The following is a 72,089-nucleotide window of genomic DNA, read 5'->3' on the forward strand; positions in this document are numbered from 1 at the left end:
AAGGAAGGAAGGAAGGAAGGAAGGAAGGAAAGAAAGAGGTAACAAAATTCTGTAATGCTAAAAAAACACACCCAGATACTTTGAAAAATAACCATGATTGGAATAACTGTCAATTTATCTCTGGCCTTAGCAAAGCCCATGTGAACTTGCAGTCTACCAGAAGGCAAACTCCTGGTGGACTGTGAATTTTGTGAAGAAAATTGTATTACATAAGGTAAGCACATTGTTTTATTTATTTGGTTGGTTATTTAAGTTATTTATTATCTTGCTGTTCAGCTAAAGCTCTCGGGAGCTTTCTGTAATAAAAGAATAAAACACAACAAAATAATATACAGTAGGTCAGGTAAAACTTCAGGAATAATTCATTGTAAACAAATTACATTTAACAGTGCTCTGCACATTAAATATTTTACCTTTCAGGTCTCTTTCTTTGTTTCTTGGTGACTGAAAAAAGATTTTGTGGAAAGCAGAAATGAAAAGGATGCAAGATGTCCAACATATTTAGTAACTCATATATAATTTTCTGCACTGGCTATTTACTTCTCAAATCTATGCATTTGGTAAAATTCAGCTATCTGGTAACGAGGTGTAGCTGTAGGATTACTATATGGTCAAGTATATGACCCTCCCATTCTGAACAGAGGAGAGATGAAAAGAGCTTCTCTCTTTCATGTTCTCTCCTTTGCAGTTTTATGCCTAGTCAACTCCCCAACCCCACCCAACCACCACAAGCTCAGATAATGTGTGACTGGAGAATGAGAGAAAGGACCTTTCTCTACCCATCTCATGTGAAGCAGGCCCTGGTATATTCCAAAGGGGGAGGAGAACAGAGCTAAAGGAAGCTGTACAAAACAGTTAAAAGATAATTCATGCATCCAGAATGTTTTATTCCTAACAGATTCAGATATTGCCCTGGAGCATGATTATATATTGGCATTTTATGTTTTTTTGAAGATTGAATATTTTACTTCAGGCATGCTCTATATGCAAAGAATCAGAGTTGCAATAATAAAGCAATATCCATGTCTTTTGCTTCAGCTGACTAAACTGACTAAATTATTTGCATTTCTAATTACTAAGCTAAATATAGGAAGCTTAGTAATTGCTCACCTAGGACCTTGGAGGCAAAGGTTCAAATCCACACTCAGCCATGAAGCTCACTGGGTGACTTATGGACCAGTCACTATCTCTCAGCCTAACCTGCCTCGCAAGGTCGTTGTGAGGATAAAATACAGGGGAAGGGTGGGGGAGAGCTATATATACCACCTTGAGCTCTTTGGAAGAAAGGTGGGATATAATATATAAGTAGAAACAAAGAAAAATGAATTCTGAGGTTGTGGAGAGCTCTATAATGTTATGTGGGGTTGTAGGGGTAAAGGTAAAGGTAAAGGGACCCCTGACCATTAGGTCCAGTCATGACTGACTCTGGGGTTGCGGCGCTCATCTCGCTTTATTGGCCGGCGTACAGCTTCTGGGTCATGTGGCCAGCATGACTAAGCCGCTTCTGGTGAACTGGAGAAGCACATGGAAACGCCGTTTACCTTCCTGCTGGAGTGGTACCTATTTATCTACTTGCACTCTGACGTGCTTTCAAACTGCTAGGTTGGCAGGAGCAGGGACCGAGCCACGGGAGCTCACCCCGTCGCAGGGATTTGAACCGCCAACCTTCTGATCAGCAAGTCCTAGGCTCTGTGGTTTAACCCAGTGTTTCCCAACCTTGGGTCTCCAGCTGTTTTTGGACGACAACTCCCATCATCCCTTGCTAGCAAGACCAATGGTCAGGGATGATGGGAATTGTAGTCCAACAGCAGCTGGAGACCCAAGGTTGGGAAACACTGGTTTAACCCACAGCACCACCATTTGGCCCTAATCTATATCACTGGATACGAATCTGATAGCAGTCAGATTTGCTCCTATGAAGTCTTGCCATGATGGTTTAGCTGCCTTAGCTCATGCAGCTAAACCTGGTCAATTTGCTGTCTATCATGCACAGACCAAGGGGACAGAACGGAAACCAATGCCACTTATTTGCAACAACAACAACAATAAGAAAACATTACTGCAAGGTACAAATTTGCTTATGCTCGCAGCTCCTTGGCAAGGCATAATCTATACAAATCACCAGTCATCTCCAAAATGGAAACTAAGGGCCATTTTTTTCAAGATGGTGTCATGAATATGCATGGTGGTTACTAAACTAGCAGGTATTCAATGCCACCTCACCCCTGGCTGGCTTTAAGGAAAAGTACAGTGCATTTCTCAAAGTATTTTCAACAAAGACTAGCTACCAAGCTTAAAGAGAAGCTGCCAGAAAGCGTTTCCCTCCCTAAATAAATATGTGTCCTCAGAGGGACTATATTGCCAGAGGGGAGAGGAAATTGAGTGGATAGGAGCATACGTGCTTAAAATGAAAAACATTTCTGGAAATAATTCACAAAGCCGTTTACCTTCCTGCTGGAGCGGTACCTATTTATCTACTTGCACTTTGACATGCTTTCAAACTGCTAGGTTGGCAGGAGCAGAGACCGAGCAACAGGAGCTCACCCAGTCGCGGGGATTCGAACCACCAACCTTCTGATCAGCAAGTCCTAGGCTCTGTGGTTTAACCCACAGCGCCACCCACGTCCCATGGGGTTGTAGGGGAAATCGCCTCAAATTGCCTCCCCTCTGGTAGGAACCTTTGCTAGACTTTGGTCCCTCCTGTGAACAAAATGAAATGGGCTATTGGCTCCAATCCAATATTTTTATTGCGTTGCCTCAGCAAACTCATGTTCCCAGAAGGTATTTGCTAATGGAATGAGAACATGGGGGCAGAGAAAGGAAGGGGTGAATTGCCTTGTAACATGTAATTCTGCCATTAAGTGTTGCAAGGTCTGAAAACTTTAAAGATCGTGGTGCCCGTATCAGGAAAGAATGTCATTCTGAAGCGCTCTCCGTCTTGTACTGATGTGTTCAGTATGAAGGTTAAACTAAAAGTATGCTCCCGGGATTACCCTAATCTATACCTGTTGTCCAGACATGGTTGTGCAACTTCCTTGCGCTTCCCTGTGGGATGAGAAAAGGGAAGCTTAGCTTGTACTGTAGGACCGGTTAACATTCTGGGGAGCCCAAGCAAGCTCTTGGGATTTTGCAAGTTGCGTTTTCCGATGACTCAGCAGGGAGTTTCCTCAGCTTTATGTAGTCATGCCTGTAAACAGGAGCCTTGGTTCATTGGAGTCTTAGCTGCAAAGGGTGTGGTGTTACAAAAGCCCTTTTGAATAGGGTGGGGATAATGTGGCTTTATATTTCACCACCTTGCGGAGGATACGAACTCTTTTTACGGTATTTTATCAGTCACGCACAACAGTGCTGGAAAGATGACTTTAGTTTTTAGGGAACAATCCTAACTCCCACCCACCCCTGCCAGAAACCACACTCCCTCTCTGCCCTGGACTTTATGCTTATCCCTACCAACAACAAATACTGTCGGGGGAAGGACTCCTCCACCTAATTCAACACACACACACCAACGCTGAATAAGCAAGGTTTGATTGTTCTACCTGTCTCTGCCTGTATTTCTGTGTATTTGTACTATTATTAATTACTACTAGTTTTCTATCCAACAGCAGATGTCTATCCCACCCTTCCTTCTGTTGGAGCCCAGGGTGGCACACAGCGGCCACAAAACACAAGCACAATTAAACGACCGTTAAAATAGTAACTAAAACCTGTATAAAAACTCAAAAACATGAAGTACCATGCACACAGTAATACTTGAGAAGGTTAGGTAAAGATAAAGGGACCCCTGACTATTAGGTCCAGTCGTGGCCGACTCTGGGGTTGTGGTGCTCATCTCGCTTTATTGGCAGAGGGAGCCGGCGTACAGCTTCCGGGTCATGTGGCCAGCATGACTAAGCCGCTTCTGGCAAACCAGAGCAGCACACGGAAACGCCGATTACCTTCCCGCCAGAGTGGTACCTATTTATCTACTTGCACTTTGGCGTGCTTTCGAACTACTAGGTTGGCAGGAGCAGAGACTGAGCAACGGGAGCTCAACCTGTCACCAAATTCAAACCGCCAACCTTTTGAGCGGCAAGTCCTAGGCTCTGTGGTTTAACCCACAGCGCCACCCACGTCCCTTTGAGAAGGCTAGAGCAGGCTAAAAGCTGCAATATCCCATGTGAGAATTTATGCAGCCAATCCCAATACTAGTCAATAATGCATCTACATGAAATGGGTGAAAATCTACAATCGTGCACAAATGTACCTCTACTTGCACAGAGAACACGTTGAAATGGAGAACTGTAGGATGTGAAATGAGCCTCAATTGATACAGCTGCAACTTCCCAGCAGGAATTTCATTGGGTTGCAGGCTGGTAGTAAGAGGAGTTCTGCTCATGCTGGAGGAAGAGGGTGAACAGAGATGACAATTTTTGCCAATTTCCCCCCTGTGACCCATTGAAAAGCAGCAGTGGAGAGTTGGGGGGCCCTCCACAGCAGCACAAGATAGGATGGAGAGGGGTGGGAATGGGAATCAGTAAACATTACCTACCCCAACACTTCTTCCAGCGGGAGGCATCTGCTGGATCCTGGATCCCTGTGCAAATGGAAGGATCCCTTCTAGAGCCGTCTTGTTATATGGAGCAGATGGGGGGGGGGGAAACAGGTTGGAGCAATCCTGGATATAATTGCTGTTTCCCTGGAGAATGTGTGTGTTATACACCATGAAACTGATCAACATCACATTAAGGACAGGGAAGCAAAAATTTCACACAAGGCCTAATGAAACGTATGGGATTCGGTGCTGCTGGCTACTAACTAATTATTATTATTATTATTATTATTATTATTATTATTTATCATTTATACCCTGCCCATCTGGCTGGGTTTCCCCAGCTACTCTGGGCGGCTTCCAACAAAGTATTAAAATACAGTGGTCTGTTAAACATTAAAAGCTTCCCTAAACAGGGCTGCCTTCAGATAACTTAGATATGCTGATGGTCTCTAGCTTAAGTGGCTTTGAAGCAGTATTAGATTACATGAGTGGAGGATAAGTCTGTCTGTGAACAAATGTGAAATAAAAAGGGAACCTACTGTTTCAGAAGCAGTTTGCCAATGAACACCAGTTGTGGGGAGCATAAGGCTACTCTGGCTACTAACTATGATGGCTATGTTCTGGTTCCACTGTCATAGACAATAGCCTTCTCAATCCAAGTTGCTGGAGACCACAGTAGAGGCAAATGCTGTTGAACTCATGCTTCTGTTTTCAGGCTTCCCATGAGCATCAGGTTGGTCACTGTGAGAACAGGAAGCTTGACTAGATGGGCCCTTGGTCTGATCCAGCAGGGCTCTTCTTATGTTCTTATGACAATCAGGAAAAACAGTAGCCTTCATGCTCTACTTGTGGGATTCCTGGCCACCATGGGAAAGAAGATATTTGCCTTTGGCCTAACTCCAAAGGGCTGTGCTTCTGTTCTTATATTTCGCTGCACAAGGGCAGTCATTAGACCCATCTCCTGGAGCTCTTTTCTAACATCTGAACCCATCTTAGGAAAACAGGCACAATTTCCACATGAATAGCTAAAGGCTCACCTAACCCAAATTGGAATAAACAAATACGTTCTTTCCTGGGCCTCCCATAGTGACTCTGTACTTGAGAGGGAAGGTTGCACATGAAGGCATTGAGAAAGATTCTCATTTGCACAAATAGCCTCCGAGATTATTTTGGGTGTTTGCACTAAGGAACTAAAGCCGACTTTTATAACCAGTAAATTGGTATTATTAAGATGGTGTTGTATATATAGGGAGGGCTTGCCTACTCCAAGGATTAGAGTTGTCTGAATTGGAGGCAGCCTTGAGATGTATTTATTTATTTGCATTTGTATCTCACCTTTTTCTCCAAGTACACGGAGCTGGAGCACGTGGCCTCCCTTTTCTCTTTTAATCCTGACAACAACCATGCAAGGTAGGCTAGGCTGGAAGACCAAGATTACCCAACGAGCTTCATGGCCGAATAAGTATTTGAACTGTGGTCTCCCAGGTCCTCGGCCATCACTTGAACCACTATCCCACATGCGGTCCCTTTCACTTGCTTCACAGCCACTGCCAGGATTTTGTGGGTAGCTGGTGGTGGCGGCAACAACTCTTCAGGACATAACATCACTTAAAAATATATTTTTATTACATTTATACCCTGCATTTCTTCTGCGATGGAACCCAAGGCAGCATACATGTGGTTCCTAGGCAGCCACCCATCTACAGAACCAAACCTGCTTAGCTTCAGCAAGGTGGCAGCCTCATGACCATGCCCTGGGACACCACACAGAGGATGTCCTGGGAGAGGTGGAGGCTGGCCGTCACTGCACAGTAGCTGTTGAGAAGAGTAGCTGCCACCATCTGTGAACCATTTCCCCAATTTCACCAAAAGAATCTGAGCCACCCAGTGGCAGAGGTGGATGGCAGTCTTTTCCTCGACAAGACAGAAAGCTGCCTTATACCAGGTCTATTTACTTGTACAGTGGTACCTCGGGTTACATACGTTTCAGGTTACAGACTCCACTAACCCAGAAATAGTACCTCGGGTTAAGAACTTTGCTTCAGGATGAGAACAGAAATTGTGTGGCAGCAGTGGGAGACCCCATTAGCTAAAGTGGTGCTTCAGGTTAAGAACAGTTTCAGGTTAAGAACGGACCTCCGGAACAAATTAAGTACTTAACCAGAGGTACCACTGTATATCTAGGCCAGCACTGTCTACTCTGACTTGCAAGGGGTCTCCAGAGCCTTGAGTGGGGCTCTTACCTATCAACTGCAACCTGATTACTTTAGCTGGAGATGCCCAGGGATTGAGCCCTAGACCTTCTGCATGCAAAACCATTTGTTCAACTACTGAACTGTGGTCTCTCCCCTAACAGGGTCAGTTCTATATCTATAAGAACCTGGTTCTACTGAATCATATCTAGTCACTCATGGCCCTTAGACACTTCCTACTAGAGGTCAAGGTTGCCACCATTCAACATGGCAGGTGGCATGTCCCCTGTACAAGTAGGGCGGAATGAGTAGTGGAACAACAGGCTGGTTGTGAACACCTCCTAATCATGGATATCTGATCTTTGTTTTAATAGTTTCATTTGGAGTTGGAAAACAGTTTCGGTCATCATTAGAGTCATGCCTTGCATTGCATAGGATGCATGTTTTAAGAGCGGATATGACAGACGCAAACACAAATCCCCAGGGACTTGGAAGGGGAGGAGCAAAACAATTAGCTGCTAATGATACACAAGAGAACCAGAGATAAAGACCTCAAGAAAAAGCAACCAGCCTTGCAAGATCCCCTCCAGCTTCCTGCAAAGAAGCCTTCTTCCAGAAGTCGGGGCCTGGTTTACTCAATGCTACTTTTTATGTGATGGATGCAGTGCCGGGGGAGAGAACATCTTTCAGTCTGATGGCTGTATTCCCTCATAAGCAACCATTCCAGTGATGGGTAGGACAAGAGGCAAAAGTAGACATGGTCAGATGCAAAAGGGGACACGGCTACAAATGGAACTCTTAACTTTGTACAGTCGGCTACCTTCCAGCCATGCAAAATCCAGAGTTTTCTGTACCCCTGAATCTCTCCATCCAGGCAAGCAAAAGGCATTGTCACTGTCCACCCAGGGCTTTGGAGCAGGGGCAATGAGGAATGTGACCTGGGGAAGAGTCTGGAGGACTGAACAGAGAGGGCTGCATGGCTGCATTCAGCCCCTATGGTTTGAGGTTCCTGGCACTCAGTATAATGTGTAGCAAGGCTCTGGGGTAGAAGATGCATGACTTGATTAATGAAACAGTGAATTGTTTTCTTGCTTTTGATCTGGAGAGCTCTGGATTTGTTTATTGTTTTCTTTCACAGCCCGCTCCCCTGCTTCAGCACCAGGGATTGAAAGAAACATGGCATCCAATAGGGAGAGGGAAAACAAAAGCATGAAGTTGAATTTACATCCTTGCTCTCCCGTGTTGCAGAGGGTTGGACCAGATGACCTTTGGGATCCTTTCCAATTCTATGAATTCAGTGAGGATCTAAATCACTGGAAGCTGCTTTAACCCTCAGTTAAATCACAGGCCTCACTCTTGAAAATTTTTATATTGTCTGCATCTTTAAGTTAGTATACTAACAGCACATTAGAGAGGCAAGATGAAGAGTAAATCTGTTCAGTGTTACATTTTCTCTGGTCTATAAACTGGACCAATGTGCTCAAAGAACCTAGTAGTGTGTGTGTGCATTATTTTTTTTTTTTTAATTGAAGTGAATGCACCTTCTCCTATTCATTTGCAATCCATATATATTAGAGACAAACAATGAATGGGCAAACCAGCAACGTGGAAAATCATAATGCCATGTGGAAGAAAAACTCCAGAGCTCTAAACAGCAGAGCTATAAGCAGAGTCTCCACTGTGATCACTGAAGAAAAATGGAAAATTAGAGGGTTAAAAAGGAGAAATGAATTGAATATGACAACAATGAAAATTAAATGTCAGGCTGTCAGAAGCAAAATGGCAAATGGAATGATTTTCTTTTCAATTGTACATCTCTATAATCTAGAGCTTATTGGTCCTAGTTCAGAAAAAGCCATTAGCACTTAAGTCCTATTGAAACATATCAAAGGGAAAATTAGTCACAACTAACTGAAGTCCGATTGATTTACACAGCACGATCAATTTGAGAGATTGTTTAGCTGGAACTTTAGATTTTGCTTTGTTTGAATTTCATTGAAATTGTGTTGTATGCTTTTATGATTTTATGTAGGCTGCTTTGTGAAGTGTTTTTGCCTTGAAAACCAGCTTACAACTGAATAATGAATAAACAAATGGATGTGATCCAAGCATAACTAACTTTCCATTTTCTTTAAAATATCCATGCCATCTCTTTGGCTATATACGCACCATACATGTAAAGCACCCCCTCAAGAATCCTAGGAATTGTAGTTTGTTAAGGCTGGCAGGAAAAGTGGGGGCAAACTACAGTTCCCATGATTCTTTGGTGATGTGCTTCAAATGCATGGTGCGTACAAAACCTATAAGGTTTGTTGAAGGAAAGAGTTTTTAACTCAATTAACGGTACAGTACAAATCACAAATTTGAACTCTTGCTCCCATCTGGACTGGGCAGGACACTGCAAACGTCTGGGGTTAGTGATATGCATAAAACCATTCCTGAACATTGGGATTTAGATGTGGAAGACATTGAAGAAGTTGATAGCAATGTAACCTTTTATTTTGATCTACTACTTCAGGGATAGCTCTTTCAAATGAACAATAAAATGGACTGCTCCTGGGTCTAAGCAATTAGACTTAGCTTGCAAACTTGCTTTTAACCACCTGGAATAATTTCGCTCATTTATTTTCATTACGATTGGCCTTTGGAATGTTTTGATTACACATTTCAATTGAGATGCTTAATTATGGAGAGTTGTTTTGACTGGTTCTTTAAAAATGTGACATTTAAAGGATGGAACAAACTCCTTCAGAACAGCAACAGAACAGTTTGTGAGTCACCCACCAAACCTCATGCAGCTCACTAGGGTGGCCTGTCAATTACTGGATACACCAAATGTCCAGCAAAAACAGGAACTGTGATGGTAGGGCTGCATCTAATCTATTCATCAGTCAAATTAATTGAAAGCCTTTTTTAGGAATTAAAAAGTGGCCTTAATTAATTGGGTAACAGTTTTTTTAAAAAAATGAGGGGGGGGGATGAGAAAAATATTTTTTTTTAAATAGAGGTGGCAAGTGACATCTTAGGAGAAACATGTCCTTTTCTTATACAGAAAATAAAATTCCCTTAGGGCTCAGATTCATGGCATGCAGTCACAAGAGTTGGGCATCCAGTGACCCAATTTTGTGGCACCCATTCATGTTGAACTTCTTGTATTTAACTGAATTTTATTTTATTCCAGCAGGCTTTTTAATCAAATTCTGGTTTTACAGTTTTAACTAATTTTTAGTCTTCCTAAACTATACCGGGTCTCCTGCACACTGCTTAGAAATGCCCCTGAGATATATATATATATATATATAGGCTGAAATAAAGATGAAATGAAATACATAACATGGTACCCTCTCTCTCAAAAAACAAAGAATGATCTCCCTTCCTTAGTGGCTTCTTTCATCGTTTCTCTGGAAATGCCATCCTTTGTCTCCCCTCATTTTACAGACATCCAAACAACATTGTTGTCCTTCCAATGCATTCTCCATGTTCATAGAATCATAGAATTGTAAAGTTGGAAGTTGGAAGGGGTGGGGGGCATCTGATCCAACCCCCTATACTTTTCTATACCCAAGTTATATTTTTATGTAACATACAGGGTGTCTAGTGTGATCAGGCAAAGCACTGTTCGAGCTCTTAAGGGCTTTAAGTTAAACACATCCTTTGAGCAAATTCAGCCACTGAGTGGCTTCTTGATTAGTGTGTGGAATCAAAGAAGTGGCAAGCAGGAAAAGATTAAACACAGAGAGACACCACATCTCCACACACACACACACATGGAGATTTTTTTTCCACTTAGGAAAGGCAGGTGCTCATTTTTTGTTGCATACATTTGTGTGCAATGGGTAGTTAAGCCCTGATAACTAGGGTGCTCTCCTCCTATCCTGTCTGGAGCCAGCCATGACCAATCACTTTGTCCACATGGTCTTCGTGACACTAAACCATAGTGCATGAGCCTAAACAAACTCTGGTAGGTTTCAGAAGAAGCCAACTTCTAATCATGAGCTATTGGTGCTGGCTTGTTAACCAGTGTTTGTTCTAAACCAGGATCCCTAGTTTGAACATAACTCCAAGTTGGGATTCTTCTAAAGTGAAGCTATGCTGTACCAAAATCCTCCCAGTCACACAGTGGGAGGAGAGCACGAAGGAGTATGCAATCCCAAGTCCCTCATAGTTTAATGCTAAACTATGGTTATGCCAAACTATGGTTTAGCACTGTGTGGGAGCATGACCATTGTTGCTTACCATGTGGAGGGAACAAGGAAGAGCCATCAATTAGTGTGCACATTATGGGATGCTAGCACATGTTCATCACACACTAACATTCAAAGCTAGAAAGTACTAAAATCATTTAATAAAATGTTTCTAAGCCTCTTTGTCACTATGCAACCTAAACTGTGATGTCTAGGAGAATTATGGATGTGGGCTTTCTATTATCTAGCAAATCTCAGAAATAAAGTTCACTTCAGGGCAAAAATACTTTGATGTCTCATTCATAATGTAAGGCTCCCCTTCCCTCCTTTTTTGGAGCTGAAAAATCACAAGTGGATTAAGGATGTAAACCAAATGATTGCTAATTGTCAGGGAACTGCCATCAGAGACAGAGGTGGAGGGAAGGCTCCAGAGCGATGCCGGAGAGGGTCCCAGCAGGGAGAGAGGCAGCCCAGATGCTGGGGAAGGAAATCAACGTAACACCAGGAGAGAAGGGGGGGCAGATGGGGGAATCGGAGAGAAGGCACCAGGACTCTTCACCAGAGACCAGTGGGGAGAGCACGGGTACTCCGCTGCCCACACTCTCCCTGCGCAGAAGACTTCCGCGCAGGGAGAGTAGGAGGAGACTTGGCGTCAAAGAACTTTTTTGCTGGAAGAAGTTTAAGAAACGCCCACTGACGGATTCTGCCAGCGACTGAGACAGCCACAAGGTGAAGGGCTGTCCAGACAGAAAGGGTTCAACCAGGCAACCAAGCCAAGAGTGGCGGCAACTTACGCATGAGCAACCCCCTAGAACCATTACACTAATAAAACTTTTATATCACCAAACTACGAACAAAACTTCACTTTAATAGCATGGCTTTAAAATTTATTGCTGCATAGTTATGCAAGATGTTATTGGTCTTATTTTTCACATCTCTTTAAAAAAAATGCTGAAGGCCATAAAATACAATTTTATGACAAAGCAAGTTGGCGCTTTTTAAGGCCAGCAAGCTCTTGCCTATAAATTCTCATTCTCTAAAGTCTGCCTCCCCTCATCTTTAGATATATACAGCAAATGGTAATAACTTAATGGTTTGTTAAACATAAGAATATAATAAAGCAAGTATGAGAATGGGCAGACTGAAATACAGTTGTTCTCTGCTTCCATAAATGAGCACAACCATCATTTTGAAGCAGCTACTATATTAAAAAAGATAGTGATATGTGGGTTTTCTGATCTGGAGACTGTTGCCTGCAGCAAGATCCGAACACGCTAATAATGTATGTGAGCACCTCCTGCACTGAATAGATAGTGGTTGCAATTGTCTTTGAAGGTGAGGCGTATGGCTTAGAAAAAGAGCCTAAGGCCAAATATAGAAGCCTGAATTTGGCCCTTAGAGCTGAGGTTCCCCTCTCTTGTGTTATGGATGTTTATACTCTCTGACTCTCTAATTTCCTGTTTCTTTCACCTAGCCAAAGTTTGATGTGATGTCTCAACTGGCCAGCCATAGCTAATGATTTGCCTTCAAACTGTATTTTGAAACCATGGTTTGAATTGGGTTTACAAACCATGGCTGGGAGCAAACAGTAACAGGAAGTTTGTTTTTATATATTTCATAAAATTTATAATGCTTGATTGTTTGTTTGCTTAAAAAAAACCAAAAAACCTCCTCATATCGGTTTACATGACAATAAAACAATAGTTGCCAACTGGGACGCAATGACAAAATATGGTTAGAGAAAACTGGGGGGGCTCATGTGTGAGAAAGGAGGAATGGTGAGTTTTTGTGAGCTTCAAGCCACTGTTGGAAAAATCAGGTTTGCGATATTTCAACTGTGCCAATAAAGCATATTTACATCCTATTGATTTTGATCCAGCTTTACCTATCCGCTAGATTGTGCATGTTAACTTAAGCTCATTCTTTTACACTTTTTAAAGGATAGGCTTTCAGATTAATAGCGCCAACTCAAATACTGCACTTGTGATATGGACAACTGCAATTACAGTCTTCTCCAGTCATGTGTTACTTTAGCGTATGCACATTACTATCACTGCATGTGACAATATACATGTAGCTGCTGCTGAGAATGGAAGCCTAGTGGATATTGCATTGGAGGGGAGCAGCATTGCTTCTTTCGTTTATAGCAAGTCCAGCATTCAGAAAACGGTATATTCCCCCAACAGAAGCGCAACCTTGAGAGTAGACATGCAGACTGCAAGTAAAAAGATTAGTAACCAATGAGCATTTATTGTGCATGAAAGCAATTTTATGGAAAGAGTGGCTCCACCTTGCATGTTTTGGCAGGGTTTATAAAAGAATGTTTATTGCCAGCACTGAGGTGAGTTACACCTCAAACGACATAAAAATGCAAATACGTATCAACAGGTCGGATTCCAAAACCTATGCTGAACCAAAGTTATATACATGTATAGCAGTGTTCTAACTCCTGTAGTGATTTGAGTTAAGCTTTACAAAAGCTGTCCAGCAGTCTGTACTTATTTACAGCAGGTATATTTTAAAAAATAAAATAAAAAAATTCCATAAGTAGGTTTCATTTATTTTTGTATATAAAATTCCCAAACTTCTGCATAATTCCTCGCAACTTGTTTTCATTTGGGTGCAATGGGTGGTAGACACCAGGGTTGTAATTCGCCACCTGGTTGCTCCTTCCATAATTATTCCTAGAGGCCTTGCTATTTGTCTCTGGATAGTGAGCGCTGTTTTTCTGGGTGCTGCTTGTTTGCTGAGTTCCTGCTGGCTGAGCAGAGCTTTCCACTTTGCAAAACGGTTCAAAGCGACTGTAAATGCGCCTATCACTCAAGCGAGGTCTTATTAGCTCATCGTTTGGCTTGGTGCTCGATAGATGAGGCGCCGCTGCACTGACCCTGTGCGGAGGAATAGCGGCCCCAGTTGGTGGGGGTACCCGATCCCGGCCTGCATTTGCACGCAGCTCCCTGACATCCTGGTACTGAATTTGCTCGGTGTTGAATCTGGGAGCAGATGGGTCCCCTGGAGGTACTTCTAACAGCATATTTTCTATTGGTTTCACAACAGGCCCCCTTTTCATGTTCTCTTCCGATGGAGGTTTTAGAGATTTTTGAGACTTTGGTGATTTTGGAGACTTGGGGGACTTGGGAGATTTTGGAGATTTGGGGGACTTTGGGCTGACAGTAATGTCCTCTTTACTTTTATGTAAGCTCCCTTGTGAATTAGATGAGGAGTTTCTTTTTTTCCTGGGAGAACATTCCACCTTTATTTCAGCCACTTTGGGTCTTTGATTTTCTTCACCTTCTGACACAAGAGTGTCAGAACTGCTACACATTCTATAAAAAGCAGGCGCTTTGTTTTTGGACAGGCTCTCTTTCTTCTCCGGTGTGAGATTCAGCAACGACCTCAGTTTCTGTGACCCCTTCTTCAGGAAACTTGGGGAATTCTTGTTCTCTTTCTTCGGCGAGGCATCTTTCCCAGGATCATCTTTGCTCGATTCAGCTAGTGCAGCCACAGAGATGGACTTCGGGGTGGTGGGAGACCTGGCCTGTTTACTTTTCAGGTTATTACTGTCAGGTGCTAGATGACTGGCTACATCGTACAAACTTTTAGAGTTTTGTAGGTCCTCCTCTAGCGGTGGCTTTAGAGCAGCAGGTTGTCTGAGTCTATTCCTATTTAGTGTGCTGTAGACGTAGCTGGCTGACTCTTTGTTATTCCCAAGATCCAAAGCAGATTTCGAATTGTCAAACATTGGAAAACTTCGCCTTTTCAGTATGCTTTCATTCTTGAGAAATTCTACTGGTCTGCTTGTGCTCAGAGTTGAATATAGGTAGGCAGGCTTCTCTTGACTAATTGGCGGAGTTACACTAGGTTTCTTATCTTCTGAAATCGGCAGGTTGTTGTTTTTGACTACCTCAGGTTCCAGTGGGACGTGTGTGCTTGGTTCTGCCTCAACGTCATCAGCTGCATCTTCTGGCTTGGGAACATGGTTGGGCGTTCCTTTGGGTGTCACACTGCCATCTGAACCAATGATAGTCGAATTAGAAGAACTGGCACAGCTGTTTACTTCTTTCTGCTCTGGCAAAGTTGGCTTAAAGACAAAGGAGGAGCGCAGGCGAGAGTGAGCATAAAGGGCATGGGCCTTGATATTTTCTGCTGCATCAAAGCCCTCACACCTATCACCTATCCCTGAGCCATTTGAGTCTGCTGGAAAATCCGACTGGTCATTTAAATACGTTTCAATGCGCCAGTTGCGCAGGAAAGATTTCGTGGTACGTTCAAGGGTCGGCATTCTCTGCTGTAGGTAGCGGATGTGACTGTCTGTTCCATTGAAAGATCTCCGTACAATTGAGTTCCTGTCCGCAATATTCAGCTTTGGCTGTGGAAGCCGATCAACCAGACTCTGTTGAGGCACATTAAGGTTTTTGTAACTTCCGTGCAACGAAGATACAACACTGAGACTGTCAGATGGCACTTGCCAACTGTGAGGTTGATTATTTGCCCGATTCATTGCCCTGTTGAGCATCATGTATGGAGTCCTTTCTGGTTTCTCCCCTGCATAGCTGTGCCTTTTCCAATGTTCATTTACTTCGTTGGGCTGGTACTGCTGGATTCTACTCTGCATATGAAAACCTGGAGCAAACTGTGGTTTCTGAAAGATGTGGTTTCTAGGACCGAATGTGTCATTGTCATTTATTCCATATCTGCCTTGTTTCTTCAGAAAGCTGGTGTCTAAGTTGTGGGTTTTGTTGGCCCTCCCAAAAGGGTTACGCAGGCTAGAAGCTGAAGCTAAGGAAGACTGTGAATGCTGGTAGGCATCGTTCTCCCAGAGTGCTCGGCGGCTATTAATTCTAACTAATTCTGGAGCAAATGAGCTGGGAACAGAAGAACGGGCGTACAGTGTCCTAAACTCTTCATCAAAAGATTCAACCAGTTGTCCTGTGATAACCTGGACCATGCTGAGGTTTGCTTTCTCAAAGGACCACATAAAGCTGAAAGATGAAGAAATGACAATTAGTAATCCAAACCTGGAACAGGCAAACACTTGTAACTAGTGGCCAAGTTACATAGTGATAGGTTTCTGTATAAGAAAAGAACTCTGTTCTCCTCAGAAATGTGCACAGAGATCGTATGATCAATCAGATTTTTTTTTAGTGATGAGTCACTGATGATTAAAGCTGGAGAAGCATATTAAGAATGATACCTATTTTTACCAAAACAAGCTATAAGTAGAGGTAGGTAGCACCTGCCATCATCTTTGACAACTGGCCACTCTGGCTAAGGCTTAAGGGAGGTGGAGTCCACAACATTTGAAGGTCACCATGTTGGGGAAGGCAGATACACACAGTGTTAGCTAATAGCAGACATGGAACCACTTTTTCACTAGTGGTTTGTGTGTGTGTGTAACATGTGTTGACAATTGTAAGCATTATATCTTGCAGACATGTGTCTTTCTGCTTGATAAGGAGCACCACACAGGAGGCAAAAGCCTTAAACTGAGGGTTATGAAGTAGCTCCCCAAATAACTCAATAGAAAGTTTATTCAAGGAGACTTCCAGTAGCCAGACACAATCCCTGATAAATTGAGAGAAGCTGAAATGAATTTGAGACACAATATCATCATGAGTAAATAATTTCATGAATGGGAAAAATGTAATTTTAATTCACACAGTTAACCAGAACAGTATTTTATGTTTGTATACTTACTGGTGTACCATAAACTGAAACAATGCAAATATTATTTTACATCAATTTTCATAGTTATTTGCCATGAGCCTGTAAGATAGGTATTTACAGATATCAACACCACCTTACTAATATTTCCACATAGCCATGCTGCTCAAACATAGCAGTTCTGACTATCATGTTTTAAAATATTGTATGTTTTGCTGGGATGTGTCTAACCAAAGACAATCCCTTGCATTCACATAATTTAACAAATACGTATATTGGTCAACCCTTCTAGAAACAACTTATTTGGAAAACACATCCCTAGAAATCACTGCTTTGCCAGAAATCTTCAGTAAAGTATGCATTGCATCCTCAAATGGTCATCTGTTTACAATCCATCTTTTGCCAAAGTACAATCTAAGAAGAATCTGAGGGTAAGAAAACGTAATTTACCTTACCTCCTCTGTCACATCTGAATGTAACAAAAAGAAGCAGCAAATTAAGAATCATGGATCTCAAGGGCTATTGTGAATATAATGTTGTAACACATGTTTTTTATAAAAAAAATCTGTCCATTAAGTAATTATTCCAACAATAAACTAGATTCAATGAGAATGAACTATTCTTATAAACCATGGGATGGCACTGAATATAATTATTTTCAATAACAATAATTATTATTATTTCTTCCAAAATCACTCTAGATGGCAGGCATGGGATTATCCAATAGGTCTGGTGAATGAACTGGGAGCACCCAATGCTACAATGCTGTTTAGGCAAAACAGATGTGGACTTAATCCATTTCTGCGTAAGAGACTATGGTAAGTTCTAGGTTAGCCACTATGAGTTTTCTTAGAAGATTCTTCTGCTACTGACATTTGGTTCTCATAATAATCATGCATGCTCCCCCGAAGAACCCATGTTGACAATATAATGTAAGCTGGAGCCAACGGGAAAGAGAGGGACTGAAATCTTTGTGTGAAGACATATATTTCTCTGGCTACTTCATCCAAGCACTCTCTAGTTTAAGAGCTCAGTCTTAAAGTGACATATACCAATGGGTAGCTTCAAATGTCTCCTCCTCTCAGTGTGCTATCAAAAATGCTTCTGTTTCTGGTGTTCCCGCGTAGAAGCTGTAAGTTCAGAAACCACCGTCCCAATTATGCACATGGATACCCTTATGAGTCACACATTTCACACAAAGTACCCATGGCAACAAAATGTACATCCTTCTAACAACGTACATCAGAGCCTTTGGTCTACTCTGACAACATTCCTCTTGTTCTTAAGCTAACGGGACCCGAAGGGCTTTTTTCCTCACAAAACAAAGAACCACAGATTTCCAGCCTCTGCATTGAGGATGTTCTTGGGATTCATAGATTCCTCCAGGAAAACAGCCCTTGTTCTTGCTCCATTTGAGCTATGTAAAAATCTGTGCCTTAACGTCTTTTTTAAAAAAACCCTGACTTCTCTCCCTTCTTTTAGATTACCTATGTTTTCTCTCAGCCAAATGTTAGTTCCTCTTATCTGCCACACACAACCTTCATCTCTTCATATTTGTAACACAATATGTACTCTTACAAAGGGCAAAGACATTGATTATGCTTGACCAGGCATAGGCAAATTCGGCCCTCCAGATGTTTTGGGACTACAACTCCCATCATCCCTGACCACTGGTCCTGTTAGCTAGGGATGATAGGAGTTGTAGTCCCAATACACCTGGAGGGTCAAGTTTGCCTATGCCTGTGCTTGACTCATCTATCTCCATCCCCTCTATAGAGTTAGTCTCACAGTTGCTGGTCTCTGTAAATAATCTTTCACTCCTGTAATAACCCTGATCCTGGCTCTTCATTCCATTGCTAACCCCCTTACTAGAAAGGTTCAGTTGTCCCCATGGCACACCATGTCTCTTGGCCCAAGACGACCCTAGCACATGTTCCTCCTGTGGACAAGAACACATAGCAACATTACACTGAAGATATATAAATTATATCTAACATGTGCATAGCTTCTTACCTATAGGTACCATACATGACTTTCTTACAGTCAACAAGAAGAAATTTTTGTTCCATTTTCCCATGGAATTTCGCCCCTGACTTGGAGTAATAATCTTGTCCTTTTACTGTGCGCACCCTCATGTTCTGAAAAAAAAAAAGATGAGAAATTGTATGAAAAAGTCGGAATGCATTAATATAAACAAATACAGAACAATTTACAACCCGGTCTTATGCCTATTTTCCAGTTCTGAGTAAAATCAAATGGAGGTTTAGCCCCAAGCAAGGGTACAGAGAGTTGCAGCTTTAAACACTACCTGTGCTGAGAAATTCAAAGCATGTTAATGCAGGAAAAAAACCCTAGTTTGTTTAATTGGATTAACTATAGTAATTGGATTTAAAACACTTCACAGTTCTTATCACATGTAGAAGGAACCCTAATCTCTTTAATCCAGACAACACCACAGAAAGAGGTTTTCATATCCATATTAGTTAAGATAGAACCATAAAATAGTGTGTGTGAGAGAAAGATTGGGAGAGAGAAAGTGAGAGCGAGAGAGTGTGTCTGTCTACCCAGTGCTTTTTTTCTGGGGGTACACAGGGGTACACCTACCCCTAAACATTTTGTGAATCTTTTTACTTTTGTCCATTAACTGCATTTATTTTCCCCGATTTGAACTATAAAATGGTGATTTTCTTGAGTCAAAATGAGAGTACCCCTAAACATTTTTTTTTAGAAATAACCACTGTTTCTACCTATAGCTGAGGCTGATCACAAGGTTTATCAATGCTTATCTTTCCTCTGCTCTTTCCAGGCTGCAATTTAAAGCTCCCAGCCAAGTGCCTCCTTTTTTTGGCCCCAGAGTTTTCCTCACAAAAAAACCCCAATGCTCTTTAAAGTTCTATCAGAGGAAGCATCAATCGGACTTTTGCTCCGATTCAGCTTTAGAGAGTGGGTTTCTGCAGAGAAAGCTTAGGGAAACAACAACAACAAAAAGACAATGCTCACAGACTGAGCATTAAAACACACATCTCTGCCTGGAAAGAGTAGGGGAAAAGGTAAGTGTAGATAAGCCCATAGTGCTCTGGTACTACACATATGAATAGAAGCACATTAGAAGAGTCCTACTGAATCAAAGGCTTCTCTAGGCCAGAAACCGATTTCCCACTGTGGTCAACCAGATGCCTATGGTATCCCATAATTGAGGCATGAGGCATACTGCATCTATTTCTGGAATGATCATGACTTGAGGGCAGACTGATAGCTTTACCCTCCATTAATCTGTTCAATTTCTTTTCAGAGCCATCTATCGTTGGCAAGCACATCTTGTGGAAACAAATTCCGCAGTTTAACTAGTCACTACGTGAAGAAGTAGTGTCAGTCCCACTGGGTATTACGAGGAGAAAAACTGCTCCATCCCCTTTCTCCACATTGCATATCATTGTACATACTTCGCCACGGCTTCCTTACCTGCCTCCCCCCAAAAAAACTAAATATCCTTAAATATTATAACTTTTGTCATAAGTGTTGCTCCAGCCTCCAGATAATCTTGGTTGCCCATTGATGCCATTTCCCCAGCTCTACAATATCATTTTTTTCAGTGTGGTGACCAGAACTGGTCATAGTTAGTGATATTCAGAAAAGCCGTACCCAGAGCAGACACGCTGAAATCAATGCAGATAAGTAAATCCATTTACTTCTACCTTGATTTAGTCAGCTATTACTCATAATTCCAACAGTGGTCACATCATCAATTTATATAATGGTATTATATCACCAGCCTTATTTTCAATTCCTCTCCTAGGGCTCTCTAACATGGAATTTCTCACTGCCACATACTAAACCAACATTTTCAATGAGCAACCCTCATATATGCTTTTCCTGGTTAATCACCCCATTATACAGCATATTTTTGATAGGCAAAATGCATTTGCTCTTTCAGTTACCATAGTGTTTTGATAAAATGAAGCGATCTTGCTAATGGAAGAAGACTTGCCAATTCCTCCCTTCCTCAGCAGCTCCAGATAGCACCCCTGACACTGTCCCAGAGAGTCTCTTAATCTTCTGAGATAGATTTTCAGAGAGTGCAAAGGGATAATAATTTCCCCCCCATTTCATATTCTTATTTTCTTTGTAACCACCCTGGAACTGTGGTATGTAATTTTTTGCAGCATAAAATAAAAATAAAAATATTATTTTACTAAGATTTGCATCACTACTAAGGAGCTTCACGCAGTAGCTGGTGTTGCTTCATGGGTTCCACCCAAATAATTGGTCAACTACAAGCCAGCCTAAGTCATCCTGATACATTATAATTGCGTACAATTTGCTATAAGAGGTGCAACACAAGTGACTTATAGGAGTAAAACCAACACAGCAGTGTGTGGGGGGAAAACAGGAACCTATTAAAAAAAACAAAACAGGAACACCCTCAGTTAAGGGCAGTTGGGTCAGATCAGTGCAATGATACCACAGTAGCCAATTAAAATTTGCACACATGGAGATATAGCCTGTTTATCAATTTGCCAGTATAAAACCTGTATTTGTGAAATGTCCTTGTGGCAGCTTGAAGCTGGAATCCTAGGGATTGCTCCATTTGAAGATCATAAAACATTTCTTTTTTAAATCAGAGAGCCAACAGAACATGCAATTGCTGTTCTAATCACACAGCACTGGATTCTAGTTGCCAAAGTTCTTTAAGGAAATACCTTCTGCGTGTCTTCAAAAGAATGGATGCAAATGGATGGAAGGAGGCAAAAAAAACCCCCACCTCCCATTCTCCTCACTACAGTGGTACCTCGGGTTAAGTACTTAATTTGTTCCAGAGGTCTGTTCTTAACCTGAAACTGTTCTTAACTTGGAGCACCACTTTAGCTAATGGGGCCTCTTGCTGCTGCCGCGCCACCGGAGCCTGATTTCTGTTCTTATCCTGAAGCAAAGTTCTTAACCTGAGGTACTATTTCTGGGTTAGCGGAGTGTGTAACTTGAAGCGTATGTAACCCGAGGTACCATTGTATTCTCACCCACACTACTGACTCCAAGTTTTGTTTGGCTCTTGGGCAAGATATCTTCAGGATGGCAGCCCCAGCTCCACTTTATTGCGGTTTCTCCTGCCCATTCATTTGCTCTTTCCATCTGGGCTAAACACACACTACTTTCAGAAGGAGATGAAGGCCCGTAGCTCCTTCTTTTTGCTCCCATCATTGCTCACTTCCTTGAATCAATGGTTTTAAGCAGCTCACTCCCTGGAGATCCTGGGGTGCACTGTTTGCACGTCCCAGATAAAGCCCATCAGATTGCAAGCAATTACAGCTGCACACCTTTATCCTGCCCATGCTTGCTCAGAAAGAAATCCAATTAATTTCAATGGAATTTACTAATGAGCACTTGAGAAAGGGTGTCAGGTCACACTCCTTAACCCACTTATTGGAGGGTAAAGCTCAAATTGGACACAGTGTGACTTATTCCCAAGTAAACACAGATAGGATTGTGCTGTTAGAAAGATCTCGCTCTCTTGTCAGTATCACTGCAAAGGCAGCTTTTAAGGTGCAGTAGGATATTTGCAAGCCCCAGAGAAAGTTTTTCCTTACAGACATTGCTATATTCAGTTTTTGCAACTAATATGTCAATTTATTATTTTGGAGCACTTGTGTGCCAAATATTTTCCTCTCTCACCGAACAAATTACTTACCCTGAGCCTTTGAACTTGACAGCCTTGTTTCTCTGTCATCTTCAGAAAGTGGTTGAAGTTAGATTCATCAAGTAGAAGATACACTGAAATTCCCCTAGTAGATGCTTCTACAATTTCTTTAAAAATATCCACATCTGTAAACATATCCATAACGATGGCAACAACCTGCGGATAGCAAAAAGTGTTGATAGCATTTAATGTACTGATGATGATAGCCATTATGAAACATTACAGAATTTAAAATGTGCACCCTACACATAGTGTTGCTGATGACATCTGTAATGAACCATAAGCTTTATGTACTGAACATTTCTTTCTTCCTTATACAGGAAAATGGAAACTGGTTATTTTATAAATTCTTGTGCTTAAATGTCATTCACAAGCAGTGCTTTTTTTCAGCCGGAACTTGCTGGAACTCAGTTCTGGCACCTCTCAGGTGGGTGCCATTGCCATTATAAGAGAACAAGGGAGGCATTCGTGGTGAGTTCTGGCACCTCTTGTCTAGAAAAATAGCACCGTAAAGTATACGTTTAATTAGGTCATAGGACTTTAAACCCCCTCATACTTATTCCAAGCAAGTCCCACAGAACTCAGAAGGGCTGACTTATAAAGAAAGACATAAGCATTGCACTGCACACCTAACTGGCGAGTTGATGTATTGTGGCACCTTAAAATATTAGCACATTTATTGTGGCAACAATAGCTTTAAGGTTTCACAAGACTCTTTTTTTGTTTTGTTTTGCTGCAATAAAATAGTGCAGCCAATCTTCTGAAGCAAATTGTACTGCTGTTGTAAAATTTTCTTTGGAAGACTGAGCTGAGAAAACTTGAGATTAGGGAGTTTTTGCTGTTCACAGCCACCAGGTGGTGATGATTGTGGGGAAATGGTCAATGCAGGAGTTTACAGAAAGAAGCACCAATGAATTCTCTCTCACACTTACAACAATAATACACAGTATAGTTGCTATGGAGAGGGTGGAAGATTTGGAGTGGAGGTCAATTTTCCACTTACCGCAAGATACACAACCCAAAGAAGGCAAGAAGGTAGATTGCTCCTAAAACCATTATTTTCTATTAAAAAAAGGACTAACATTGGCAAAAGCCAAGGACTTTAGCTGTGAACAAATCTTATTCAAGGTATTTATTTCAGGAACTGAGTGGGCAACCCACTTTAGCAAAGGTTGGGTGACCCACCTCTCAAAGTTAGATAAAAATTAGATGTCTAGGCTTGGTGGTGTCTAAGGATGTAGATTACTGTATTGAGGTTGGAACAATGGGGCTTGGCAACAAATATGGTTGAGGATCATGGAAATAAGTTGGGGGCCCTGCAAAGAATTTGACATTGGTTGCCTATAATTGTACATTTAAAGTGTCCCTCCCACCCCCCCAAAACCCAACAACCCTAGGAATTTTAGTTTGTAGGTCTGTGAAGGTTAATTCTTGGGGTATGTTGTTGTTTAGTCATTTAGTCATGTCTGACTCTTCGTGACCCCATGGACCAGAGCACACCAGGCACTCCTGTCTTCATTCTTGGGGTATGGTGGTGTGCTTTTGATACGCTTAAAATGTATAGTGTGTACATACAGTGGCGTAGCGTGGGTTATCAGCACCCGGGGCAAGGCAAGTAATTTGCGCCCCCTAACCCATGGATTTGCGCCCCCTAACCTGTGGATTTGCGCCCCCTAACCCGTGGATTTCCCTAACCCCCAGATGTTGCGCCCGGTGCGGCCGGCCCCCCCTGCACCCCCCACGCTACGCCACTGTGTACATACAGTGGCACCTCTGGTTAAGATTCGTTCTGGAAGTCCGTTCTTAACCTGAAACTGTTATTAACCTGAGGTACCATTTTAGCAAATGGGGCCTCCCGCTGCTGCAATGAACCAATGCCGCTGCCTTGCGATTTCTGTTCTCATCCTGAAGCAAAGTTTTTAACCTGAGGTACTATTTCTGGGTTAGCGGAGTCTGTAACCTGAAGCATCTGTAATCCGGGGTACCACTGTACAATACACTGTCAACACATTCAATGCCCAAATTCTGACCAATGAAAACAGGTTCTGTTTGCCTTTGGCTTTCTTGGAAGAGTGCTACGCACACTATTTTCCTTTCTCCGCACCCACTCATACCACAACACATAAATATGAGAGAGAAGCTTTACTGGGTACGGGAGGCAGAAGATATTCAGTAAGTGAGGCAGAGAAATCTGCTATTAATTTATTAATCCATATGGTATTGCCCACTAACCCCGCTCTGTCTGCTAGCCAGGCCTTTCAGATAGACCAATCATAATCATGGACCAAGTCTGAACAGACAATCTAGAAATCCTCTGAAAAAGAATACTTCAGTGGCTCGCAACTTGATTGTGCAGACATAGACAAAATACTTTGGCAGAGGACGCTGAGCAGACCATCCTGCCAAATGGAGAGCCCTACTGCTGCCCTGGCTCTGGCTGTGCTTTGACGCCACTGAGTCACCTGGCTGAAGTAGCAACTTTATTGCTTTGCTGAGGAATGCTTTTTGAAAATCCACTGCAAGGCCAGTTTATCAGTAAGCTTATCTCATTCAAAGGTATTTTTCAGATAAGCGGCCTGGAAACCTTGTGCGCCTCAGTCTGTTTGGCCTAGTCGATGTCAGCCTGGGAGCCTCTCCCAGCTTGTGCTGTGCTTGCCAGCTGCTGTAAACTGAGAGGAGACGGGTTGGAGGAGGAGAGATGAGGAACCTGGAAGCCCTGAAGGAAGAGTTGGGGCCTGTCCTGTGATATTTTTTTAAACTGAGAGAGAATGGGCAGTGACTCATCACTGTAAGAACATAGCAGAACCAAGGCTGAGCAAGATGACCCTCATGGGCGTTGCATAAATATATGCCAGATGGCAGAGGTGAACAATAGCCTGGGATAGAACAAGCACAAGTCAGGGTCCGTGTCTGACACAATGATACAGGGATGTTTTTAGTCAGGAAGGGGAAGGAGTAGTTACCTTGCTCTTTCTTTACTCATATGTATGCCCTCCACCACAGAGCCTACAAATATCCAAAGAATAATACCACATGATGTCTGGAGCTACCCTGATGGCAGTCAATACTGAAAGACTGCACTGAGGGCCCAAGTGACTGCAGCATAAAATGAACAGGCATATCCCACCAGCAGAGTTGTACTTAACAGGCAATCTTGGTGAAAACTGGAAAAGCAAAGTGTTTGAGAGGTATCAATTTTGGCAGCACTAGTTTGATGAATCAGCAGGAATAGGTAAGATAGCTTTCAGGATGATCCAGAGCCCCTTGTAATGATGTGTCACTGAGTTTCGATCTTCATTGCTGCAAGGGCCACTGGACTGTCTTATTTGTTACTGCATAGTCAATAAGAACGACTGACTCCTGTGTAGAAACGCCACTGATACAGGGTGCAAGCAAGGAGCAAAGGACACTTTGTGTTAATTTGGCTTTGGGGTTTTTTCAATGTGGGGCGATGGATGGGGAATGTGAAGCTGGAAAATCCGCTTTAAAAACTCTGTTGAAACCTCTTTGGAACTAATGGAGCTTGTTCTTAATCATTTGAAAATCACAACCAGCTAACACAGCATAGATTATTAGTCAGACTTCTGACTGTACAACTGGTTGTTTGTAAACAGCAGGAAGCATATCTGAATGGCTCCCCTGCATCTTTCACATGAGTTTGCAATTTAAGTCTGCGTGGAGGAGTGAGAGAGCAATAAAGCAAAAGATTCAAGTGTTATTCATTTATTTGTGTAATTATATCCCTCCAAGGATTAGAGCAAGATTTTAGCTTCATGTCAACCTAAGGTATAAACTGAGAAAATGACTTGGGTGAAGCAGTTCAGCAAACCCCATTCTTCAAATATGATCAGCAGCCTTGCAACATATAGATAGATGATAGATAGATACATAGATAGATAGTGCATCTCAGGAAACATGTCATGATAAACCAGGAAGGAAGCAAATGAGAGATTAGGGATAATTAAGACTAAATTGATTGATTTGCAGAGTAACAACATCTCAGCACCCTAGATTTGTCTCTTCATAGCTCCTTGTGGAAATATGTAAAAAAAACACACACCAAAAAACCCCAATGCTATTGCTTTGAGTCTGAGTGAACAAAATGTTTATGCATCAAGCTCTAAAATATACAAAGTATTTAGTTAAAAGTTTCTAAGATGAACATTTTTCATTACACCCCTCTCCCGAGTAGAAACACTAGAACATTCATTGATAGTAATAGTTATATCTTAAGGAACTTAAACAAGAAAAATATATTCAGCAACTTCTGTTCATAGAGTTCAGCTCTAGTTCGTATAGGAAAGTTCCATTTTACTCATATCTTTATCATACACAAACACAAACCACTTTATATTCCTCCTGTACCAGGTGTGGGAAGCCTTTGGTCCTCCAGATGTTGCTGAACTATAACTTTCATCAGCCCATCATGCATGGCCAGGGATGATGGGAGTTGTAGTTCAGCAACATCTGGATGGTCCAATGTTCCTCACCCCTGGCCTATACAGTGAACCCACAATTCAAAGTATAATGACATTTGGTCCCAGGGAAGCAGTATGATCGGACCCAGAAAAGATGCATCCATTTTCATGACATTATGGACTCACCAACCGAAGCTTCCATATATGATGGCAATCATTATCAATGGGAGGTAAGGTCATTTGGTGTCCTATTTTCATCATTTGATGATACTGAGAGTCAGAACATTGGTTTATTGATCCCAGTATTGCCTACCCCAACTGGCAGCAATTGTCTGTGGTCTCAGATAGGCTTCCTGGGAGCCAGTCCTTGGAAATGCCAGGGACTAAACTTGGGAACTTGCACATGTAAAGCTTCTCCTGCCCTTTTCCTCTATGATATTTATTTTGAGAAGGGTCTGATACGGCGTAGAATGGACCTCCCTACAGCTTAACACCTTTGGTCATGATCAGCTGATTGCAAATAATAAGGTGATGGCAAACCTAGACAGCATCTTAAAAAGCAGAGACATCACCCTGCCAACAAAGGTCCGTATAGTTAAAGCTATGGTTTTCCCAGTAGTGATGTATGGAAGTGAGAGCTGGACCATAAAGAAGGCTGATCGTCGAAGAATTGATGCTTTTGAATTATGGTGCTGGAGGAGACTCTTGAGAGTCCCATGGACTGCAAGAAGATCAAACACATCCATTCTTAAGGAAATGAGCCCTGAGTGCTCACTGGAAGGACAGATCCTGAAGCTGAGGCTCCAATACTTCATGAGAAGAGAAGACTCCACCTCATGAGAAGAGAAGACTCCCTGGAAAAGACCCTGATGTTGGGAAAGATGGAGGGCACAAGGAGAAGGGGACGACAGAGGACGAGATGGTTGGATAGTGTTCTCGAAGCTACCAGCATGAGTTTGACCAAACTGCAGGAGGCAGTGGAAGACAGGAGTGCCTGGCGTGCTCTGGTCCATGGGGTCACGAAGAGTCAGACACGACTAAACGACTAAACAACAACAACAACATCATGTGTAAGAGGTTGGAATTCTTTGCCTGTGTGTCTGTAACTATGCAGCGTCAATGCAATTGTTCTTGTACTAGTAATGATTCTTGCCTTTACTGTGCTTAGCTGTAGAGCAGCCTTCTTCCCCCTCTTTGACCTTACAGACCTCACGACAATAAGGTGTGATTTGCAATCACCAACTGTAGGTTCTAACCATATTCATTTGCTTCATATTTTCGGGAAACCAGTAGGAAAAAGACTTGTAAACAAAACAAAACAATTTACAGGGGTTGAAATCAGTGTTCATTGCATGACTGACTGTTGGTCATGACTCACAACATCAAGAAACCAATGATCTCTAAGCCCTTGGGACAACACACACATCAGTCAAAATCCTATTATCTTACTCATTCCACTTAGTCAAGCAAAGCTGCTGACCTTGTCTTCTAGCTACCATAATGGAGTAACATTCCACCTAGAGAATCCATAAGATAAAACCTGAAATGTAGGCTGCTGCTGGAAAAGCCCCTGATCTCCAGGCATGTAAATGTGCTTGTAAGAACATTGTGGAATTACTTCTGCAATCATGTAGCATGGTGGACTGATTAGCCAAAGTGGGGAAAGAGACAGCATAAAACCCCAAGGAAATACAGAGCTTGCCATGCAGATTTCCCAATAGCAGCTGCAACATTTAACAGGAAAGACTGTAACCTTTAAACAAGAAACTAATCTTCTGTCAAATAGCAAAAAAAGTTCTGGTGTTTCTGCCAAATACAATGACAGACCCTTCCCCTAAGTGTCCCTATTTTCCACGGAAAGTCCTGGATTCACAGAAGCTGTCCCGGTTTCTTATTTCACTCCTGAATGTCCTGCTTTTCCTTAGGACGTCCCTATTTTCATCAGAGAAATATTGGAGGGTATGGAGTCATGCAACCCATGAGCCAAGGAGATATATAACTATACAACCTTTAGAAGACATCTGAAGGCAGCGCTGTATAGGGAAGTTTAAAAAAACGTTTTATTATAGTTTTTTTAATATATGTTGGAAGCCGCCCAGAGTGGCTGAGGCAACCCAGTCAGATGGGATATAAATAATAAAATTACTACTACTACTACTACAATGGAATAGGACATCCTTATTTTCATCAGAGAAATGTTGGAGGGTATGCAATGCGTTCTGCTGTATCACTTCCACTGAGTGTTTAAGTCCTGCTTGCCACTTCATTAGGCTTCTATTTAGTTTGGAGGGATCGTTTGAATACAAGGTACAGAGCGGTGGGTCAGGTCACCTGTATTGCTACCTGGATGTGCCACCATGTCCCCCACAGACTCCTCCTTAAGTGGGGCAGGAGATTGTGATCCTCAGGAGATCCAAAGCCCACCAGTTCTGGATCCCTGGTTGTATGTAAATTATCATTGTTTTCCATTTTGGACTATAAATGTACTATTACTCCAGTAACAGACTGCAAGATAACTGCAGAGAGCTGCTTTAGTTAGATCCTTGGAACACAGCAGAAAACGTGTTTAGTCCCAGTGGGAAAGATACACATGAAGATCAAGATGTAAAGCGGCACCAGGAATGTCAGTCAAGTTACTTAAAACAAAAACCAACCAACCAACCAACCAACCAATAAAGGAATCCTGAACCTCAACACACATTTATTTATGCTGATGGGAACTCAGTTGTTACAGATGGTTTTAAAACTCAACACTTTCTAAAATAGGCATTAGGCTTACTGAAATAGTAAATACAAATGGGCTTCTTTGGGAAAAGGGGTGGAATATTGAACAAATATTAAGATAAACAATAAATGTTTAATTTATTGAAGAAAGGGGTAGGAGAGGCCTTTGTGAAATCCACAAGTCCACATCCTGATTCTCCCCAATTGTAAACAAATCATGCCCACCCCTACAGCCTTCTAAAGTAAAGCAAGGGAAAAGAAAGTGCTGTAAAGTAAGTGTTCAATCACTTTTAACTAATTAATGGTGTTCTGGGCACTGTACAGATTTAACATGTACGTTTCATTTATATTTATATTTTATTGGAAAAAAATCAGTAGAGAAATCAGGTGGAAAAGGTGAAGAAAAATCAAAAAGAAACAAAAAGAAAAATGTGTTTGAAAGTGATACAGTACAAAATATGGGTAGTGTATATAAGTAGCATGATTATTCTAGTGGGTATAAAATTATTAACACGTCATTGTGCTTTTTATAAATGAATTCCAAATATCATTATATTTAGCCAGGGGTAGTCAACCTTTTTATACTACCGCCCACTAATGCATCTTTCTTGATGGTAAAATTTCCTTACCGCCCACCAGTGCTCGATGGAAGGAGGATTCAGTTTGTGCCTTAGAACCCCCTAGTGCCCACCTAGAATCCTGAAACGCCCACTAGTGGGCGGTAGGGACCAGGTTGACAACCCCTGATATTTAGCCATATACAATCTAAATCTAAAAGCAATCTGTCTGTATGCTGCAAGAGTTGTCATATCTTCTACCCATCGTTCAAAGGGGGCCATGGTGTTATTTTTAAATATCAGTCTTTCGGCAGAAGTAGGGGCACAAAGAGACCATTTATATTGACCCTCTGTCAAACCACATATAGTTGGTATGTGGTGTAGGATAATATTATCATCTGACAATTTAATCTCCTGTAACGTACAGTGGTACCTCTAGTTACCATTTCGGGGTGCCATTCACACCCCAAAAAGTCCCAAAACTAGAGCACCTCTTCTGCACATGTGTGTGGTTCTGTGCATGCGTGAAGTGCGCATGCGTGCTTCTGTATATGCGTGCTTCTGTGCATGCGTGAAGTGCGCAGATCACTACTGCACAAGTGGCAAACCCGGAAGTAAACACTTCTGGGTTTGCCGCATTCGTACCTTGAAAGTCCGTAGCAAGAGCGGAACGCAACACGAGGTATGACTGTAGTATTTCTACATCTTAATACATTCCTCCAAAAATCTGTGAGCATCGGACATTGCATAAACTTATGTTTCAAAGAAGCATTTTCTGTGTACAGAAAGGGGAAAAAAGATAAGTATAGTATAGGGGAAAAAACTTATTTATAGAACAGGACAGGACATTCACGGAAAAGAGATCTGAATGCTTCAGCTCAGTATTATTGAAAAATGAAAAAGAAAACCTTGGCGTGTATGAGTGAACTTTTGCCACTATTCAAAAAGAAATCCAGCATTTTCGAACACTGCAATCTTTCTTTTAAAAAATAAAATAAAATAACTTGAACACAATATTGTGTATACACTGTTCAGAAAAGTTCCAAAGTTCATAAAAGGCATCAAGTGAAAAAACATAAAATTCCTGTCTTTTACTTTTATTGGGATTTCAAGCCTTCTGGTGTAGGCTTTGCATTGTCTAGAACTGTGCTCATCACACAAAAGAAAGTTTAAAAAGAAACCCTATGATCACTTATGCCTTATTCAAAACAAACTGTGAAATTTCATTAAATGCCCTACACACGATGAGTCAGTAGCGGTTGCTGCATGGCTCCGCCTTAATTGTGAACGTACTATCTGTAGATCTAGGGCAACCAGGAAGGCCTCACTGAGATAGAGAGCATTCACAGTGTGTGTTTTTCCTATGAAGTCTCCTTCACAGTGCTCTGACCCAGGAAGAAGCCAAGCTGCAAAGGTAAAAACAGTGGTTGCCACCAGAGCCAATCCCATCGGTAGGAGCAGATTTAGCACATGATTTAGCACATTGCCAATGATACGCAATGGCAGTCCTTGTCCAGCAACATATGGTGGGGCAGAGGTACCCCACACATTTTTTGGGGGGGTGAGTGCTACTCCATACTGTGAAACAGTCCTGCAGAGCTACTACCTACCAGGCTGGGGCAGAGATACTTCTCCTCTCCAAGGCGTGGAGTACAGGAGAAAGGAATGCTTCCTAGGGACCCAGACACAGAGCCAAGCATGCTACCATGTTCAACACATCTTGGTATTTAATATGCAAAGAAATGCAAAAGAGGAAATGCAAAGAGTAGCAGTTGAATTGCCTGCCAGTTATCAGGATAAGAGCAGGAAGTGGGCAGGTGGGTTAACTTTTCCTCTCCTGGAACTATTTCATTGGGAAATGTCTGGGTATTGTGATTATTTTATAATTAAGAAGTAAAAGTTGATTGTTCACTGTATTAATGCATACTGCCCTTCTGGCAATCCACTCAAGGTGGTTTACAATTTTTAGGTTGTGAACCGCCCTGAGATCTTTGGGTGAAGGGTAGTATATAAATTTAAGAAATAATAATAATGAATAATATTACCCTTCATTGGTGCCAGTGAGAGACTTCTTCCAATGTAAATAGGCTCTGCAAGGGAGCAATATTCATAAGGACCACAGGAGCGGCGAAGGGATTAAACTCGGCCCCCCACCCCAACTGGCTGCAATCCAAATATACCCACTCCCCAGCAGCTATTTGTATTTTTAAAAATGTGTTAATTTTAAATACAAAGAAACATTTAACACTGTTTTTAAAGGTAAAGGTAAACCATTAGGTCCAGTCATGGCCGACTCTGGGGTTGTGGCGCTCATCTCGCTTTATTGGCCAAGGGAGCCGGCATACAGCTTCCGGGTCATGTGGCCAGCATGACTAAGCTGCTTCTGGTGAACCAGAGTAGCGCACGGAAAGCCGTTTACCTTCCTGCTGGAGCGGTACCTATTTATCTACTTGCACTCTGACGTGCTTTCAAACTGCTAGGTTGGCAGGAGCAGGGACCGAGCCACGGGAGCTCACCCCGTCACAGGGATTTGAACCGCCAACCTTCTGATCAGCAAGTCCTAGGCTCTGTGGTTTAACCCAGTGTTTCCCAACCTTGGGTCTCCAGCTGTTTTTGGACGACAACTCCCATCATCCCTTGCTAGCAAGACCAATGGTCAGGGATGATGGGAATTGTAGTCCAACAGCAGCTGGAGACCCAAGGTTGGGAAACACTGGTTTAACCCACAGCACCACCATTTGGCCCTAATCTATATCACTGGATACGAATTTGATAGCAGTCAGATTTGCTCCTATGAAGTCTTGCCATGATGGTTTAGCTGCCTTAGCTCATGCAGCTAAACCTGGTCAATTTGCTGTCTATCATGCACAGACCAAGGGGACAGAACGGAAACCAATGCCACTTATTTGCAACAACAATAATAAGAAGAAAACATTACTGCAAGGTACAAATTTGCTTATGCTCGCAGCTCCTTGGCAAGGCATAATCTATACAAATCACCAGTCATCTCCAAAATGGAAACTAAGGGCCATTTTTTTCAAGATGGTGTCATGAATATGCATGGTGGTTACTAAACTAGCAGGTATTCAATACCACCTCACCCCTGGCTGGCTTTAAGGAAAAGTACAGTGCATTTCTCAAAGTATTTTCAACAAAGACTAGCTACCAAGCTTAAAGAGAAGCTGCCAGAAAGCGTTTCCCTCCCTAAATAAATATGTGTCCTCAGAGGGACTATATTGCCAGAGGGGAGAGGAAATTGAGTGGATAGGAGCATACGTGCTTAAAATGAAAAACATTTCTGGAAATAATTCACAAAGGTGACAGAAACTGGATTAGGAAAACACACACAGATGCTAAATTGCATGGGTTGGAAATGGGCTGTGCTATTTGAAAAACAGCCAGGGCATGTACCATCTGTAAATGGAGTACAGGGGCCACCGGCCTGGACTTAATTATTGAAATTCAATAACTCATGGTGTTTTATTCCCCACTGAGCATAAATTACTGCTAACATGAAATCTCAGTGTTTGATACTCATAGGTCACAGAGTTGCAGTGTGGAACTGCTTGGATTGTTATTAGTTTTTAAAAGAAAATGTTCATGGATTCCAAAGTAAGATCAAAGTCTTACATTTGTGGACAGTGTATCTGAAAAACAAACAGACTATAATGGTAACAGCATGACAGGTAAGTACGAAATAAAATGTAACCTTTTTTTTAATCAGCATTTTTACTGCCTACTTGTACGTACAGTGGTACATACAAGGGTAAAGGTAAAGGGACCCCTGACCATTAGGTCCAGTCGTGGGTGACTCTGGGGTTGCGGCGCTCATCTCGCTTTATTGGCCAAGGGAGCCGGCGTACATCTTCTGGGTCATGTGGCCAGCATGATTAAGCCACTTCTGGCGAACCAGAGCAGCGCACGGAGATGCCGTTTATCTTCCCGCCGGAGCGGTACTTATTTATCTACTTGCACGTTGACATGCTTTCGAACTGCTAGGTTGGCAGGAGCAGGGACTGAGCAACGGGAGCTCACCCCGTCGCGGGGATTTGAACTGCCGACCTTCTGATCAGCAAGTCCTAGGCTCTGTGGTTTAACCCACAGCGCCACCCGTGTCCCAACAGCGCCACCCGTGTCCCACAGTGCCACCCGCATCCCACAGCGCCACCCGCATCCCATGAACTTAATCCGTTCCAAAAGTCTGTTCTTAAACCAAAACCATTCTCAAACCGAGGTGCACTTTCCCTAATGAGGCCTCCCGCTGCCAGTGCCCTTCCACCGTTCAGATTCCATTCTTAGACTAAGGTAAAGTTCGCAAACTACTTCAGGTTTTGCGGTGTTCGTAAACCAAATTGTTCTTAAATCAGACTGTTCTTAAACCGAGGTAGCACTGTATAGTCAGAAGGTGCCTTGAGTACAGGTCTTGTAATCTACTCAGGCAGAAGAATAGGTGGCTAACTAGAAGTCTAGCCGACCAATCCTAAGTGATATTGCTTTCCACTTATTGTCATTAAAAAATGAACTGGTGCAATCTTTTTGAAAAAAGCATATCTAGGAATTTAAAATCATCAACAGCTGAACAAAACACAATTGGCTAAACAGTGATACCAGGCTTTAGGAGTAATCACAGCAACATGGAGCCATCACTGATCAATAGACTGAAGAACTTAAATATTGTATCTGGGCCCCCGTCAAGCAGCAACAATTAAACTTTTTCCATTTGTTAGTAGCTTAGCTTTGTGTTTAGGCAAGATTTAAGTGACTGGTCTGGTCGTATGTAAGCTGAACACTTGCCTATTCTTAAAGTGATGCAAGCTGATCCAAAAACTAACAGAGGATGACTCCTTGGACAATAAGACTGCATAGGTTACCGGTTGTTCAAATCTCGCAGCATTTTTTCCTTGTGTTATCAACACAATCACTGACAAACTCCTGGGAGTGTAGATACATCATTCTCTATGGAATGATGCATTGAAATGGGCTCATTTGCTTTATAAATGTATGTATGTGTATATATTATAAATACACACACACACACACACACATAATTATAAATGTATATATGAAAAGAAAGTAACTTGTATAAATCTCAAAACTTAAAGCAATATAACTATTTAATTTGAAGTTAATTTGTAAACATTTGGAACCCCCCCCCCAAATTATATTGGGGGGTGAAAAACCTCGCAATGAAGGAGAGTCCATTACCTCCCAAGCAAATCCATTCCACTGTTTGTAGGGGAGGGGGGGGGACACTTAAAACACTTCAGTAATTTATTTTCAAATATGAAATAACTACACTAGATGAAGACATGTGCCATATTGCTGAACTTGTTCAATTACGTTTATTACTGGTGCATAGAGTAAATGCTAAATTAAATCACAGAATGCACAAGCACATAATTTTCATATAGTGTGTGAAGAATATTTTGAATTATGACTATAATTTTAGCATACTCAGATGTCTTCAGTACCGAGGAGGCTCATCTAATTGCAATTTTTATTTTATTTTTTAAAGAGCTAAGCACTCCAGTTTAATACAGGCTCACTTGAACCTAACCAAGAATGTAACCACCAGCTCCTATCTATTATCCTTGTCTATGGGGATTGTCTAATCTGTTCCCTATGTGTGACAGATGCACATGTTCAGTCCTGTGGATATACAAAGCACTGTACATGCAGGAGCAAGGCCTTTGGCAGCTCTGCATGCAGAGTAGCATGGACAGGAGGACAAGAGAAGGATACAATGAGGTATTAGCATGGACACCTGCAGGATTTTTTTTTCCGGGGGGAGGGGTAAATACTGCAAACATGCATCACTAGCATCAGAGAACTGGCCTACCACTGCTGGAAGAAGTGATGACTGAGCTGCAGTGAGGTCTGAGTAGACCTGACCTCTGAGAAACTAGTATTCCAGGTTAGCCCCATCTCCCAGTCTTTTGTTGTTTTTCATTGGGTAGAATTGCTATTCATCTATGGATTGACCTACCTCCTGACACCCTCCAGTCCTTAATGAATTGCCCTGCTGCTAAAATAAACTTAACACCCACACTGCATTTACCCAGCATCCACACACACCCCAAGATAAACAACGCTGGACTATACTTCATTGTTGACATATACTATTTTAATTCCCCCCTCCACCCAGTTAAATACTCCACAGGGCTGATATAACCTCTCTCAGCCACAAGCCTATCCCTTGCAATATGAGATAATAATGATGGACTTTATCCGCATTGGTGCCAGCAAAGCAATTTTTAAAAATGTTTAAGAAGTTGGAGAAATAACCTTTTTTTTTTGGGGGGGGGGGAAACGTGAAAGAAGATTTGACTTGGAAAGGTAATGAACTCCCACTATTACTGCTACCTTTCAGTTTTGGGAGAGTCGCCCACCAGCTCCTTGCTTACCACATTACCAGCAGAATATGGACTCAGCTATACAGCTGCAAATAGAACGTTTTAAGTGTGTTTTAAGTGCACTATACAAATGTGACTCTAGATGGTGATGGTGAGCTTATGGCAAATTCAATATATCTTTAAAACTTTTTTTAAAAAGCATTTTCACAGCGGGTTTTTTATATATGTGTCTAGATTCCACATGTGTGTTGTTTGTTGGGGGTGGGGGAGGCCCTCCAGACCAAATCTTCCTGCACACTTTTCTCTCACACATATTAGGGCATCAGTAAATAAACTAGGCTAAGGTGTGTTCTCACAGTTTTGGGTCTACACTTAAGTGATATTCAAGAGAGTTGGCAAAGAATCCTGCTGAGATGATGAAAAAAGCAATTTCTCAATCCAGTCTTCCACACCCATCTCCTGCAATACATTTCCTTCTACATACAAAACATTTCCTTTTAATACAGATGCAGAAATTTACAATGCTTAAGTTAAAACAGTATATTTAGTATACACTAGACTTCAGAAAGTTGAATGCCAAGGTCTTGGAAATGCAAAAGGAGATAGTTTTTTTCACCCCCCCCCCATAAAACCAAGCAGGTTTTGTTTTAATGGCTTGTTATGCTGAAACTTAGATCTGGCTAATTAAATCCAGCTAAATTAAAGCACGCATAAGTAGCTGTGTTTTTGCAAGGGTTTGCATTTCTTTCAAGTCATATCGAACTGACAGTACACAAGTTCTGTCATGACTCCAAAAGCACACACACATGTATTTATTTTTACAGACAAGTTCAATGCAGGTCCAGCCTATTCACAATCTTCACTAGCAATCGGTGAGGTTCTTAACTGATCAGAGAAAAATTGGCCTAGCCTGCTTTTCTCAGCAGCTTGGTGTATAGAAATGAACAGATGAAGGTTTTCACAGAATAGAGGTAAATGCTTTTACCATTTGCCGATCGCCGTGTCACTGTTTAAAAAGGATAGCTAAAGGCCAGATAAAATGTTAGCAACCCATTAGTAATTTCATCGTGCACAACTGCAAGAAACAGTATTTTCAGATACTGTTAAGCTGGCTGTCTAATTTAGGCTACAATCCTAAACACTTACCCTGGAGTTAAATCCCACGGAACCTAATGGAACTTGCTCTGAAAAAACATTCATAGAATGAAGCAGACCTTGCCAACTTGGTGGCTAGGGCTGGGAGATGTATCAATATATCATCTAAAACTGGTTTGAAGTCCATAGAGCGATATCATTTTCATAATTTTTGACCTGGCAATGTATCGTGAATCATGATGTGTGTTAGGACTGGGTGATATATACAAAAATCATGATGTGGGAAAAACTGGGAAGCCAGCCAATGCCTCTATCCTTATTTCAGACATCGTGGCATATCATTATATCGTGATGTTTAGCTGGTGATATGCCACGATGTTGAAAAGCAGATATCGCTCAGCCCTACTGGTGACCTTCAGCTGCTTTGGAATACAACTCCCATCAGTCCCAGCCAGCACAGCAGGGGGGCAGGAGGTTGATTAAAGCTAGGATCATAAGACAGGTTAGGCTTGGCAGAACTTTAGAGCTTTTTCCCATCCGAAGAGGGAAAAACAATGGAGAAAGCAGTTGGGTATCTTTAGGATTTGTGGTCTCTATTCTCAAGGAGAATCAAAAAGCTGCTTCTAGCAAAGTAGGGTATGTGAGTGGAGATATGAAGGCTGGATCTGGTCCTTGAGATAGTTTTTTCCTGAGTGCCCAGAGAACCAGGCCTACTTTTAATCAAGATATGGTGAAATTTTTTCACCCAGTTTTCCACTCCTAAGCAGCAGATGGGATATTTAAGTGCATAAGAGGAACCCTACTGGATCAAGCCAACATCTGTCTAGTCCAGCATCCTTCTTTCCCACAGTGGCCAACCAGATGCCTCCTAGAAGTCCACAAGACAGATACAAAAATAATAGCCCTTTCTCAGTGTGGTTCCCCAGCTACTACTATTCAGAAGCATACTGAATATGAATGTTCCCTATGCTCATAATGTCTGATGCTCACTGATAAGCTTATCCTCCAAGGATACACCCAATCTCTAATAAGTGGCTAAGGAATATTTAACTATTTAATGTTGCACGTCTCTTTGAAGGCTTGTAGGCAAGATGTACATGTGTGTAGGTATGCTATGCCCGAATGGAGGAGGTGCATCATTCGTGGCATGCTGTTATTGCTATATGGTGCCAATTTTCATCACACGTGAGGTGGCCAGTTTGCAAAGCAGAATTCACTTCCATAGCAGAGCACAGAAGACTTGGAGATTCTGCTGTCCTTGTACCAATCCCTGTCTATCACTCAGAGGGAGAGACAGGGCCAGGGATTCACACTGAAAATTGAAGTTGTCTGGAGGGGTCAAGAAAGCTAAACTGGTGTGCCTTTGTATTTTAGTTCTAAAAAGGTTTGCTGTAGATCTCTTAGGTGAGAGTCTCTGTCTGTAGAATTGGAGCAGATGCGGCTGTAACGTAGTGCCTGGCTATATACAATGGACTGTTTGGTATGTTTGGGATGGTAGCTAGAGGCATGTAGATATGTTTGTCAGTCAGTTGGTTTACGGTATAAGGTGGTGTCTATGCGCCCATCCTGTATTTTTATAGTAGTGTCCAAAAAATGTATTTCTTGCATAGATTGATTCATTGTTAGGTTGATTGTGGGGTGAAAATCATTGAATTTCTGGTGGAAGGTGTCCAGGATCTGTTGACCATGTGTCCAGATGATAAAAATATCGTCAATGTATCGCAGGTACAAGAGAGGTTTGAGTGGGTAGGAGTTTAGGAAACGTTGTTCTAAATCCGCCATGAAGATGTTGGCATACTGTGGGGCCATGCGGGTGCCCATTGCTGTGCCGCTGATCTGAAGGAACAGGTCGGTGATGGAACAGGTCATTGGCGATACATTGACGATATTTTTATCATCTGGACACATGGTCAACAGACCCTGGACACCTTCCACCAGAAATTCAATGATTTTCACCCCACAATCAACCTAACAATGAATCAATCTATGCAAGAAATACATTTTTTGGACACTACTATAAAAATACAGGATGGGCGCATAGACACCACCTTATACCGTAAACCAACTGACCGACAAACATATCTACATGCCTCTAGCTACCATCCCAAACATACCAAACAGTCCATTGTATATAGCCAGGCACTACGTTACAGCTGCATCTGCTCCAATTCTACAGACAGAGACTCTCACCTAAGAGATCTACAGCAAACCTTTTTAGAACTAAAATACCCAGCAGATGAAGTTAGACAACAGATCAACAGAGCCAGACTGATACCCTGATGTGCCTTTGGAAATACTACGCGGTCTGCCAGCCTCATGTGCTATAACCATGTAGCAGATATTAATAGAGACCTCAAGAAGAGAGTCTTTAGAGCAGGCACAGAATCATGAGCAATTTTACAACATTTGTTCTCAAACAAATAGAAGAGAAAATCCCAGTTAGAAGACACAGTGACCTTATTCCAGAATCTGAATTACTACAGAGGGCAGCAACAGCAGATGTTTGTACACTTTGTCATAATTACTCCAAGGGGGGGGGGGGGCGGAATTAAAGTTCCAAAGCAAGTGCATCCAGTATTGTACTCCAGAGCTGTACTCACATCCAAGGGACTTGTGAAAATGTGGAGTCAATATTATAAAGATGACAATACCTGCAATACTACTTTATCTCAGGAGCTGAGTCGAGTCAAGGGCTTATATTGACTTGCATTTTTGTTCTGTGGGAACAATTTTCCAGCCACAGTCTCTCATTTATTGGGTATGATTATTATGTCCAGTGGTGTTTAAACATCTTGACATAAAGGGAACACTACTGATCATTAATTACACACATGCTCTCAAAACCTGCTCTACTGTTTTCTTCCTATAATAGAAGATATTTATCATTAGTTGGAAGTTGATTAATGCTTTTTTCCGATCTGAAAGCAGATTTTTATTAAGCTTTGTTGTAATAAAAATAAAGGGGGGGGGACAGCCTCTGGTTTTCATATTAAAAAGAAACAGTTCTCCTAAAACCACTGTATCACCCTACTAACTCTCTGTAACAGCACCCATCATCTATACCAGACTACAAACTTAATAACTTATCATAGAAGGCATACAGAGGAAATATGAGGGAAACTTACAATAAACCAAAAGAAACCAACAGAACTCTCTCCTGCTTGGAATTGTCATGGACTCACAAAACAATGTTTGATAGGTGAAAATCTATTGGAGACATTGAGGACTTGAAATTCCTACTCTTCAAGCAATAGTTTAAGCACATACCACATTTATTTAGTTGCCATTTTGGTGTTAAGTGTTTTCACTTAGGAGTAAAGAATTCCCCACTCAGAGCTTCCAGCATTTTGTTTAACTTCCATAGCCGCATCAATAGTAACAGCGGCCAACGCCATCACAAGTTCCTTAAATGATATTGGTCTTTAAAAAAGAGAGTTTCATCTTGTAAAAAAAATAAAATCAGAACAGTTTTTGTGAGCTTGGAGTCACACTGTTCCTTTATATCAGCAGTTTGTGTTGTTCATGGTATGTCTTCATCATATTCCCCATTAGAATATTAATTACTGAACAAACTGGATATAACAGCCCTAATAATGAACGCTACCATGCTACTACTCATTGTCCACCCACTGTTTTCAGACTTCTCATTAGCTCTAATTCGATTATATGGTGGAAAGACGGCTCAGCCCAACACCTCTCTTTTCGCAGTGTAACATGTCTCCATTTTCAAATGATTAATAAATGCCACAGTGCTTTTCAGCAAACATACCCACATTCTGAAGATAGGATCTGAATGATTTGTGCATTTGGTGTGACCACAAGCAGCAAGACAGAAGCTTTTGTGAAATTGCAATCAGATATAGTTTTCATAGTCCTATGAATTCAACCTTTATGAGAAGGAATGGTAACCTGTGCTGACCCTCCTGATGTTCTGGGACCCCAACTCTCATCAGCCCCAGTCAAAAATACGTTTATAGAATAAGCTAGCATGTTTCAGTAGATGCTCCATGGCTGGGGAATAATCTCCCTAGATGTGCCTTGAACCCACAGTATATTCACTTCAACATGTGAAGAAACCTCTTACATTAGGCTTTTAGAGATGGAGAGCTGTGATAGGTGAAGTCAGTTTTACGTACTGTATGATGCAACTTACTCTGTTATTACTTGACAATTTTATGTGAATCTTTTTTTTTAATGTTTTGCTGTGTTTTATCTTGTTGTACTCTATCCTGTGACTGTTTTTTAAAACTGCTTTTTTATTAAAGGTTTTATGGGGTTACAAAAGTACATACATAGCCACTATTTTCAGATCGTAAAGTCCTTTCTACAGATCAGTTATATTCAATATGCGACTTTGATGTTTCATGCAGTATAAGGTTGGGGGAGAAGAGAGTTGGGGAGACAGCGTGGTGTGGGGAGAGAGAAAGGGGTAGTAAACTTTCATTCTTTTACATGGTATATGTGCCAGGTTTTTGTGTTGGCGTCACGTGGGAAAGGTACCCTTTCTATTCTTTATTAGTTATCATTGGCACTGAGAGGAGGGGCGGCTTCTTCTGACAGCAGAGAGACTTGGCTTGGGGATAGGATCCACAATATAAAAAACACTGCTCCAGAATCCCACCAAACCCCTCATCTCAATCTAAAAACAATGGGAGAATAGCATAGGCTACGAAATAAACCCTACCCAATGGAACTATGTTCTAAACCTCCCTTTAAATCTACCTCAACTAAAAGAAGAGAATTCACCATGAAACTTATCTTTGGATGGTAGCTAACACCCTGTGACAGTTGTGAAGGGTGATATAAAAATATCTTTATAAAATAAGTAGTCTTCAGGGATAATGGGAGTTGTAGTCCAGCAACATTTGTAGGGCCAGTTTTACAATATGCCTATGATGTCCATGTAAGAAGCCAAATATTGCTGCTCTAACCTTCATTAAATTTGCTTTTCTGTCATAAAAAAAATATTTGGGTTTTGTCCAGTGGAATCCTGGTCAATAGTTGCATCCTTTGATGTTACTTTATTGAAAACATGTTGCAATCCATTTCACTCGTCCAACATCAGGAGGACCCTACTTGTGAATCATTACCACAATGGAGGTCCAGCATGGATAGGCAACAAAGAGAAGCGCTGATGGCAACATATTGTCTAATTCTCCTTGAAAATGTATTTCAATAAATTCAGTCAAGAACTCTCAAGATTGTATATCTCCTCCACAATCCCTTAGATCTGTGCTATGATATAACCAATGCACCAAAAAAACCCCAAACAACCTTTGTAGTATAAAACTCTCCACCAGTCAGTACAGTATTTTAGTAGCTGTCATCTTCATGGCATTTCCAAGCAAAGGGGTAATGAAAATGCCTGCACTGGTATAAATTGTTATTTTCCCAGATCAGCGATTAACACTGCTGTTGAAAAGGTTTAAGGAAAGGTTTACCTTGAGGCAGACAGTACTGGCCTTTTCAGAGTGGTCTCTGGTATAACTGTGCTCATTGGTTTTCAATTTATTTGTTATATTGCTTCAAGGTCAGTTTTTCAACTTATTATTTGTTATTGTGTGTCCTTTTCCAAACATGAAAGAACAAAAATATGTGATTTGTTTCAAGTTAGGAAGTCTAAAATTATAAACTTGCTTTTTTTATACAAAGTACCCTGAGGAGACTGCTTTATATTAATCGCCCCCCTTTTTTTCCTTGATAGATGCCATCTCTTTTGGTCAACCTTTATATGGAGAAAAGTAACCAATTTAAACCAAAGTCTCTCATAGCTTCATCAAAGGAAATGGATGGGTTCAACCCTTTCTTGAATACCTTAGGTTTGTTTTTTTTATTATCAAAAATGCTATATGCATATACACAATAGGAATGAGGTTTGGAGGAAAACTGGGAAAAGAAAATGCAATGATACACAATGGGGGAATAGAATAAATGAAGAGGGGAGAAAGGGTCTTAAAATAAGCCTTTAGGTTGCTGAAGAGAGAAGAACTAAAAGCCTGCTAAGAGCAGGCCTGCATGCTGCTGCTGCTGTGTCAGCTGAAAGAAAACAAAGCAGGATGGTGCTTGCCCTGCTCCTTTAGGTATGCGGGTGAAGACACAAATTCCCCTTAAGGAAATGAGTTCTTTACACAAAATTCAAAGGCTTTAGCGTCTAAAAGTTCCAAACATGCCTCTGTGCTGGCACAAAGCCTATGTTTATAGAATGGGTCAAGAAACTGCTATCTGCATTTCAAAGATTTTTTTTTTAAAAAAACAGTATTTAAAAGATTTGTAGGGCAGTCTATAGGTCAATGAGCAGCAAGGATGGATTACAAGAACATGATAGGCCAGCATAAAATAACCTCATCTGAAAAAACAAACAAACTTAAAACAAGCAGATTAAAGCCTATATTCCAAAACAGCAGTGACCTAGAAATTACCTCACGCAAAAGCCAATTGTAAGTGTAAGTTAAAGGCATTTTTAAAGGTCAGTACTGTATTGATGGACATCTTAAGGTATAGATCTTGGGGCCATGCAGAAGCTCTAGCAGCGTCGATAAAGCAGGGTCAGCCCAATACATTTTGGCACCTAAGGTAACCCCCAAAATGGTTCCCCTCTCCCTGCCAGGGAGGAAGGGGTAAGTGAAGCTCTACAACATGAATTAGGGGTATTGAGAAAGAGGATAGTTGTGTGATTGTACTCAAGCTGATGTTTATTATTGCTTTTACAAAAAGCTTTCTAAATAATTTTAAATGAAATGCCAATAGCAGCTTCTGAGGGGCAATTTTACTTGAAACCCTGGCAGGGTGAGAGTTAAAATTCCCTCTCCATTATCTTGAGACAACTCAGCATTCCCTGCAGTAGCTATTTACAAAACACATAGTTGCATAAATGTAATCCTACATGTATCTAATTCAGCCCAAGTTACAGTTTCTTAAATTATTGAATAAAGCTAGAATGTAGAATGTAGAATAGTCATTGGAGGGGGCTGATCTTATATCAGTTCTCATTTAAGGTAACACATGTGCTCTTCTGAGCTGGATTACAAAAAAACAGACTTCACTGTTTTAGTTCGCCTATAACCATTCACTCATTTGAACTTCAAAGGGAAGTTTTCTTTACACAGTTTATAAACTGCACTGACACAGAACCCAAAAGAAACTGTAAATCAGAGCAACTGATAATTTCATAGGAAAGTTCTATAATACAAGACTCAAATAAACCTCTTTCTCCACTTTCAAGTCTGAGTGATTAACTCAGTTGGTCAATCCATCCACACAACATTGACAATGGTCTTAAAGACAATGTTTTTCACTTTGTGTTGTAGTGACTGAGGTATACTGTAGTAGCCAAATAACCTTTGTGCTGTCTCATCTGTAGTCACTTGTCAGCTAGTAATGATGTCATTAAATAAATTGTCCTCTTAAATCCTACAGAAGCGGCTTAATAAAACAATGACTCAATCCCGAGTTCCATCTGAGTTCAAAAATGTTGCAAGTGCCATTTATTTCACAGGAAAGATCTAGCCCAGTGGTTCCCAAGGTGGGTGGTAGTACCTTCTCAGAGGCACTGGGATTACCTGGCATTCCACTAAGAGGGAAGGGGGCAGGAGGGGAGTAATGGGGTGTCAATGGCTATCAAACTTTGAAAAGCTGGTATCACTGGATCAAGTGAATCAATGTTGTTGAATTTATTAAGCTAAATGGTTTCAACTGGGTTTTGAATAAATGTGGCAATTAATTGCTATTTTAAAAATGGCTGTTGTGTTACCTTAGTGGGTTGGGCAACCTGCTATTCTTAATAATGCTTTTTACAGAGTAGAATATGGGGCACCAGGCATGAATATATGGAACAAAGGTGGTTGTGGCCTGAAAATGTTTGGGAACCATGGTTTGCATCCCAAGGTATCCGGCACAAGTAGAAAATCACTTCCTCACCTCTCCCAAAACAAATAAAAGTTCCCTAGAAGGCACAGGAATGCTATGTAGGCACAAAGCAGCACAGAAGGAATGAATATACCCTTAAATTTTAAATCACCAGGAGGAAAAAGGGAGGTAGAAAAAATGCAAAAAGATGACATATGGTGGGGAGGGGAACACACATAAATTTTGCACACATCTGTCAATACTTTGGGTGCTTATGGTGGGAAGTAGCTATAAATGAGTGCGAGTGAGTGAGTAATACCTTTGAGAGAGACATTACACTTTTAGCTAGTTATATTCTGGTATTTCAAGTTTATGTTGCAAAGCCAAACCTGGGCAGCCATTGCCAATGCATCTGTGTTGCTGCTACTAATACTACTGCAGAGGGGAGGCTGATCGCATACAAATAAAAGTGATGATGACTGATGATCTAAATACACAAACATTCATCTCTTCCAAAATTAGTTCACACAGAATTTAAACATACCACAATCAAGGAACAAAAATGTAGAGTGATTACAAATATGCATGAGCTGTATTGCTTTCCTGCTTCGTACAACTGGTTGTTCTCATGTTCCAAACTTCTGCAACCCATGCAAAGGAAATCACAATTAAATCCCATTGATTTTGCTACAGAAGTGGTAAACTTCCTTCACTGAAATCCACCAGCATTAAAAATGTGTTTAATAGTTTGAGAAAATAAAGAAACTAGGGCCAAATGCCAAGCTATACTGGAGATCCATTTTTGGAGCTCCGCAGCTAATTTTCTCTTTGTAAAGGCACCCATGGGCCCCTCACTTTAGACTGGGGGAACAGTACATGGAACAGTCTAACCATTCCTCTGCTATGTTATCTAGATAGTCTGCAACCACATTCAGCTGCAGTTAGTCACAGCTTACCTACGGAGGGGGAAACTTGTGGGCTTAAATATTTAGATCACACATACACCAATCTATATCAGCAGCTGCTTTTTCAAAAAGGAAATTGTTTTGAAAGTTTTAACACCAGAGTTGGTGATGTCTTGCCCCAGAGTTTATTTTTCTGCTTGCTTCTCTGTTTCTTGGTTTGCTATATATTTACTACTACATTCCTAATTTATTTTATTGATTTCAACTATTCGTATGCTGCTTAATCATTGTCATCTCAAAGCAATGTACAGGAGGTCCAGTACAATAATAATAAAAATGAGTTTCAACTATTAAATCAGAATTAAATTTAAAAGCCCGGCTGCAATTGCAAAAGAAAGAGAGTCTCATTGACCATGCTGCCACAATGGCTACATTCTTATGATTCTTTCACAAGTAGCTCAACATCTGGATGGAAGCACTTTAAGTAATCTGACAGATAAAAGTGTCCCTTTGCATTGTAATGAACTTCAGTTTCACATTGATATGAATAATGAAATAATGAAATAAAAATGTGACTTATCTATTATAAATTAGATGCTTATAAAAGTTTACCTTTCTTGCTTCTTTTACCATCTTCCTAATAGTTTCCTTTATTGTAAAAGGTTGTATTCGAGGGGGATGGAAGAGCAACTCAATATTTGTACCACCATTAATTCCAGGCATTACATAAGGCCAACCCAAATCAAGATTAGGAGCTTCCACATCTGATTCCATCGGCCAATAAGTTCCTGAGGAAGAGGTATCATCAGCAGCATTGTCAGTAGGACAAACTGTGTTTTGAGGGATTTTCTGAACTGTGTTCAGTATATAATTGATTTCATCATCTGCTAGAAACTCTGCACATCTCTCCTTGGAAAGAAATTCTTGGTAAGCCTCTGAACCACTTTCAATCAACACATCAATGGCAAGCCTGTAACATTCCTTGTAGTGCGGTTCAAGGTAGTTGTCTGATCTACAATCATCATGTAAGGATGACAGCAGAGATGAGGTTTCCATTTTCACAGTAATTTAGGAGCAAGGCTTCTTAAATGTCCATTCATGCACTATGGGATGTATCTGAGAACAAAACAGAAACAAACAACAGTCAATAGTGTGTGCAACAATATTTACATTATTTTAAGCACTGTGCAGATATAATATGAAGCCAAGAGAGAGAAAAGACCTCCCTTGTTTTATCATCACATTTCTTTTTCTTTTTAAATGTTTTTAGTAGCAATTTCAACATACCAAAATATCAAAACCTATCATATTCATTATTTCCTTCTTCCCCGCCCATCAAACCCTCCCCCTGAGACTTCCCTCAGCTCCTCTCTGATTTTTCAGCACATATTATTCTCTGCATGTTATAAAATTATACAGATCCTTACATTATCTATCTACCATGTTATCAACCAATAAATTTGTGTATGTTTATTCAAAACCTGCTAAGGAGTCCAATTCATTTTGTTGTCTTTTTAAATAATTTGTGAAAAGTTCCCATTCTTCCTTAAAGTCACAGTTGTCCTTGTCTCATTGTTTATATGTCAATTTAGCCAGTTCTGCATAGTTCATCGAATTCTCTTGCCACTGTTCTTTTGTCGGGGTTTCCTCATTCTTCCACCCTTCTGCTATTAAGACTCTTGCCGCTGTTGTAGCATACATAAATAAGTTCTTTGTTTTGCTTGGCAGGTTTTGTCCTACAATCCCTAACAAAAATGCTTCTGGGTTTTTTGTTTTTTTTTTTTACAAATGTCATTTTAAATATTTTCTTCTTTGCACAGTGACTGAGAGCCTATCATGGACAGACTGACCATTTTAGTCTCTCACTGATGGCTCTTTTAACACATGCACATTGCAACCATCATTGTTGTCTTATTACGAGTTTAGCATCATTTGATTATAATGTCCATCAAGGCTACTTCACAGATCTTAGTTGGTTCCATTACTGTCCAGTCCAGCCTCATCTCCCATCACCCTAAGCACCTGCTTCTTAGAAGACTAGCTTGAAGGCATTCAAACAGTTGGCACTTGATGCCGGTCTGATGGGCAATGCTTTTTTTTTTTTTAACAGTGTCCTTCTAAAAGGCAGGACACAAAACAGACAAGGCGTTTTAGAAATGGTTAATAGAGACAGAGATACTTTATTACAAGGGAATGGGTAGGATGTCTGGGAACAAGGAGAACTATATTGCCACCTGCGAGTCTGCAGAATGAGCAATTGCCTTCCAGCTACTGACACACCCAGGTCTCATCAAACTTTCCAGACCTCTGCCAGCCTGGTTTGGGGAGTGGTGTGGTCTGTGGCAGCGGCGACTGTCAATCTTAACCTAGAGACTGATAAGGAAGTATAACTGTACCCTTTTGACCCAGTTGTGGCATTTAATGTGGCTGAAATGTTCATGACAGTGTCATGAGACTTCACAGGTATGTTAAGAAACATTTGGTGCAGAGATTCCAGAAAATTAAGACAGGAAGGTGCTTGTCGTCAATCCATGATATTCCCTGTGAAATCCCTCAGGGTTATTGCTGGTCCCTAAACATTAGATATAGACAGGGCCATCCAGGACATTTTGCCATTTGACACCACCAATAAAAGAAGACCAGAGAGCTGGAGGTGACATGCTCCTCAGTCACCACATCTGCTGCTTGAGGTGAAGAAGAAGAAGAGTTTGGATTTGATATCCCGCCTTTCACTCCCTTTAAGGAGTCTCAAAGCGGCTAACATTCTCCTTTCCCTTCCTCCCCCACAACAAACACTCTGTGAGGTGAGTGAGGCTGAGAGACTTCAGAGAAGTGTGACTGGCCCAAGGTCACCCAGCAGCTGCATGTGGAGGAGCGGAGACGGGAACCCGGTTCCCCAGATTACAAGACTACCGCTCTTAACCACTACACCACACTGGCTCTCGACTGACTCATCTTGCCTTATGGGCTGGATTTAAGAGCACCTGAATGTATACTCCTCTGTGATTTTATACATTTTTAAACAACAACATTTTTAAACAACAACACCACCACATATTACTGTTGTTGAATGTCATGAACAGTGAGAAGGAAAACTTCAATGGTTGCAGCTCTGCACACATTTATCTGAGAGCAATTCACACTGAACACAACAGAACTTCTACATAAATTTGCACATAACAGCATTGTAAAAACCCATCCTTGCCTTCTTTTCAAACACTTTCCACCTCTCATGCCTCCTGTACACAGTTTATAGAAAGGAGATACAACTCATCCACTGCTCCCTAGAACGTGCCCTTGAGTTTACTACATTCCTCTTTCTTTTCCCATGCTGATCTAACCCATTTTCTGCTTGCCTCCACAACAAACCTACATCTCGTCCATGACTAATTAGCAGAGAAACGCTTAAGAACTGCTTTTCTCCCACACCTTGTATCAGACACTGAATCAGCAAGATGGTTATAGGTATCCACCCTGATTGCTCTCGAAAGCAGCAACATATATCTGTAGTGATATCAAAACTTGTTCATTAAGTCTTGCATTACAAGCAAAAGCCGCTCAGTATTGCCACAGGAAGAGATACCAATTAGGGTTAAATGTAAAACCTACATTCATTGCTAGTCTTTTATAGAGTTTAAGAAATAGTCTACATTTGTGTGATTTGCCTTTGCAGCAGGGAGAGGAAGTTCTGTTGAACAAGTGCCAACAGGACAACTTTGTTGGTTACAACTTTCTCTCTATCTCTCCACACATACCCACACCCACACCCGCCCCTTATGATGACAATACACTTGATATATTAATTGCTGAGAAAGAGAAATGCATAGAAAATAACACTGTGCTACATGTGTTACTAAACATATACAAATCGCTGATCACGCTGCTCTCCTTTGATTTATTTCCTGTATAAATATTGTATATACCTTTCGTCCAAGGAGCTCAAGGTAGTGTACATGGTTCAGCCTCTCCCCATTTTATCCTCACAACAATCCTGTGAGGTCCGTTTGGCTGAGCTTTTAAATCCTTCTGCTAATGATCTGGCACATTAGTAAATGCATACCTTGGCCATTGGGCATTATCTGATTGGCTACTCTTGTGCACCCATTGAGAATGAGATCCAGTGCTTGTGGAAGACCAATTAGCTTTGGTAATTTAACAGAGCTGCCATCTATCAGTGGAATACAGTGGTACCTCAGGTTAAGTACTTAATTCGTTCCGGAGGTCTGTACTTAACCTGAAACTGTTCTTAACTGGAAGCACCACTTCAGCTAATGGGGCTTCCTGCTGCTGCCACGCCACAGGAGCATGATTTCTGTTCTCATCCTGAAGCAAAGTTCTTAACCTGAAACACTATTTCTGGATTAGCGGAGTCTGTAACCTGAAGCGTATGTAACCTGAAGCGTATGTAACCTGAGGTACCACTGTACCAAGATACAGTGGTACCTCTGGTTAAGAACTTAATTCGTTTTGGAGGTCTGTTCTTAACCTGAAACTGTTCTTAACCTGAAGGACCACTTTAGCTAATGGGGCCTCCCACCGCCGCCACGTTGCCGCATGATTTCTGTTCTCATCCTGAAGCAAAGTTCTTAACCTGAGGTACTATTTCTGGGTTAGCGGAGTCTGTAACCTGAAGCGTCTGTAACCCGAGGTACCACTGTACATGCAGGACACTCTCAAGATAGCACTTCCTTCTACCAACATACAAGTAGCCAAGAAGGACAGCTCAAGTCCAATAGTCACTGCAGCAACCACTGGCTTAGAACATTTTCCCCGTGAAACACCCATGGGACCCAAGAACAAGCTTTGACTGATTCAAATACTAGGAACTGTTTTGCATATATATAACTCAATCTATAATCTTCATATTCCCATATTGAAAGGCCCCAGCAGAAGTCCCTTATGAATCATTCTCTTATGAACTCTCTTGCCCTGAAAGCATTTTCTTAACGGCCTTCACTTTCCTCCCTTCTGAGATACATGCAGCCTGCAGTCAAAGCCTAGCCAACCCCCATTCATGTAGAGAATCTCTATACCACTGGATCAAAAGGTCACTCCAAGAAGGTCACAAATAAAACTGTAAAGAAATTCCACAAACCAATAAAAAGCAAATATCCAATAATATTTGTGTCTGGGTAGACTTGCCGGAACGAAAATAAATAAAAAAGAGAGTGTTCAAAAGGCCCCTAAAACAATATAGCCAGGATTTCTGGCTGATTTAAATTGGTAGGGAGTTCCAGAACATAGCAATAGATTCCTCAGAAATAGACCTTATGTGGGGTACTTGCAGAAGTGCAAGTTCTGCAGGTTGAAGAAACCAAATTGACACATGCGTGGCAAACTGAGTGCTTAAATACTAAAGACCCTCTTCTATAAGAGACGGGGTAAAGGTATTTTTTATTAGTATGCACTGACTGGTTAGAATGATCTGAGCACATTGTATTGTATATGGCAATTGCAATTTTTTTTTTCTTATTACTATAATTATACAGGTTGAGTTGTATTTAAATAAGTGTTTGTTCATTCAGCTTTTGAAATTTATTGTTGTTATTTGCTTTTAGCCTTTATTTTGTTGGACATCTTGGGTGGGCTAGGTTCAGAATGGCAGTTTATGAAGATAACTCACCCAGAGAAAAGCTTTAGCTGTAGATTTAAGATCTGCATCCCAATTAACCGGAGAGACTAGCAACAAGCTAAGACTTCAGCACTTTCAATTACAGAAGTGCTGGTTTCTGTAAAGGCCACACAAGAAGTGCCATCTCTCTTCTCCCCAAGCCAAATTTGATGGAGTTTAATGATTTTCTCTCTCTTCCATCTTGTTTTTGTTTTGTTTTTTTACAAAGCTGGGAAATATTTTCTGCTTTAACATGAAACTCTTCTAAAGTCTCTCCTAGCAATAAAACCCAAAAGCAAATGAAGATATTTATTCCTCAAAGCCAATGTCAGCACATATTTTACACTGATGTCATCTTAAAATGTATTTAGTATTGGGTACTTAATTTCACTGTTGATATATTAAATCAGGCACCCCCAAACTTGGCCCTCCAGATGTTTTGGGACTACAACTCCCATCATCCCTAGCAACTCCCATCATCCCCATCATCCCTAGCTAGCAGGACCAGTGGTCAGGGATGATGGGAATTGTAGTCCCAAAACATCTGGAGGACCGAGTTTGGGGATGCCTGTATTAAATAGTGCCTTTCTTTAAATGCATGAGCAACAACTTTTTAATTATTGCATCAGGAGTTCTTACATGTAAGACAAACTGTTTCATTCTTTCAGGATCTTCAAAGGATTTGTAATACATAACTAGAAATGTAAAAAATAATTACTATTCAGTTAATTAGTTAAAAACCAGCCTTTCTGGGCCATAAAACTGGCCACAGATGCCCTGCTCACCAGCTCACCAGTAGGTTTGAGAGGTGAAGTACAAGAGATTGGGCCTTTTCAGTAATGGCCCCATCCTTGTGGAATTCTATTGTGTGGCTCCTTCCGTGATTATCTTTCAATGGACCTTGTTTACCTGGCTGTTCCAAGTTGCTTCTAACTGAAAAAAAACTGGTGCTTTCACTACGGCGTTATGTGGCATGGTTAATTGCTTTATGTTTTAACTTTTTGTTATTTAAATTACCCTTAGAGTACCTTTGGCTCTGAAAGACAGCACAAAGATATCTTAAATAAACACAGCCTAACATGGCAGGCACTGTAGTATCACGTCATCAGTTTTCCCTGAATTAACTTTCAATTTGTTCGCCAGCCACAAAATCTCTAACCTCAGTGAGACAGTCCTTTTTCAAAAACAAAATACAAAACATCAAATGGAGAGTTTCTTTTGGTCATTATTCCAGTCTTTCACAGATTCCGTGAGGACACTTGTAGATTAGTTGGAATTTACCTTTTCCCCAATCCTACTCCCACCTACCAACATGTTTATCTATTAATAATCTGGGAATCACAAGTGGGAAGAGTGCTGTGGGACTCAGGTCTTCCCTGCTGGCCTCTCATAGGCATTTGTTTGGCCAATGCGAGAACAGGATGCTAGATTGGATGAACAGTATTAAACACAGTCATTTCTAAGGCACTCATCAGTACAGGCTCCAGAAGTGTCAATAATGAATGAAATGGAAACTACAGAGCACAGCTGCATTATAAAACAGTTCAATAAAAACATTTGCCACCTCTTTGGGTTCTGGGAGGTGTGTGGAACAGCTGGAAGCAACAGCTCATCAGTGGCCTTAGGCACGTTACTCGGTCTCAGGCTAGTATCCCATCTGCTTTTCGGGAATAATAATAATTAAACCCATACACACGCACACACAAACCCTCTATAGAAAATCAAAATGTTAAATTGCAGTGTCTTTTAACTTTTGGCATTGTAGCTGATCCCTGGAAGAAGCTGAGCGGAACCAATAAGTACTTTTATAGCTGGATCAATGGTCATAGTAAATAAACTTGGACTTTTTCACTAGGTCAGAGACCAACACCATTGTTTTGATCAGAAAACAAATGTATGCATCCCTGTTAAAACTGATTTACAGCACACCTGTTTTGTTCCAAAACCCACACCTTGGAAAATCCCCTCCTATTCTTCACGAAAGACCAAACAAGAAAAGCAGCAGTTGTAAGTGATCCACGCAGATTAGCACGTTCTCAAATCCCCTTCTGAAACATAATACCCCACCCAATTAGGACATTGTGAGTCTTGCTAAAACAATGCTTCATTAAGCAACAATAACTGTTCCAGACACTGTTGCACAAGAATGCCATTAATAACACAACAAATAAATGTCTACTAAGACCTACCCACACCTATGGCACTGTTGAGTTAATTACTATATAACACCAATACTAATGTACCACAACTATTAAGTGTTATTTCATCCCTACTGTCTTTCTTCATAATTTGTTATTTAAAAAAGAGAAACAGTTCTTTATAATATAGGTCATTAAAAAATATCTCTAAAACAAAACAAACAGATTAGTAATATCTGTTTAAAGCAGAGGTTTAACTTTTTGAGTCCATGGCTCCCTTGACCAATTACCTTCTTTCTGCAGCTCCCCTGTGGGGCTCAGGAGCCCAGTTATGTCACCCCTTGCATGCAAAGCTGGCAACCTCTCACCCTTTTTCAGACACCCTCCCTTGTGGAGTGTTCCCTCAGCCTCCTCTCCTTGGGAGTCCTCTGGGCAGCTGCTGCTGCCGCCCCTGGCCTCTGAGCTGCCCCTCCCCTCCCCCCATCCCAAAAAGAGGCTCCTCCTCACGCTGCCCAACAGGGGCCTGGGACTTGTGTGTCCATTCCCAACAGCAAGGGCTGGCTGACTGGGCTCCCTCACCTGCTTGCTTGCTTACTCCAAGGCTGCCTCATCTCCTGGCAACCAGCACCCCCTGACCAGCCCCAGAGGCACCATTTGCCTCAGGAGCTTGGAACAGACAGCCATGCAAGCCTTTGGGAGGCAGAGACGCAAGAGGGCATCAGAGGAGGGAGTGAAGGAAAGAGGAACAGAGGCCAGTATTGCCCTCAGCACCCCTGACCATCATTCAAGGCACCCCAGGGTGCCACGGCACAGTGTTTAAAACCACTGGTTTAAAGCAAGGAAAGTATCAAAAACTCTGATGCAAAAGACCTACTGCCCTATATTTAAACATGTATATTAATATATTATCTACCATTTATACAAAAAGGGAGAACAAATGTGATCAGATTTTTGTTAGGGACAGGTATCCATATACGTTAAAAGCTTAAAATATTATGGCTTCAATTCTAAGGAGACTTGCTTGGGAATAAACACAGTGGATACAGAGGGACTTCTTTATAAACATGCACAAGAATGTGCTGTAAGGCTCCAATTCTTTAAATGCTTAGTAGGAAGTGGGGCCTACTGAAATCAGTACGACCCACTTCCAAGTTAGCATGCACAACAGGCTACTGCCTAGTGATCAAGCTGCAAAGACCACTTATAGCAGATAGGAACAAATTCAAAGAAAGAGCTGAAATTTAATATGCAATGTTGTTTTATTTGAAGCTTAGGTGTCTAATGGGAATGTACCGTATTCTTGAATCAAACTGCTCATAGAGAAGTTGCTCAAGGCATTTGAATTTAATGGAGATCACACTAAGATCACTGTCTTAAACATCCCCCCCCCCCACTGAAGCCATATTAACTTACCTTTTGAATCAGGGATTTCATCTCATTAATACATATAGTTCTTTGATATGAATAATAGAAATTCATTGTTACGGGCTCGATTAGCTACAGGTTAAAAGTGCAAGCAAATATTGTATATGGGAAATATTAAAAGAACCCAGGAGCAAAAAAAGCACCGCACCCAACACTCCCCTAGTTTTTGTGTCTTGTTCAGTGTGGCATAATGTAACAACCAAAAGAGGGTATTTTGGGTACATACTGATGTCCTCCAAACAATTTTTTAAAAAATTAAATAAATCAGGCCCTTTTGTACAACCATAACAGCGTCATATTGCCTCTGTTCTCTAGGAGGCACTAGACTTAATTGTACTGGGGTAGAGTCGGGTGGAAAAGAAACAGGATGGAGGTAGAGTTGGGTGTTTCCTGTGGCTGTGTTGTTTTTTGTGTTTGAGAAAAATAACACAGTTCTTGTTTAGGTTCCAGATGACTGTGTTCTCCAAGCATCCATGACATTTGGGACATGTGATTTAAAAGTATGCATGTACATAAATGCCCACGTAAGACGTACAGTCGCCTTGAGAAATGGCTTAAAAGTAGGTAGCCAAAACATAAGGCACCTTGAGAAAAATAAGTGGACTGCAAGTTTGAATGAACAGTATGCCTCTCGTCAGCCAGCCTTCATTTTACATTACTGCTATTTTTCTAAAAACTTTAAGGACACCAGCCCCCCCCCCAAAAAAATTCTAAACATTCCAATGCTCTACCCATTTGACCTTAAGGGTTTTACTATTGAAGTTAATTTATCCACTATCACGCAATATGAAAACAAATTATTATTATTTCTTTCATCTGTATACTGCCCATCATCTGAAGATCCAGGGTGGTTCACAACATAAAAATACAAGACAAGAACACAAAATCCATAATAAAACAAAAACAAAGCAATAACACCCCCCCCCAAAAAAAATAGCCCAACACATTTAAGAGGTCATGGATTGTTAATCAGCCAAAGGCCTGGTTATAGATGAACAAATGATGTGTTGCAAAATTAGATGGCTGTTAGCATGCTAGCAACCAAGTAAAGATTTTTTGGGTTGATTAATTGTGTGGTTTTTAATTATCTAAACCTCAATAAAAGTGCCTTCGTGAGACTATTGATTTAACAGAGGTTGAACTCTGCGACTAATTCTGCTTCTGCTCCTGTCATGTGGCTGCTGGATGAATTTGATTTTAAGAGAAAAACAAATGCACTGTGATACCAGTTCCTAAGAATTGTAGGTGGGCAGTGTTGTTGCGCTCGGGTTGGGCCTGCCTGCTTTCCAAAGACATCTGTTTGGCCACTGTGAGAACAGGATGCTGGACTAGATGGGCCACTGGCCTGATCCACTGGGCTCTTATCTCTGATGTACAGGCGAGGGTTGCTTTCCACCGGTCCAGTCTTTCTACTAGTACTGATTGAAAGCTAGACTCAGATGCTGAAAGCAAGCTCACCATGTTTGAATGACTTACTCCCAGGTAGCCTTACAACCTGAATGTACATCATAAACCATGTAGGTTTTGCATTTGCCTTCCAGATCAGTTAAACAAAACAAAACAAAAAAGACAAATGTAAGCCTCACAGGTGAAAATAGCCTGGAATTCTTAACCCTGTTCTCTTCCACATGAAACACATCAAATATTACTGCGGCACTTGAAACAGGAATGATTTTTATCTGGTGAGAAGGAGACAACCAGATCGTGCCAACTCTGCCCTTCCCATCATGTGGTAGCTCTTCACCTTATCCTTACTCCTTGGTCTCTCCAACCATGGGTGCCCAGATGATCTTGGACTATAACTCCAATCTTCCCCAGACAATTTAGCCAATAGTCAGGGATGATGGGAGTTGTAGTACACCAACACCTGAGAACTTAAGGTTGAAGAACACAGCCCTAGTCAAAACTTTGTTGCATAGCTCTCTTATTTTCCTGTCCTGCCAAGTCCCTCTACGGTATACAACCGGGTATCCTTTCTTTACAACGCAACGTCCTTCCCTTTTACAAGACCATTAACTCCAGGGCTTGTGGCGCGTCCGTTATGGGCTGGAGTGAGAAAAGCCTCCTTGGAGTCCACGGTTTTATTTTCTCCTCACGTTGGAAGAGCAGCCCCTCAGCCCTTTCCCATCCATTTTTAACTAGGACCTATGAGAATGTCTACACACTTGGGCAAACAAAAAAGCACTAGAAACCGGAGTCAGACCTTTCCCCCCTGTCGACAGAAAGAGGGCGTCAGTGGAGAGGAATGTGAGATGACCAGGCGCGCATCGGCTTCTGTTCAAAAAGAGAACGGGGGGAAAGGGCTGGTGTTTTGGCAAATTGGAAACTCCCTCCGTTGCCTGCCGTGCACCTCCAAGAGAAACTGGCCCAAACTGAGAGGGCGGAGGGGAAGGCTGGAAAAGAAACTCGGGACCACTTACTTTGCTGCGTCCCCGCGCGCTTGGCCGTCCGTCCCCTCGGAAGCTTCGCCCAGCATGGGAATTGGCGCGGAGGCAACTGTGCGCACCGGGGGAAAAGTGGCGAGCTTCAAGTTGCAACACGGCTCCCCTCCTCGCAGGTATTTCCCGTCCTCCTCGCGCTCGCTCTCAGGAGCGTTGTGGGCAGGGATGGGCGTGGAAACCAGTTCCAACATGCTCGAGAAGTGCAAACCCAGCCCTGGCGGCCGCCGCCAAAAAGGAAAGAAAAGAAAAGCAGCAGCAGCAGAAGTGGAGCAAGAGCTTGGTTGAACCCAAAAGACCCAGCCCTTTCCCGAGCAAAGTACATGCCTCCTTTCCATTGTCAGCTCAGCAGCTGCTGCGGCTTCAGAGGGGCGGGTGCTGGAAGGGCGCCGAGGGCAAGAAGGTGGCCTCAGAGGAGAAGTGGGAGACTTCTTAAGGTCTCACCAGGGCCGGCCCGTCTGTAAGGCCCACCGAGGCAGCTGCCTCAGGCGGCGCCCCCTTCCCGCAGAGAAGCCAGCTCTCACATGATTTGGCTTCCATCCAGGCATTCATCTCATTTTTTTTAGGCACCACGATGCGTGCCTCCTGCCAGGGTTGCCATATTCCTTGACCTACGGCAACTCTCCTAGTGCCCCCTTCACTGGCGAAGTTCTAGGTTCTGGTCACCTGCAGGTGCTTCTGCTTGTTTCTCTGGTGAGGGTGGGTGGGCAGGAGGCACCTACAGTGGTGCCAGAGAAGTCCTCTACTGCCTCTGCCACCCAACAACAATTTATTTATACCCCACCCATCTGTTGGGAGCCACTCTGGGTGTGTATTCCCAACAGAATACACTCTGGGTGGCTCCCAACAGAATACACAATAAAACATCAGACATGAAAAACTTCCCTAATCAGGGCTGTCTTCAGATCTCTTCTAAAAGTCAGGTAGTTGTTTCCTTGACATCTGATGGGAGGGTGTTCCACAGGGTGGGCGCCACTACCGAGAAGGCCCTCTGCCTGGTTCTCTGTTACCTCACTTCTCACAGGAAGGGAACTGCCAGAAGACCCTCAGAGCTGGACCTCAGTGTCCAGGCAGAAAGATGGGGGTGGAGATGCTTGCTACCATAAGAGAAGCATCATAAGAGAAGCAAGGAGAAGCTACTATCATTCCTCCTGTGCTGGTGGTGTCTTCACCGCTGGAAGCTGCACAACCATTGCTATTTTTCTATATATAAAAAATAGATGCCAGAACTCACCATGAACTCCTGCCTTCTTCTCTTATAATGGCTATGGCGACCACCTGAAAGGTGCCAGAACCAAGTTCCTGCGAGTTCCAGCTGAAAAATAATTCCTGTGCACAGCCTTGGGTTCAGGAGTGAGTAAATGGCAGAGGTGGCAGTTTCCAGGTAAGACAGCACCTTCCTGTTTTGCTTCAGGTGGAAAAATGGGTCAGGCCACCACTGGTCACTTCAGGGTGATCTGTAAATTCCGCTGGTTTATATTGATTCAGTTCAAATGGTAATTTATTTGCCAATGGCAAAATAAAGTCACCTCTGCTGCTTCATCATCTGGTGTCTCCAAGACTTGTGGTGAAAGAGACTGATAACAAAGAGTGAGCAAAGCGAATGGTGACTGCACTGCCTGCCTCCTGCCTCTGGGATGGAGTGAAGACTAACTAGCTGTGAGGGCCCGAATCTCCCAGTGGGTTCTCTCACGCTAGCAATGGTGCATTTTTCAGTCACAACTAGTCATAAGTTGGCAGTTGTGGGTCCACTCAAGGCACTGGAGCCTTGGCACTGGCTCATCTGTGATCGTAGTTTTGGCAATGATTGCATCAAGCAAGTTTGAGTTCTGATATATTTGCATACAAGAATGAATTACTGGTAAGTCTCACAAGAATTCTTTTGTGTCTAGTAACAATGGAGAAACATGCACAAGTTGTCTTCCCAGGTTATGTTTGTGCTCATGATGCACACATGTAAGTACTGCCCAAAAACCTCTTTCATGTGAAAATCCTGAAATGTGTACCCAAAACATGCAAGTGATTTGCACACCCGGAGTTAAAGTTGATGCAAAAAAGCCACCTTGGAAAGCACTTTGTTGGTATGTGGATTTTAACTGTCTGAAATTTAGGCTGCCCATATTATTTCTTTTTATTAGAGAACTGTAACTGTATTATTATTATTATTTCCATTTACAAAACGGAAAATGAAGCTGAAAGATAACGACATTCCTAAAACCTTATATCAAGGGGAATGGACTCTCAATAGAAGTTTTTATGTTTTGGATTAAGGAAGTCGGAGACACTTCCATAAAACTGATTTATTTTAAAGGACTTCCTTCTCACTCTAGAACAGTAACATTCTACAAGCATACTTGATGCCTCTCTCACCAGAAAAAGAAGTGAAAGCTAACAATGGATAAATGGGGGAATTAGAAGAGGGGAGAGGAAATAGGGAAAATATTTAATTTGATTTTTTAAAAAGTTTATTTGGTTCAAGAGTTCAGTAGTTTTGAGGATGTTGAAATGAAAAGCAACTTTCTACTAACAGTCTGATTCTTATGTGTAGAGGAACATTAAATCTATAGCAATCCAATTAAAAACACTAGCACCATTTAATTAAATTAAATGCATATGCAACATTTCCAATGCCAATTTCAGGAAGTGGTGCTTAACAATTCAATGAACAGGAGGCAAGGCAGTCATTCTCAGGTTTTCATCTGTGTTACTGGTTTTCTAGGAAGCTTCTAGCAGATGATTTTTTAACAGTTTTATGGGATGAATATTCAGAATTTGCAGTGGCAGGTAAAAAGTATGGATATGTTTCTGAAGGATTTCTGTTTATAAAACCCTTTGTGAGATACAGTTTACCTGGTCATCTGATCGACATTCTTCTGCTCTGCTTTAGGAAGGATGGCCAGCACACAAAGGGGTTGTTGATTATTCAACTAGCAGCAGAGTTCTGTTATGTTATGTGCTCTACAAAGAGTCTTTCAAAACACAGTGGACTAATAAGCTTACTTTCCTGAACACCTGTTATATTCCATCTCCTTTTTCTAATGATATATGCCTTCTCTCTTTGTTCTGTGTTCAGCTTACACGCCACAGAAGATGACACACAAGCCATAAATTACAGTTTCTATGTTTCTTGGTCCATGATGAGCAAACGCTTCTCTTAATTAAAAAACAAGCAAACGAGAATTTGTAACGGTGCACTGCTATGCATTCATTCAGGAGCAAATCCCTTTTAGTTTAGTAAGGCTTCTTCTTGGGAACATGGGTATAAAATTGTAGCCTCAAAGAGAGCAATCCTAGGGTATGGTAGAAGTTTGTGTTATCAACAGCTTCAAAAGCCCATTTCACAGTCAGTGAAGGAAACACCAAGCTAAACAGTAACAGTGATGAACAGACCACATTTTAGAGAATGAAGCACATGGCAGAGGCATGACAAACGTGCTTTCGACCTGCTAGGTAGGCAGGAGCTGGGACCGAGAAATGGCACCTCACCCCATTGCGGGGATTCGAACCACCAACCTTCTGATTGGCAAGTCCTAGGCTCTGTCGTTTAACCCACAGCGCCACCTGCGTCCTCAGTTCTAGCATACCATCTATCAAAAGCTCATAATATCAGAGTTTATTGCTATTGGCAAATGTCATCATAAACTTATAGTGGTACAGGCAACTAGAGGTCTCTGCAGGCACAGCATGGCCAATTCCAGAATTGGCACAATAGGATCCCTCCATTCTGCTTAATCTCTAGGCTAGGAGGTCACAATTAGTAGTCTCCTTCAGATCGGTTTTGTATGGGAACGTTCTTATTCTAGCAGTTATCCTTTGATAGAAAATGTTGTTTCCTGACCCTTTAGTGCCTCCTGAAATCTTGCACTTTAAGCAGGGTGTGCCCAGGGTATGCCTGGGGATTCAAAGAAATACAAGAATTTAAAGAAAAATAAAAAATGTGTAAATGGGAAGTGTGATTTGTGAGGTTAGGGGCTGTGCACACACTCACAAACTGACACACAGTACCTGATGACATCTAAACATACATAGAAGCCGTTTTCTCCAACTCAGGAAGCCTTGTTTTTAACTGTCACGCCAAAGTCATATTTGATCTCCCATCTTAAGTTAAATTGGTGTCTGGTGGCCAAACATAGACAAAGATCCCCACCGCCATCTTGGGAACTCTCATACACTGAAATATGCCACAACAAACAGGGCAGGGAATTTTTTTTTTTTTTTTTTAAAAGCCATTCTAAATGAATCATCAAATGTAATATATGTTAGAAGACATCTGAAGGCAGCCCTGTTTAGGGAAGCTTTTAATGTTTGACAGACTATTGTATTTAAATATTTTGTTAGAAGCCGCCCAGATGGGAGGGGTATAAAATAATTTATTATTATTATTATTATTATTATTATTATGAGCTGGGAGCTTGTTACAGAATACTACAAGCGATGACATTTCAATTGGTTTCTAGTTAAATTCAGATATTTTAAAATATATATTGAGTCTGTTGCTTGTGGATGACATCTGTTTTCCCCTCATTTCTTGATATTTTTATTGTTTCTGTAGGGCTTCACTCTTCATTGATGAGATCACTGTGTGCTAGTTTAGGCTAAATATTTTATATGCATATAAGATGGTTGCTTGCCTCCCAGTGAGGTCAGGTTTATATAGGATTGTCATATTTCAAAAAGTAAAATTCCTGACACCCCCAAAACAGTGATTCTGAGCTTTGGGAACTGTTTCCGCTGCTTTTTCCATCATGTTGCCACAGTGGCGTAGCGTGGGGGGTGCCAGCCGCACCGGGCGCAACATTTTGGGGGGCGCACTCACAGCTCTCTGCCCCTACCTGGCTCACGCACTCTCTCTCACAGTGCTGGCTGTGCGAATCCGATCCGAGCTGCCGGGTCGCCGCCCACTGTGCGGAGCGGAGAGAGAGCGACATACTTGCCTTGCCCCGGGTTAGGGGGCGCAAATTACTTGCCTTGCCCCGGGTGCTGACAACCCACGCTATGCCGCTGTGTTGCCATAGATCTGGGTTTCCCCTGACATTTTGCAGATTCAACAAAATCCCCCCCCCAATGCCATTTTTACACCTGAAAACCAGGACATGTCAGGAATTTTCCTGACATACAGCAAACCTGCCTAGGTTCAGAATTCGGTGCCATTATCATCATTCAGGGCATGGCAGTTTTGTTTGATCTTTTGCAAACAAACTTCTCCAAAGTGTTTTTTTAAACCTTCGGAATTCTGAAACCTCCCTGTATTTAAAAAATGCCTTTAGGCTGTATAAAATTTCATAATTCATTCTTGTTCAGCAGTTGCTGAGAAAGCTGCCTTTTCACTTCTATTTTAAACGCAGTTAATGAAGTTGAAGGTTTCTTCATGTTACATTCAGGGTTGTTTTTCTGCTGTCTTCATAGGCGGCATAATTAGTTTTGCTTGGTTTCTTCACTTACATATACCTCCTTCTTGACAACACAATATATTGGCCCAGACATGTTTTACTAAATTCCAAACATTTTACAATTCCTTTTTACTTTTGCCTGAAGCTGAGTTAATGAATTTCTATAATGCGTCAGAGAAACGAATAACTCCTCCCATATTCTGAGTATGGATTTGCCATTTATGCTTATTTATTTATTTATTTGGTCAGGCGGACGTAGCTATAGGGGTCTGAAACTGCTAACCCATGGGTAGGCAAACTAAGGCTCGGGGGGCGGATCCAGCACAATCACCTTCTCAATCCGGCCCACGGACAGTCTGGGAATCTGTGTGTTTTTACATGAGTAGAATGTGTGCTTTTATTTAAAATGCATCTCTGGGTTATTTGTGGGGCATAGGAATTCGTTCATTCCCCCCCCTCCCAAAATATAGTCTGGCCCCCCACAAGGTCTGAGGGACAGTGGACCGGCCCCCTGCTGGAAAAGTTTGCTGACCCCTGTGCTAATCTGTACATGCAACAGTTTGTTTTTCTTAGATACAACATTTACAACCCCATGCATCTGAAGAATAATTCGCCATATAGTCAGTTTTTACATACCAAGCATTTATAAAGATGCCTGTACTCCGCATGAAGTTGTTACAGTAAGTGCCACACTTTTAAAATTGGGGGGGGGGAGGGGGGAGAGAAACAGGTGCTAGTACTGCATACCCTTGAAAAGCACTGATCAAGATGATCATCAAAGAATCAAAAATGTTAGCACAAAGTTTTTACAACAGAGTTTGAGTTGTACAGTCCACAGTGAATAAGGTCAATAGCGATGGATGTCTGATTTTATTGCCTCCCCAAGAAAGAACTAAAATTAATATAATATCATGCATTCAAGTAGGGGTGCCAACTTGAATAAAATATTTGTGGCGGGGGGGGGGAGGTAAGCCCTGCCCTCCCTAGTTGATCACATGATGCAGTGCATGCACACCATTGGAATGGCAATGCCCATCAACTTTAGGCTGGGTGACCCCCTCAAATGTTTTCGGGGGGGGGGGGGAAGACCCCTTGGGCCCTAGGAGTTGGTTCCTATGTATTCAAGGATAGCTCAGTCGGTAGAGCATGAGACTTAATCTCATGGTCTTGGCTTCCAGCCCCATGTTGGTTAAAATACCCCGTTGGACAGGGTTGGACTAGACAGCCCTCGTGGTCCAACTCTACAATTCCACCATTTAATTCAATCACTAAAAAAAAATACAAAAAGACATATGATCTAATTGACATCTGGGACAACAGAAGAACATAATAGCAGTCCTTCTGGATCAGGCCAGTGGCCCAACTAACCCAGTATCCTGTTCTCAGCGGCCAACCAAATGCCTATAGGTAGCCTGCAAGCAGGACTGGAGCATAACAGCACTACCCTCTCCTGTAGTTTCTGGCAACTGGTATTCAGAAACATGCTGCCTGTAACCATGAAGGCAAAGTATAGGTTCTAAAGTCATCCAAGTCGGTGCTTATATTGCCTCCTGTGCAAATATGTTCCATAATTTATGCCCTCTGTGAATAAGTATTTTCGTTTGTCTGTCCCGAATCTTCCAACATTCAGCTTCCTTGGAGGTGCATTAGCTCCTACAGTTATGAGAGATGGAGGAAAACGTTCTTTTTTCCTGCCATGAATAATTTTGTACCCATCACCACTTACCTTTTCTCTAAACTAGCCCTAAGGAAGCCAGACTATCCTCCACCAGGGCCAGGGCTTTTTCAGTGATGGCTCCAACCTGGTGGAATGCTCTGTCCCCTGAGACTAGGGCCCTGCAGGACTTCATTTCCTTCCTCAGGGCCTGTAAGACAGAGCTATTCTGCCTGGCCTTCAATTTGAATTAGCCTGATCCTCTATTCCCTTTTCCTTTTCCTCTCCTATGAAACCCTTTCTGGGACCCCACATTTAAATTCTTATTCACACACCTCCTCACTGGCCCTAGTAGGACCAACTTGGCCATTTAGCCCTGGTGATCATTCGATGTCTACTGACTGGGGTTTTTTTTCTTTCAAAAAATGACCCCTGAATTTTTGAATTTATTGATATTGATGCTGCATTTTATGTTGTATTCTATGCTGTTTTTAAGTCACATTTTAATCAATGTTTTATATTTGCTGTTAGCCGCCCTGAGCCCGGTTTTTAAACCAGGAAGGGCGGGATGTAAATGATTTATTATTATTATTATTATTATTATTAAACTAAAAAGCCCTAAATGATTTAAGTGGCTCTGAGACACTACACAGGAGCACTTTATGAGCCTGTAATGTTTACACTGGTCCTTGGAAAAGGCAAAAAAAAAAAAAAAAAAAGATCCTTCGCTGGATCAACATTCTGTTCATTCAGAAAACTATATTGGTATGTTCCACCAGTTATTTAATGCATGGTAAATAAGTGGCCACAGAGAAACAGGATAATAAGTGAATCATAAGATCCAGTTGTTGGGTTTTTTTTAATAAGACAGATAAGCAAAGAAACAGACATTTTAAAAGGGGTATTATACAATGCAGCAGCTACACTTCTGCTGCAGGGCTTAAACGGCGTTACATCAATAAATCTAGAACACCAAGACCATACAAAAATGTCAAGTCGGTAGAAAGGATTTAAATACCATGCAACTGTATCTTTCAAAACTGCCTGAAAATCGAAGGCCATTAAAATATGCAAGATATAGAATTGACTGAATGAAAAACATGTTGGACTATTCATCTGAAATAAAATCATAACTGTTCCTAGATTTTTATTAATCTGTAAGCATGAAGATTTTGTATTTTATCGTGGTGGGTTTTTTGGTAACTTCCCTTGAAGTTTTTCTGAAAGGTGGTACATAAATCCTTTAAATAAATGAGTGAATTCTGGAGAACAACCTTACAGCTGACTTTCAGCTGCCTAGGAAGCTGTGCAAGTGTTACTTCTCCTGTGGAGAAGGAGTGGTGCCACCAGAACATCACTTATGGTGCCAGAAGAACCTTACACACCAGTAAGAAGCTCCACTGCCACCTTGTCCTGCTGGCAATGTTCTATTGTAAGCAGAGACTGAAATGGCGGCATTATGGATCCAGGATATAGCTGTCAACTTTCCCCCCTTTTTAAGGGAAATTCCCTTATTCCGAATAGGATTCCTCGCAAGAAAAGGGAAAAGTTGATAGCTATGAGCCAGCAGTGGCGTAGCGTGGGGGTGCAGGGGGGGCCAGGCGCACCGGGCGCAACATCTGGGGGGGCGCGCTTGCCGCCTCCGGAGTCGCCGAAGAGCCTCGGGTGCAGGCTGTAGCAGAGCCCCATGTCTCGTGGAACCGACGAGCTGTGCGCGCGTCCGGGCTGAAGGCGTCCGGCAGGCAGCGGCTCTCAGCGCTCGCCGCGGTCCCCGCGCATCAGGGCCGCGGAGGGCGCGCCAGGCAGCCCCTCCTCACAGCCCCGCTGCAGCTGCTGGGCCATGTTGCATTTTCCTCGCCTCTCTGCCCTCCTCCTCCTCCGGGTAAGCGGCGTATTTGGGCGGCAGTTCCAGTGGCAACTCGCCTCAGATCACCTGACACGGACCCGCTGCCGCTGCCATGGCTACCTTACCGTAAATACCCCAGCCCAGGCAGCAGCAAGAAGAAGCTGGCAGCGGCGGCAGGTTAGGGGTTAGGGAGCGCAAATTACTTGCCTTGCCCCGGGTGCTGACAACCCACGCTACGCCGCTGTGAGCCAGGATCCCGAGGATCCCAAGCCTTTTTGCTCCCCTGATGTGCCTCTGAAAGGGGCCCAGAATCTTGGGTCAAGAGGGCAGTAATATACCTCCCACTGGAAGGATATTTTTTTTTTAAAACAGGAAAACCTTCCACTTCACCTCATACATCAGCCACAGCTATTTCCATTGGGAGATGGCAAGTATGCCATAGGGTTGCCTCCCCAAAGACTATTGTTCTATTGGTTGATTAGCAAGGCAATCATTTAACAACCAATGTAATGAAGATTTGGATAGATTATGCATCGGGAATAAAATCCCATTGGAATGTGAAATCAAAGGAGAACCTATACAAAGGGAAGCTATTAGAATGATCACAAGGCTTATTTGTGGTAACATTGTTTGATTGGAGCAAAAATAGGTAGATAGCTGTAACTGCATTGCATATATTATAAAGACTTTTGCCCAGCACCTACACTGATATTTCAGTTTTAAAAAAAATACACATAATACACACAAAACTATCGCAAATGCACACGCTATCCTAACTGATAAAATAGTCTTAATAACATATAATTAATGGGTGCTACCTGCTTAATTTGCATTTATATTATTTTAATTTGTTTTTTATAAAGATTAATGCAGGCAAGATGACGCACTGTCATAATCTAAGATATTAGATGAATAAGGCGAATACTCTGTACTTATGAACACCCATGCTGTATTGTTTCATGTAACAAATGCATGGCATCCACAATTGCTTAACTCATTTTATCTCTTTCATCCCCTTCCTTTTACTGCAGGTGTTGTTGAACTCAGTCCCAGCCAGTATTGGTAATGGTCAGAGATGATGCGAGTGCTCATTCAGCAACATATCTCATATCTACACCATAATTTTAAATTATCCAGCTTCCCCAAAAGAACCCTGGAAACTGTAGTTTTAAGGGTGCTGGGAATTGTTTCCAAGATTCTTTGGTGCAGGTAATGACTTCGTTCCTTTCATTATTTCCTTATATCATTACATGAGCTCTGTTTTTAAACAAATTGTGGTATTTAACTATAAGATAAGTGAACATGTAATGGAAGGAAATCAGTAATTTAATTTCCCAGTCTATTTAGCACGCAATGGAATAAAGTGGACTGTCTTATAAACAGGAATCTTTCAATGAAAGGCACAGGAACCCCTAAAAGCCTCAGGGGCATTTTGCCTGCTATTACTGGAGATAAATGTGCTGCAAATGCTTCTTCTTTTTTTTAATGCCACCAATTTGGGAATAAATTAGTAACAACTTGCATATTTGTTTTCTAAAATGTGGGTTTTATCTAGATTTCCATAATTTTGTAATGACTACATGCTTCTGAAATCTGTTGATGTCACTGCCATTTTCTTGTGAATATTTCATGTAAACTACCGCTGATCAGGACCAGGGGAAGGGGAGAGTCAAAGTCCCCTAACTCCACAGTAGTATTTTGATCTTGATAGGGGCCCACACTGAGAATTAGGGTACACAGATAGTAGCTAACACACCATCTCATTGGGCCCTGAATCAGGATGATTATGAGAGTGACACAAATCATGTGTTGTTTTCTCAGCATAAAAAAAGTGAGGAAAGAGATAATATCTGACTTCAGGCCAAATGTAGAAGCTAACACAAGAGAGGCAACCAGTTCACTGTTTACTTATCCTTGCTCTTCTATGATTGATCTGGAGAAATGTAGCAGAACATATATTTTTATTTTTAAGAACCACCACTGAAAGACTGATTCAGATGTATCCTATAAGGGTTTTCTGAGCCACTGGAAATTCAGGTTAAAAGAAGTACCAGTTGCCTGTTTTCATTTCTGTTTTTATGTAAGCTCAAGCTGTCTTATCTCTATTTTGCAAAATTCTCCTCCTTAGGCAAACAGAGGAAAGTTGATAAATGCAAATATTAACCAGTTTTATGCCAGCTTTATTCTAAACATTCATGTACAGACATGCTTGCTAGTATTTTGACTATCTTATTGGTACTTGTGATTACCGAAAGACTTCAAGCCTTTTTTTTTTTTTTTTGCTTTCTCCATTAAAAAACTAATGAAAAGCAGAAATTCTTGCCTCACAGTCAGAATCCCAAAGAGAACACGATTCCCTAATTTAGGAGTGAAGTTCAAGAAATTCTGTGATGTGAAAGCAACTTTATATATATATATATATATATATATATATATATATGTATAAAACAAGCAGCAACAGAAGTAGTAACAATCAAAAAGAAAATGTGTGGTTACTTCCATCTCATACATACTTCTTGTAAATATGATCAAGAAGTAAAGCACCAAAATATTAATTAATTTGGAATGATAAACCAATTGTGATAGTTTGGAGTGATCTATCGCATGATTTCAGCATATTGTATAACATCCGTTCAAAACATTTGAAAAAAGATATGTGGGCTGCAATCCTGTGCCAAATTGCCTGGCCATAAAGCTTATTGAGAGGGCAGCCTGGTGTAGCAGTTGCAATTTTGGACTAGGATTTATTCTTTGCACAGCTATGAAGCTCATTGAATGGCCTTGGGCCAGTCATCATCTGTCCATCCAACTTCACAGAGGTTGACAAAATATTGCGGGGGGGGGGGCTGTAGGATGTAAAGAAAAGTTACAAAAATAAATTTTATTTTATAAAATTACTCTTATTTACCACATATAAATACTACTGTAAATAGACACAAAAGGCGTTCTTCACCATTTCCAAACCATTAAAAAACCATTCACCATTTCCAAACCATTAAAAAACAACACCACCTGAGTTGCTGCAATTGTAAAAGAACAACAGAATTTCCCCAAGACAATAGCCAATTTTCCTACTTAGTCATTTGAACATGTCTTTCCTGTATTCCTAAATTTTGTCATGGGCTGAAGATGGATTGAGAAACAGGAAGAAAATGTTTGTTTTTAAAAAACTTGATTATGCAGTTGTTAAAGAAAAACAGAGTATAATTCCTGATCATCTCCTGTTCACATCATTAGATATATTGTGTCATATTGATTGGATTTTAAATTGCTTCATACTGCCAAGTGGTTCATTCCCTGCTGGAAGTTATGATATTTCATGTTGGGATGGAAGTGGATCATTTGTTTTTCTAGAACTCCAATAATATTATTCTGATGCTCTGTGCCTGTCAGTTTCACTACTGGTCAGATGACTTCATCAATATTTCTACATCGTCTCACACAATAGTTCCCCATTCCTGACCCCAATAACAAAATATTAGACACCATCACTCTAGTCCAGCAAGAATGACCCAAGCACTGAATTAGGTCACCTTCCATAATGGAAACTCAACACGCAAAAACATGATGCGTCTGTTATTCTCATTGGCTGAATCTCCACATCCTTTACCTCAGCCAAAAGTGGGCCATATCTACTTTGTGATAGTGTTTGCTACCTTTGCTACTCCCTTCCTATCTAACAGGTGCCTGGCATTAGCAAAGCAAACAGCACTCACCATCTGGTGTGTGTGTGTGTGTGTGTGTGTGTGTGTGTGTGTGTGTGTGTACAGACCCATGTACACAGGAAGCGGCTACACACAGGGAGTTTTTCCATTGGTGCCTGTCTATATCACACAAATTGCTTCTTTTCATTTTCTTTCGTCTACAGATCCAAATGCTGTTATAGCCACCAAATGAATAAAATAATAGAATCAGAAAACAGAAATTAAGTCCATACCTGGGATACGGCTATTTAATAACATAGTACACTGCAGGATAAAACAGTTGTCTACCACAAAGCAAAAAAAGTTCTCTTTATGTCCAGAACATGTAATCACCTGAGCTGGAGTTTGTTGGCACTAAAGGAGGGACTTTGTGAAATACTGAATACGTTGAAGCGATAGATTAAAGGGTGTGTCTGATTTTCATGGATTGGCTTCATTTCAAGTCATCCTTGCCAACTTTTATTTAACAGTGAGATTTCCTGGTTGAAATTATCAAATCAGCTAGCTGGAATCATTTTCTGTTCATTATATCTTTAAAAAAAAACAAGAAAAGCTTTCAGACTTCATATATTTTATAAGAATTATTCTACCGCAGCCGATACTGAATTATAGATTAGTAACTCCTGGGAAAAGGAAATACGCCTCCAGTCTATTTCAGGTAGTAAAAGACAAAGTTACAGTAACCCAACTGACAATGAAGTGTTTCCAGAAATAATGATTCTTTAAACAAAAAAACAGCTACACGTGTAAGAATATATATAGGTATACATGTATAAGATACAAAACTACAATACACAAATACAAGTTCTCCAAACTTTCTTAGATAACATACTGTATATTTAAAAAAATCAAATTCAAACCTGTAGTCCAAAAGTGAACCATTTCTGAATTGTAGGCAAGGAGCAAATACTCCTTGTTCATACTAATGTTCATGTACTGCTCCTTACACAGTGGCATTTGGCTGAGCTCTTATATAGGGGATCAGTTGCCAATCCATGTATCTTCAACAGCTGTTATTCTCATAAGTGGCTCCTACACATGAGTAAACCAATTGCTCTAAAGCTGAACTATTTAAAGGAAACCTGTCTTAACATTTACTATTCCTAAAGAGACAGATAACAGCAAGGTAAAATCATTTCCAAAAAATGCAGACCAATCTATTTTAGCATTTACCCCCAACCAGAGATAAGGTGTTCAATGTATATATCCAGTCTATTGCATAACATAAACTCCCTTCGTCCGTTCATGAGAATTATTTGAGAGGGAAATGAGAACTTGATCTATGCCTAGATGGGAAGCCCTGGGAGCCTGTCTAAATTGCTCTGAACTTTCCAAAGAAAGAGCAGTATTTGCAGTATTTGCAGGAGGAACAAATAATAAGCACACACACGTCGTAACAAGCGGGACCTCCAACAGAATGTCGCAGCATAGAATGTTCCTGTTCAGCACTGAAGCCAGTTGTGGCTTCTTTCAGGATATTCCGCTACATATCAAAGAGCTCCCCCTTTGTAAGGTGAAAATATAAAGATTCTCAGAGTCTCTTAAAAAAATCACATCTGCTCTCTTATCTATGAACAGGATGATGAAGGCAGGAAATTAAGTCCACACAGGGAGAAAATCCATTGAGACAGTTTTCACTGCATCTAAAATTAATGCTAAAGAGAATTTAATGCAACAATTATAAAAATTAGCATAATTAAGGCCACATGAGTTGCAGGTA

General features: G+C 41.4%; 1 protein-coding gene across 1 annotated transcript; it reads right to left on the bottom strand.

Annotated features, from left to right (window-relative positions):
- Positions 1-13,140: 13,140 nt before the first annotated feature.
- Positions 13,141-57,918, bottom strand: FAM83B (family with sequence similarity 83 member B). The gene is made up of 5 exons (XM_079970406.1): positions 57,758-57,918; positions 46,776-47,279; positions 22,258-22,422; positions 18,588-18,712; positions 13,141-15,892 (listed from the first exon to the last, which is right to left on the bottom strand). The coding sequence occupies exons 2-5, from the start codon at positions 47,217-47,219 to the stop codon at positions 13,465-13,467; spliced, it is 3,162 nt and encodes a 1,053-aa protein (XP_079826532.1). The 5' UTR covers positions 47,220-47,279; positions 57,758-57,918; the 3' UTR covers positions 13,141-13,464.
- Between the last annotated feature and the right edge of the window lie 14,171 nt (positions 57,919-72,089).

The sequence above is a fragment of the Podarcis cretensis genome, assembly GCF_951804945.1.
Source record: "Podarcis cretensis genome assembly, chromosome: 3".
NCBI classification, from domain to species: Eukaryota; Metazoa; Chordata; class Lepidosauria; order Squamata; family Lacertidae; genus Podarcis; species Podarcis cretensis.

What these genes read in the sequence shown, in the direction of transcription:
- FAM83B (XM_079970406.1), bottom strand. Translation starts at nt 47,219, where the DNA reads ATGGAAACCTCATCTCTGCTGTCATCCTTACATGATGATTGTAGATCA. An exon ending in GTCAAGTTCAAAGGCTCAGG is followed by an intron (nt 18,713 to 22,257) that starts GTAAGTAATTTG and finishes TTTTTTTTTCAG; the next exon opens with AACATGAGGGTGCGCACAGT. An exon ending in GTCATGTATGGTACCTATAG is followed by an intron (nt 15,893 to 18,587) that starts GTAAGAAGCTAT and finishes TTCATCTTTCAG; the next exon opens with CTTTATGTGGTCCTTTGAGA.